The sequence below is a fragment of the Tachypleus tridentatus genome, chromosome 7 (assembly GCF_004210375.1).
Source record: "Tachypleus tridentatus isolate NWPU-2018 chromosome 7, ASM421037v1, whole genome shotgun sequence".
In the NCBI taxonomy this organism is placed as follows: Eukaryota; Metazoa; Arthropoda; class Merostomata; order Xiphosura; family Limulidae; genus Tachypleus; species Tachypleus tridentatus.
The window spans coordinates 23,338,156-23,410,244 of record NC_134831.1 but is presented as its reverse complement, the minus strand read 5'-3'; the positions used below and the strand labels follow the sequence as shown (position 1 = coordinate 23,410,244).

General features: G+C 32.2%; 2 protein-coding genes and 2 long non-coding RNA genes across 5 annotated transcripts in view; 2 read left to right on the top strand and 2 right to left on the bottom strand.

Annotated features, from left to right (window-relative positions):
- The window catches only part of LOC143255304 (apicoplast pyruvate carrier 1-like), a 35,034-nt gene extending 13,361 nt beyond the window's left edge, over positions 1-21,673 (top strand). For both annotated transcript variants that reach the window (XM_076510756.1, XM_076510757.1), the window contains exons 4-10: positions 1,832-1,959; positions 4,965-5,091; positions 6,139-6,405; positions 14,765-14,887; positions 17,216-17,425; positions 18,259-18,358; positions 20,475-21,673. In XM_076510756.1, coding sequence (XP_076366871.1) covers positions 1,832-1,959; positions 4,965-5,091; positions 6,139-6,405; positions 14,765-14,887; positions 17,216-17,425; positions 18,259-18,358; positions 20,475-20,557 — 1,038 coding nt within the window. In that variant the 3' untranslated portion in view covers positions 20,558-21,673. The remainder of the gene's footprint in view (positions 1-1,831; positions 1,960-4,964; positions 5,092-6,138; positions 6,406-14,764; positions 14,888-17,215; positions 17,426-18,258; positions 18,359-20,474) is intronic.
- Positions 21,674-31,047: 9,374 nt separating this feature from the next.
- Positions 31,048-54,397, top strand: LOC143255302 (uncharacterized). The gene is made up of 4 exons (XR_013030533.1): positions 31,048-31,322; positions 38,050-38,370; positions 50,139-50,386; positions 54,265-54,397. It is a non-coding gene; the product is annotated as an uncharacterized LOC143255302 (long non-coding RNA).
- LOC143257920 (uncharacterized) lies at positions 39,876-44,565 on the bottom strand. The gene is made up of 2 exons (XM_076516968.1): positions 44,460-44,565; positions 39,876-44,166 (listed from the first exon to the last, which is right to left on the bottom strand). Exons 1-2 carry the CDS (start codon positions 44,563-44,565, stop codon positions 43,922-43,924), a joined length of 351 nt encoding a protein of 116 aa, XP_076373083.1. The 3' UTR covers positions 39,876-43,921.
- Positions 54,398-54,509: 112 nt separating the features above from the next.
- Positions 54,510-71,876, bottom strand: LOC143255303 (uncharacterized). The gene is made up of 2 exons (XR_013030534.1): positions 71,760-71,876; positions 54,510-54,730 (listed from the first exon to the last, which is right to left on the bottom strand). It is a non-coding gene; the product is annotated as an uncharacterized LOC143255303 (long non-coding RNA).
- Between the last annotated feature and the right edge of the window lie 213 nt (positions 71,877-72,089).

Below are 72,089 nucleotides of genomic sequence, written 5' to 3'. Positions count from 1 at the left end.
GGATTGTAAATGATTCTTTTTTGTGTTATGTTTAATATTAAAATTATGGTTAATATAAGTTGCTTTGCATTCCACCTAGAGGTTGGATTTCCCATCAGTTATTTGATTGTGATTCAGAATTTCAGCAGTCTTTTATAGTATCTACACGTACGATAAATCAAATACCAGTTATTGTATTCGAAAATTTTATGTAATACTCAGCTATGTTTTTACGTGCAGATGAAACTTTCTTATACGAATGGGCTGTACAAATGGAAATGCTTTTAAATGGATTGGAAACTGTAGCTATTTATTAAAGAATTCAGTAGTAAATTCAGTTTCTGATTTATAATCCTATATGTCTTAAATTTTATATCTCAAATTGTTTTTAGCTTCACAAGACAATATCTCATTCTTAAAATTTCCCCAGCTACAAAGTGTATGTTTTGAGCCGCACTGTTCATATGTGCTGTTCTCGGACAATGTCAGTAAAATATTGTTTTCTTACATAAAATATTTTGAACGTAGAGAAAAGCAAGGCGTAGTAAGAAAACAGCTACTCCTTTGTGGGTGACTTACTTTAATTCTTTGAATCTCCTCTGATACATTTTTATGCTTTTGTTACATAATATTAGTATAATTTTATGTGGTGGTTGAATCATGTTCATTCATTTTATTGCTGTTAGGACAGCGAATAATTTCTCATTTGGCTACATACTTATAATATTTTAACAATTTAAAGCTTAGTTTTAAACTTTAAAATTATTTACTATTTCCAGCAAATAAAACTCATCATAGCTTGCTTAAAGCAAAGAAATGATATTTTATCCCATGAAAGAACCAATGCTCACTTTTGTAGAGTTGTCTGATATAAAATCTGAATATCTAAAAACATATTTTTAGAATGTAATGTATGAAATGCTTCTTTTTGTTTTTTTATAAAACAGTATATATTGTGTGTATGAAGTTTTGTGTGCAACACATAAATGTCGCATGAAAACTATTACCAGTATAGTATCTCAGGGAAACGGGGTATATTAGAGCACTTTTTGATTGTTTTTGGAAATGGTATCTTACATTTCTTTCCGACCAGAAATATTCTTACATACAAATCTTAAAGATGTGTTAATAACAGGGATTTATAATTTCCAAGATAAGAATATTTTTCATACTGAATGCCATTGATAAGCAAATGATTATAAATTAACTTGCAGCACTAAGATAATCCAGAAAGAGACCTGTAAAAATTGTACCACAACCTTTGTAAATGAAGTGTGGTGTGTAGCAACAGGTGAGAATTTATTACCCGAAGGTCCACGTCAAAGTTCACCCATGTCTAGAAAACACACAGTGCAGAACTATTGCTCACATTTACTGTCATCAGGCAGAACATGACTGGGCATGATGAAATGGACTGCAACAACGTAATAAAGTCGAAAATTGTTTTATTATAACGGACTTAGTCATACAGAAGAAAAACGTATGATAAAGTTAGCTTTCTCACAAGGAACACTAAGTAAACTCCGTAAAGGAAATAATTATAAGTTAAGAACAGAGATTTTCGCTCAGTAAGATATTATTCTAATATTAAATTTGACGAAAGATTTCATCAACTTTATATTTTTTTCGTTTTGTTGTTATAAAGTCTCTTTTTAATTTAATTTCGAATGACACAAAGAAAGATTGAGGAAAATCTAAGACATTTTCTTTAAAAACTTCTAGTTTTTAAAGTAATCTAAAATGATTTATCAGTAATGCTTGTTTTTGTTAGACTTATGTAGTGATGGTTTCTGATTTTAAGTCTGGCAAAATAATATTTAAGAGTTAACAATCAAACGCTTCTCAATTCCAGTGGTTCCCCAACAATAAGGGTCTCGTGGCAGGAATAGTGTCTTCAGGAATGGCTTTCACACCAGTTTTAATGAATAACTTGCATACATTATTTATGAACCCTAATAACCTTCAACCTGATGCTGATGGGTACGTTTGTTGCTTAATTATTAATAGTATCATGGTATGTATGGTGTTTTAAGCTAATGTAATAGTCTCCAAGTACTTTTTGATTAACTTGAAATATTTAATGAGTTTCATTAGTATAAAGTTTCATAATTCCAAACTTTGCATCATTGAGTATAAGAGAAAAGTGATAATATCTAATTTTAATATTTAAAGACTGTATGTGACTTCAAGTGAATGTTTTTATATTTTCTTATAGCAAAGCCACATCAGGCTATCTACTGAGCCTACCGAGGGGAATCGAACCTCTTGATTGTAGCGTTGTAAATCTGTAGACTTACCGCTGTACAAGCGGTGGGTCACTTCAATTGAAGAAATGAATTATTGATATTAAAATGTGTTAGTTTTTTTTTAACCTTATGATTGACTTCTCTACCGAATGTTCCTGCAACAGTAACCTGGAAACATTTTTGTTTGTTATGAGCTTTCGCAGAAAACTACATAAATACTATTGAACTAACTATTCCTTATTTTTAACAAGAGGCAAAGCACTAATGTATGTCACCAATAGCTTTCTCTTGAGCAACACTTATGAGATAGTAGAACTTCACAGTACTCTTACAACGCTCGCCTGGTGTGAAAACGCAGAGTTCGATTTAAGGAGAAGGGACTCTAACTCAGAACCTTCATATCACAGTTAGACACATTACCATTTGTCTACACACTGTGTGCTCACATAATCAGTCAGATCAATGTAGTTCCTATTAATTTGAAATGTTTTCTTTATTGTGCATGGAAATTACAACATACTTCCATGATTTTATGGTGAAGTTACACACGTAATGCCAAAGAATGTAAAAAATAAACTTCTGATACATGTTGGTACAACAAGACTTTGTTGGCTATGAATGGTTGTCACGAGATGTGATGGTTTTCATTTTCAAAATAGTTTTAATACAAGGAACCCAACCCTTTATATTCATAGTTAGTGGCTTTTTTATAGGTACGGTATAAACCCCACGCTAGCGTTCACAACATTAAGAAATTCGAATATTAGATAAAATGTTATTCACCCTTGAAATACAAATCACACAATATATCCAACTACCATCTAAGAATAAACTAACAATATTACAACAACAAAACGGAATAATTTTTTCCTCCTGCATAATTTAACAGATAACAATAAAACTTCTCAACTTTACCGTCAAAACCAACGTTAAAGAAGCATAGTTAGTTTTACTTACAGTTGAAACTATAGGATGAATCTAGAAAACGTGTGAAATTGTTCATTATGCATCTGAGTTTTTTTTTAAGAAAACAAAGTTAAAATGTTTTGAAACAATAGCTTATGTGTTCATAATTCCTTGTTTTTCTTATAGCAAAGCCACATCGGGCTATATGCAGAGCCAACTGAGAGGAATCGAACCCTTGATTTTAGCGTTCTAAATCCGTAGACTTACCGCTGTACAGGCGGGGGGTCATCATACTTCATTATGTATGAAGTATAATCAAAATACAGATTTGTTAATATTATTTGTAAGCACAAAACTTATTGATTGACTAAGATTTATATTTTATAAAAATACAATATTTTCAACACAATCATCTGAAAATGTTTACGGTATTAAATCCCAGTGTTTGTTATCCTTGATTATCTTCTCTACTTTATCAACAGACTGAAAATTTGCGTTCCATAAAATGGGATATTATAGTCTACCATGGATATATTAACCAAAATGCAACAGTAAAGCAAACAATATTACGACCATACAAACGACAATAAATCCATCAAAAATACATGAATAAACCCAACAGTTTATACAACCAGGGATACATCAACAAATACATACATCGATGCATCAGTAAAGCCAATAATGTACATATTAATAAAGAAAAGGATAGATACATAAATAAAGTAATCACGGATACAACAATGGATATATTAATAAAGTAACCACAGATACATTAATAAAGTAAACCGTGATTAAATATCGAATACAACAAGACAACTGTACATACATTAATAAAGCCAATCATAGATTCGTTAATAAAGTTGTCCATGATACAGCCATTGGTACGTCAGTAAAGGTAACAATAAATACATTAATAAAGTGAATCATAAATAGATCACCAAATCCAACCATGAACACATCAATAGATCCGACTATCCATACACTAATAAACCCAATTATAATACCATCATGGGTTTATCATTAAAGCCCACAGTTAACACATTCATAATCTCAACCATGGATACAAAACTAAAACAATTATAAATATATTAATTAAGCATATCACGGTACGTACAGCAATAGATGCATTAATCAACTAAGCATGGGTAAATTATTAAAGCTAGATACGTTACTAATTCCAGCTGTGGCCTCATCAATAAAACTAACCATGGATTACTTTTATAAAGCAAGTCATGGCTGTAACACTAAAGCCAACCACTGATACATTTATGAAGCCAGCCGAAGGTACATTAGTGAAGTCAAATAGGCATGCATTAGTAAACGTAACAATGAATACAATAAGCTAATCATTGGCATATTAATAAAGCATAAAATACGTAGATTGAAATAACCACATTTTGTACATTAATAAATCTGACTATTTATACATTTTTACGACCAACTGAGGACACATTGATAAATCCTATATGTTACCATTTACTCTATTGTCTATATATCAAACAGTTCAAAAATACGAAACGTTATAATATCAAGGAATATAAAAAATTGTTTAATTTGTTTGTTTACCCTTCCTTCCAAATATAAATATTTCTCTTATGGCACATTTTGGTTAATTTTTTTCTTAACAGCATTACACCTGCTTCTTATAATATTAATCTTGGATTCATTTAAATATTAAAGTAAATTAAACATAATGAAGAGCGAAAAACGTAATTGAAATAACAAGTATTCTATTATACTATAATTTTTAGAAGGTTGTCGATTGTTGGTAAGTAGAAAGTACTAAGTTAACCAAACCAGTTGCTTAACGCTCTGGGTGTGTGTGTGTTTTAGGTATTTTTCTGAACCTGAAATTTTGGATCGTGTTCCTTCTCTGTTCCTGATAATAGGAGGTGTAGAAAGTGGTGTTTTATTTGCTGGGCTGCTTCTATACAAGGACCCTCCATCACATGTAACTGAGGTAAAAACAATTTGCTCTAAATTTCTTGTGTTAATTTACATGGCAATATATAACTAAAATCTAACTGTTTTTTTGTTTTTCAACATTTTGTTTTACAATGTCGATCTATTGGAATATTCCTCTCTATGTGTATTCCCATTTACAGTATGTGTGGACTTCCTATGGAAGGTTTTACATGTACAGTTTAACTTCTTTGGAGTGTGAACATAACTGACACGTTTGGAAGAGTCACGAGACAGTTGAGAGCCACTAAAATTAGGTAATACTTAGTTTTGCAAACAAAAAAAAAACCACTGCCCTAGCCTTAAAATTCTTGAAATAAATGGCTAATTCAGTTCATTCAATCCTCATTTGTGGCACTGTTTAACAGAGCACTTTTATTAGACTTCTTTCGGATCCATTTTGAAAAGGACATTAACATACGTGCCTAAAAAAAGACTAAAAAGTACACAAAGCAAAATAACTATTTTTGCAAACTGCAACAAAAGTATTTTGAAGTACAAAACATTTTACGTTATTAAAATTCTAAACAACTAATTGTTTTATCTTTCCAAAGTTAATGGCATTTACATTAGACTAGAAAATATGCCCAAAATGAAGCAAAAAGAAATAAATCTCCTGCGCTAGTAATGAAATTTAATATTCGAGAACAAAAACTAATGTCTAACTATCACAAATCTGTGCAATAAAGAAATCCTGTGAAACATTTTCCAAACAGTAGCTTAAATGCCCCAGGCATTTTCTTTCACATTCATTTGGTTGAAGGTATGACTAAGCTAAAAAATGTAATCCTTCAAACATTACTATTTAATTAACTTGATGAAAAACAATTAAGTCTTGTTCCTAAGTAGGTGCAAGATCAACTTATTCTCCAATTCAGCATACACTAAAAGAAGGTGTCATTAAATCCAATAAGAAAAAATGAAAACCTTTAGAGAAAATAAAACTGACTGGTCCTGGTGGTGGATGAAAAGCGTTGTCAGTTCTGCATGCGGTAAATATAGAGTGACTGACATAATTATACGTTCTATATATATATCATTCAAGGAGAAAGAAGTTGAAACACTTCCCGTATCAATACGAAAAGAATCGAATAATGGAGAAAAGACGCGTATATTAATCCTTCAAGAAGACACTTCTGTGACGACAGATGAGAATCCAACAAAACCAAAGGTAGAAGAAACACAACCATCATTCGCAAGAGAACGTAATCTAACGGTAAAAGAAATTTTGAAAATGAAAGAATACTACTTCTTACAAATAGTGTGCATTGGATCATTACATTCAACACTGTTTGTGAACAATTTTTATAAGGTATGTGACATGATTATTATATTACTAAGTTCATTTTCTTTGTTTTCTTGCTTAAAAGTTTTGTTTTAAAATTTAAGATTTTACAAAATATTTCACAACTGATTATGAAAATGTTGTATACTTATTAAAGTATCTTCATTATTCCCAACCTATGTAGAAAAACACACTTTTCCTCAATATTTAAAAAACTTTAGTTCCTATTTATATGACAATCTATCCATGTTATATCTATGTACACAATAAAGACATTATTAGCTTGTTAAGACTTGCTTAATACCTATTAGTACTTAAAAGAACAATACTGTTTTATCGTCAGCGAAATAGCAAGTTAAGAAACACAAATTTAAATTGTAAATTGTTATCTTGTAACTCGTACTGTGTTCTAATATGAAATTAGTGTATAGCTTTTAAATTTCCTAATTAGTGTTCGTATTATGTGTTAATCATTCACTGACCTTTTCGAATATCACTGTTCGATGTGCATTTTAATTTCTCTGAAATTCAAACATCCACTTACATGATAGGTAAGTGATACCTAGAACATTACAGTCAAAAGTTTGGCCTCGATATCTTGTGAACTAGAGTTTCTCTAAGTTCTTTAAGTAGTCAATTGCAATAATCAGGTGAGTACTGTTGGCGGATCTTCTTTTGAAAGTGAATTCTACGTTACACTCAATGTTAGTATTTGGTCATGGTTTTCATAAGATCCTAACGTTGTTGCATTTTATTGGCTTTTTTCTCAATGTAACCTCTCTTGTTGTAAAATGTCATAATTGCAAACAACCAAAAAGGCAGAGCCAATACATAATAATAATTATTCACAACGTTATTAAACCATAATAAGAATAATTTCACAATGACAATAAGTACACAGTTCTTAATCTCACAGTATTTACAAAACTAAGAAAGAATACTGATACTATCACAAAAATACATTGAAAATTTGTTGATAGAATTAGGAAATTTAAACGCAATAATCTTGTGGTAGTTACATTTCAATGCGTAAAAAATAACACTGTTCTTGTTCTTAGTATGTTTAAGTTCTAAATTATAGTCTTGTAAAGTCAGACTCCATCTTAAGGTACTTCGATTATAGTCTTGTAAAGTCAGACTCCATCTTAACATACCTCGATTATAGTCTTGTAAAGTCAGACTCCATCTTAACATACCTCGATTATAGTCTTGTAAAGTCAGACTCCATCTTAACACACCTCGATTATAGTCTTGTAAAGTCAGACTCCATCTTAACACACCTCGATTATAGTCTTTTAAAGTCAGACTCCATCTTAACACACCTCGATTATAGTCTTGTAAAGTCAGACTCCATCTTAACCTTTTTTATTTTATGAGTGAATGTCAAAGGATTGTGGTTAGTGAAAACAAAAACAGGGCAACTGGTGATGCTGAAATAGACATCAAAATGTTGTAGCGCCAGTAGTAAGCAAGACATTCTTTTTCAATAAAATAATTATTTTTCTAGTGTTTGTTAGATTTCTTTGAAAACTGAGAAACTGAGTGTTAAACATGATTATTATCTTCTTGTAACAAACCAACACCAATATGAACACCATTAACATCTATAGCAAGTTTAAACTGATTTTAAAAACTCTGGTGCCTTAAGAACTTGTGAATTAATTAGAATGCTTTGGTACTTTCAGAAGCATGCTTCCATTGATTACTTCACATATATATGTGTTTTCAAAAGCAACTTGTTGAAATGTTGTGCTGATAATGAAACAATTGGACAGAAATTCCTGTGATACAATGGTCATTCTCAGTGATAGTCATTCTAAGATACCTTGTCAGTTCTATTTAGCGCATCAGAAAACAAATGTGGAGTCTATTAATTCAATAGTTTAATTCTTCTTGAGTTCTACTCGGATAATACAGTTTTAAATCTAAATATGAATGTATAACTGAAATTTCGGTTTAACATTCTATTGTATATTATGATTCCTTTGTGACTCAAGATTTTAATAATTGCCATATTTTTCAACTTGGTCAATTTTGTGGGTAGTGACTAAGCTGATAAGTGACTTAACAGATTGAGAGTCATCTCTCTCAATGTACTCTTTCAACATATTAGTATGACATAATTAATTTTGTTTGCACCACTTGAAATATAGTGACAATATAAACTAAATCACTGTTCTGTGACTCAATTTCATAAGGGTCAGAATACTGAGCTTGTAAGGCATGACTAGAAAGAGGCAACAAGGCAAAAACCTTAACACATGGTTTAAAAACCCCTTTCTTCACATGCACATGCTTCATTCTGCTTTGGATTTTCTTGGGATTTAATTTTACTGTATCGATTGCCTTTGTAAGCTTATGTCTACACTCTGATACATAATCAATCAGATTCACGTTAGTATCTTAACAAAGCCATTTTTCGTTGAACTGTTTCAGTGGCCCTCGTACTGAAAACCAAGCAATTCTAACAGCATTTCGGACAGTAAATGAAACTCTCCATCCAAATCATTCTGAAATTCCAAACAATATGTCTGACTGATACCTTTCAATGTTTGGTAGAAACATTCCAGAACCCCTTAGGATTCTGGATAAAAGTACTATATTTTTATTGCTTAATTCTTAACTTGCTGAAATAATTCTAGCATGAAATTTGACCCTAGTTCCTACTGAATTGCTTATGGCAGACCCAAAAATTGGAAGAAACTTCTCGGTGTTTAAAAATAATAATAATGTGAATATTTTTTATGGGAATTGCTTCAGAAACTCGACTGGATGCATACATTATTATTAGGAGGTACTGATTTCCTAATTTAGTTTTTGAAAATGTACATACACAATCCATAATAACCCTGTTGAATGGTTCATAAAATGCTGGTATAGGCTAGAGTGGGGCGTTGGGTATATTTTATTTAATTTTTCCGCAAATTGGCACATATGACATGACATCAAACATTCAGCCACGTTCTTCCATACACGTGCTCAATTGTAATTTTTCAAAATTCTATGATTTTTGTATTCCTGAGTGTCCAGTTATCATGTCTAAACTTTTCTAGTTCAGCTTTGGAACAACTATCTTATGAGTAATGTTCCATTTATTTCCACTTAGCACATCAGGTGGTCTCCAGTTTCGCATGAATACTCAATTATTAAGGTAACAACATATGACAACTTCTGCTATCCTAGACGACAGTGACCTCTGACGAAATTCACTTACTTCAAGATCCTTTTCCTGCTCAGGAATAAGCTTAATCTGGCTCAATTATTCCGTTTTGTAATCCATATCAGATTCTCCTTTGTTTCTTTTCAAACCTCCTTAACCATTAAACGAAATCAGCTCATCTTCATTGAGCCTGCTGAAGAAATTATTTTCCACATCTTTATTTTTGTCAGTTCTCTGGTAAACAGATTTGACAAAATCAAGAATCTTTTCTGCTGTTAATTTGTTACTCATAACTCTAGTAATTGCACATGCAAGACAAATATTCTGAAGTTTCTCGTCTTCACATAGGGCTTCAAAAACACGGTTGGGTTTGCGATGACGTTCTCGCCAACTAGGTCGTTTCCAGGTAATAATTAAGCGCCATCTAGGTAGAGTACTAACCACTACCCTTCCAGAAACAATGACTGACTACAAATTCAAAATATAAAGGAAAACATTCACAGAGCTTACACTCTAAATAAACACGCTAGTTCCAACTGAAGACTTCTCAGACAGTATTATAATGCCCTTCTATAACAAAGACTGGAAGACTTCAGCATCTGTTAAAATTTTAAAGAGTTGTAATTTGGCAACGTCACCTACCAGTGACGCAAAATTTTCTGAGATAAAATGATTATATTCCTCCATGATTTGAGGCTCTAATATTCTCAGTTTAAATGTACTTTTACTACTCAATGGTTTAATGGTAAGGTACACTTTCTTTCAGACATTTCCGTGAAGAACCCAACACTCCGTATTATGTGCTCTTTTTTTACAGTAAGTACACACATACATTTTTTGTTGGAGCTAACTTGCTTGACCCCAAAGACCAAAACTGAAAAACTTTTTGACATTCTTTAAGTCTAGATTGGGTTTGGATTAGGTCATCTGATGGGAAAACTGGTTGCTTGATCTAATCCTACTTAGGAACAATTTATAATTTTGAGTACCTTTTTCTGAACTGAGTTTGTACATTTTTGGTAGATGGCTTAAGTTTTTTAACTTGTGTTCATCCAAGTGCATTCTTATTTTCATGTGGATGCACTGTCGAAATTCCTCTATTACAATAAGCCGCTTCATCTGACGAAAATTTGTGTATATTTCCTTGCATAATAGTCATCTGTTAAATTGTTGTTCCTTCTCTCTAGCAAATCCTAGATGTGTTTGGTCTTTATGTATTCTGAATTTTATAAATATCGTAATTTTGTCCTATATGCTTTTGGCAGTGACTCATAAACCTTCAAAACTGCCTCCTTTAACAATATAAAAAATTCACTATTTTATTCGAGAGAAAGTGCTGAAAATATTTTCCTTTCTTTACCAATCAGCACGCTTTGCAATAGCAGAGTCCAGACATCTTTTGGCCATTTTAGATTAGTAGAAACGTTTTGAACATGTAATATGTGTTTATCAACTTCTTTTTCTTGGAAATATGGCATTAGTCTCACATTTTTGGTTGCTTCAAAGTCGCTACTTCTAAATGAAACTGCTCTGTTGGACTTTGACTTATTGGCCACTTTTGTGAACTTAATCTACATTTCTAATTTTTTCTGTTTCAGTTCTATTTTTTTTTTCTATTTGAAATTCTTGCTCTTTTAACCTCAGCTGATAATCTAGTATTAATTTCTTTAATTCAACTGAATCATATAACCACTAAACTTCTAATTTCCTGTTTTCTCATCCACGTAACACGTAACTGATGGTGCTTATCCAATAACATTAAGTCAGATTATCTTAAAATCTCAAACTCCTCTAGGATAGGGTTTTCACAAGATTTATATACGAGGACTGTTCAAAAAATACGCGGACTGACGTCATAAAACAAAATGTACTTTATTTAGAAGTTACAGGTCTGGGACTCCTTCAAGGTACTCTCCTCCCCAACGCACACACTTATCCCAATGGTGTTTCAACTTGTTGAAACAGTCCTGGTACGCTTCTTTTGTAATGTCCTCCAGCTCCTTCGTCGCATTTGCCTTAATCTCGGGAATCGTCTCAAATCTTCTTCCTTTCAAGGGTTTTTTGAGTTTGGGGAACAAGAAAAAATCGTAAGGAGCAAGGTCAGGTGAGTAGAGGGGGGAAAGAACAGTGATCGAGTGTTTGGCCAAAAACTCACGAGTTCTGAGGATTGAATTTCGTAGCAACGCAGTGCATCTTCAATTTTTCGGTCAAAATCTCGTAACAAGATCCAACTGATATCCCACACTCTTCAGCAAGCTCCCTGACAGTCAGACGTCGATTTGCCCGCACCAGGGTGTTGATTTTGTCGACGTGTGGGTCGTCAGTTGCCGTGGAAGGACGTCCAGGACGCTCATCATCTTCAATGGACTGTCAACCATCCTTAAAACGCTCATGTTACTTGAAACATGCCGTACGCTTCATAGCAACATCACCGTAAGCCGTGTTAAGCATAGCAAAAGTTTCAGTCGCAGATTTTCCAAGTTTAACACAAAATTTCACAGCAAGTCGTTGCTCCTTCAGGTCATTCATTCTGAAATCCGCCAAACGAAAAAATCGCACTTCACTTAAAACCGCGTAGCTAATACACAAATGAAGATATCTGCAATCAAGAAATGGCGTCGTAATCAGCTGATCTGTGCGAACCTAGCGACACCAAGCGGATTCCCCTGAAACCAACTGGAGCCGCGCAATTCAAACAGTCCGCGTATTTTTTGAACAGCCCTCGTATGTCTAACACCATATTGGCTGGTTGCTGATTTCACTTCAATACCTAAATTCAATATTCAGATCATTTTAATTTACAATTTATCAATAAATCACTAATAATATATTAATTTCAGATCGCAGACGAACCCTCAATTTCTGTTACGGTAGAAATTATCGATCGTGAAATCAACAAACAAGAGAAAGCCAGTTTATTGTAATAATTATTCACAAATTTATTAAATCACAGTAAGAATAATTTTACAATGACATTAGTTACACAGTTATTAATCTAAAAATATTTACATAATTATGGTGGAATACTGAAATAATCATCCAAGACCGTTATGATATATTTTTAAATCTGTCCCTCATGATACCACTGATTTCCCGACAAGCTTTAAAATGCATTCCTGTAAAGGAAATTGTTTGTGAGAGGAAAGATTAGTGCATTACACCTTTATAGCATATCTTTTCTCAAAAGAAGAGACATGTGCCACTACATATTCATTTTATATAATATCAGGTCATCCCTTAAGTAATGTCCAATTTTAAGTTCAGAAAAAAAGAAATGATTTCAAGCGCTTGTAATGTTATTTAATCAATAATATATGTTTCATTATTATTAAATACTTCCTGCCAACCATTCAAAAGCTTCTGGATGCCACTGCTAAAAAATTCTTGGGGTTTGGAGGAAAAGAATGTAGACAGGGTACTTTTGACATCTTCATGTGTTCCAATCTCTTTTCCATCAAGATAATTCTGCAAACTTCGGAATATATGATAATCAAATAGGGCAAGCTCTAGATAATAAGTAGGATACGGAAGATTTTCCAGTCTAGTTCTTTAATCTTTGCAGATGTGATCCTTGCTGTATGGGACCGTGCACTATCCTGGTGTAACACAACACCTTTTTGATTGATCAAAGTAGACCTCTTTTCTTTCAGTGAAACACTCAAACACTGTAACTGTCGGCGACAGAAGTCTGATATAAACATTACATTGAGTGGCAGCAACTCAACGTGGATCACACCAACAATATCTCACCAAACGCTTGGCAAGACTTTTTTAGAGTGAAGGTTCATTTTGAGCTGTGCTTTAGTCAGTTTACCTGCACCAAGCAGGTAATTTTATAAAATTTTATAAAATATTCACTTTTCATCTCCAGTCACTTGACTGGCCAAAACGTTACGTTCAGGAGAGTGCAGAGAAGTGCAAATGTCAACTCTAGCTCTAAGGTTAGCTTCTGTGATATAATGGGGTACCTATTTTTCAAGTTTTGATAGCTTTCCAAAATGTAGATAATGGTGAACTGTTGAATGGGTTGAATTAAGCTTCTGTGCTAGTTCTTCAACTGTTACAGCACAATCTTCATCAAGTGCAGCCAGCAGCAAGTCATCATTAAACTCAACAGAACGATATGAACGTGGTGCATCACTTTGGCTGTAGTCACCTGATCTGAACTTCTGAAACCACCTACGACATTTTCTTTCATTGAGAGACTCCGCGCCATAAACACCTTGAATGTTTCGGGTAGTTCCTACTGCATTATTGCCTTTTTTAAACTCGTGGTAGTTCCTACTGCATTATTGCCTTTTTTAAACTCGTAAAGCATTATATGCCTAATGTGCTCCATAGACACATCCATCTTAATAAGGGTTTATTCTATTAATGATCTGAGAAAGTAGGGTTGGTTTAGTTTCTTTTATTTGTCTCAACATTCTTATACACGTCCTACTACATGTTTTAGTCATTAAAGCCTTCTATAAAGACAGAAATAATGATGCACTTGGTGTATTAAATTTTAGGGCATTACTTAAGAGATGACTAGAACCAGAACATGCTGTAATTAGTATAATAATTTGTTATATACATACGATAAGAAAGAAATAAAATGTACTATATTTCCACTTCAGTAAACCCATGGGAGGCAAATAAACATTTACTTTGCAAAATTAAAATGCTTACAAGTCAGTTATAGAATATCACAAAATAATGAATATCTAAATTGTTGTAAAGTGTTTCGTTTCTGTCTGAGTAACGTGAGAAGTTTATTAAATATACGCCGTTTATTTTTGCTTTTTAATACTAATCGATATTACTTTTTCACGAGAGTTCAAGAACGTTCAACTGCCTGAATAACAATGGTTTGAGCACTTTGGACTCATTATGGTATTAAGTTATTGTAAAGTTTACTAAGTTATTTTAGAGCCTGCCTTTTAGAACTATATTATTAACTTAAGCTCAAACCAAAACATGAGTAGAATTAAAACGGTTCCACAAAAATATGAGTCCTTATTATTATGTGGTGTATAAACAAATCAAACGTATATATAACTTAGACTTGGGGATTAGTTTTAAAAGTGTGTGTGTGTGTTTTGCTTATAGCACAGCCACATTGAGCTATCTGCTGAGCCCAACGAATTTTAAAAAGGTATTGTAATATATTATTACAATATTAATATAATGTAATACATTATTATAAAGGTACTATAATATCAAATTGTATTACTTTAATTTTAGGTATATGGACAAACATTTATATATGATGATATATATCTAGCCACAACTGGATCTGCATCTGCTGTTGTTCACGCTGTCTTTAGGGTGCTTGTAGGACTCGTGCAGGACTGTATATCATTCAAGGTAAAGAATCAAATCGACAAAAATAACTTGTTATGCATGGTTGAAAATTAACATCAATAGTTGTTTCAATAATAACACTTTCATTTGAAAACAAATTATCCAAAAACAAGGTATTCGTTAGTTTTACCTGACTTTAAATTTAAATTTAAAAACTAATATCAGTAATATTTTTAACACTTTCATTTGAAGAAAATTATTAAAAGTAGAAGTTTTAATAGAATAACTTAAAATATTTATGATTCTGGAAACACTTTAGTTTTCAAAACGGTTCACAGCAAGTTTCCTTGGAAGCTTATTTCTTTCAAAAACAAAACATATGTTATTGAGCATTTTTGCTCAAAAGTTAAAATGAAAAAGATGTGAAACATTTTTGGGTTCTATTATTATTTAAATATGATGCTAGAAAAGATACTTTTTGACTTTACTTACTTAGAATATAGATTTCAGTCATTAAGAGAAAATAATTTACATTAATGCCACAACAGCTCCTGAAATCTTAAGTTGAATATTCGATTGTATTTAGGTGTCATTCCTAAAAGTTTCACATTTACATGGAATCTTAATTTCAATATTATTTTGAACGAGTTAGTTTCGTTTTTGTGAATTCTTAAGTTTGATTACCTTTCGATCTCACATTCATTCTTTCAGCTTGACAAACTATATATTAGGTGTGTATTTAAAGTCTATATGTTCAATTTCAGATACAAAAAATGAATGAATCAATATAATAAAAAATACTAATTGAGAAATGTATTAAAATATCTTAAAAGTTTATACCTTTTTCAACTTAATATGGAAGAAACAAAAACAAATCCTAAGAATATTTTAATGTATATTATCATATTTTTATTATGTTATTATTGATATTTGTTTTATAATGGTTCGATTTGTTTCAATTTCATGTCCTACAATTTGTACAACTCAATTTACCGTTTGATATTACTTACCAGAACTGTCTCTTGTTGACTGTTTGTTATCATTCTTGATTGAAAAAAAGCTTTAGAGGGCAAGCTTGATTTCAGATATGGTAAAGAATTAAGACCACGGAACATATATGTCAAAACATCATATCTGATAGACAGTAAAGTCTCGAAAGTCAAAATTGGATATACAGCTATTGAGCTAAGCCTGCTCAGTATTTTGAGCTCTTTAAAATGAGTTATTGTTAAGAAAGATCTTCTTAACAGCCTATAGCACGAGATTTCAGCTTCTCTCCTTAATAAAGAAGTATCAACTATTACGCGAATCTTCATTCATAACATTCAAAGATTGGAGGCTGCTAACAATTCCTAGTGATTGTATAATATTTCAAATTGTCTGTGCCTAATATATAAATCTTTAGAAGCTAATGCGAATTACCGATTCAATTAACTTTCAGCTTATATTCCAATGTCAGTAGAGAGGTTATTTGGACAAGACTCGAAAGATTAATTGGAAGTATACATCTATGACGAGAAGATTGTTGATATATAGCGTTTTAAAAACACCCTACAAGTGTTATTTTTCTCTCCAAAAGATCTCCATTTGATTCTGCTTCCTTCATCATAAATATTCACGCTATAATAACAACATTAAGTTGTTTTAATCAGTAGTTTTGCTGCTAAATTTACGTGTGCCCATGAAAATTATGTATATTGGGGTATATTTCTTGTTTTGATATGATTTCAAGAGTTTTCTCTTTATCAAACTTCTAATTCGAATGATGAGAGCATTATAAATTTTAACTTTACTGTCTTCCAGCACTATCTGCTGGTATAAATATATTAGTTTAAGAATACAGAGTGAGTCATTTATTGACGTTAAGGCCAACCTTTTTAAATTGAAATCAGTATCCAAAATTACAAGTTAAGGACTTTTAACAGTTGTTAACTCATTCACCTTATAGAAAATGTTTTAGTGAATACTGTCGTTCAGTTTATAAAAGGTACACTCACTGAAGCTATGGGCAAAACGGATAAATTGTGTACATTTTATCATTTATCGATTTCACTCAAAAATCATCAACAAAATTCTAGCTGTGCTGTTCATTATTGTAAATAATGAGTATTATTGTAAAATATAATGTTACATATTGAGCTATTTGTGCTCTGACCACTACGAGTTATCTAAACCAAGTGTCTCGCGTTGTAACTAATGAGTGATGTTTCTAAGATTATAACGAGATTCACATGTAAACAAAAAATCCAATTATGGTCAAATACATATTGCCATAATACATATATACAGACATATCAAACTGTCTACTTGTTTTCTTGTTTCCAAATAATTAATCTCAAGTTCAATCTGTTGATGTGTTGGTTAAGTTATTTCATGATGTTTAATGTATAGCCAACAATCCTGATCTTGATGGGACTGAAGACAATATTGCTGTTTACGTTAGTAGCGGCTCCTTACGGTGGAAAAGCGATGTTCATAATTTGGATCTGTGGACTACATGCTACGTTTGCCATTGAGGTTGTAAACATTCCAGCCACTATTGCTGAAGTGTTTGGGAATAGAAACACTTCTATAATTTATGCAATGATGTACTTCGTAGCGGTATGTAATTAGTACAATACTGTATACTTTTTATTCAATAACTAGCCACTAGTTTTATCTGTATCTTTTGGTAACGCCTACAGTGTCTTTTATAGTAACGAACACAATAATGTCTTTTTGAGAAGTAGCATAAATTGTTTAATATCCATAAATATATTAAGAATATTAAAATGAACATTGGATACATAGTATACTTAGGAACATTATTCAACATGGCCTAGTAGTTAGGGCACTCAGTTCATAATCTTAGGGTCATGGCTTCGATTCCCTGTCGCACCAACAATGCTCGCCATTTTAGCTGTCAGGGTGTTATAATTTTACAATCAATTCCACCATTTGTTGATAAAAGCGTAGCCCAAAAGTTTGCGGTGGGTGGGGATGACTAGCTTTCACCCCTTATGTCTCAAACTACTAAATTAGGGACAGGTATCACTCGTGTAACAGTGCGCGAACTTTACAAAGAAACAGACTTACTTATTCAACATTAAGGATTCTAATACATCATGTGTACAGTAGTCTAAAACCATGATAGTCACATCGGCATTCTTTATATTTTCATTAACTGATAGTTTAATTTGCTACCCCTACAACTACTGGGTTTTCTTATTATGTTAGCTTACGTTTTTATCTTCCCTCCACCTTACTACCAAGTAACCGCGCATGCTTGTCAATGGTCTGTAGTTACAGTAGAATGATCTGTTGTAAGAACAATGTACCTGTTTGTTAACCATCTAGTTGCTGAGTGGCCATGTATTCTATTTTATCTAATACTTCAGTTTACCAATATATTTGTTAACTTCCTAACTACTGGATTATTGTATTTCTTCACCTAGGGCACTTCTATATCTTTCTGGCCTATAATGTTTCAGCAAATTATACCGTACTTTGGGTGGTTTGGAGCAATTTGCTCGGTTGGGACTATTTGCTTAATAGGTAAGTTATGATAATTTGTTCTGAATAAATTAACAATTAGGTAGGTGTATAATTTGACAAATGTTTAGAGAGGTAAATTGTACACACAGCTCTGTTCTTGGTGAAAGCACGACAGAATCGATGAAAGTCTATACAAGTAAAAGTTAACACTCAGTCCCCAATGAACTTTTTTTGGTGCTCCTGTGGTACACTTTAAATGTCTTACCTTAACCTGTTCAGTGCCGTAGACGAGATAACTCGTCCAAGCCGATCGGTAACACAGTGCCACGGACGAGTTAATTCGTTCTCAATAATACTTAGCTTCAACGCTAAATGTCAGCACCATACATGCATTTGGCCTACTTACATATTGTTTCACTTTCGATCCAAAATGGCATCAAGAAAAAGGTTACAAAATGAAGAAGCATTAGAGTTGTATTTTGAACTTGGTTTGGAGTTGCCGTAGCAGCTGAAATACTTGGCAGTCAACAGGTTAAAAAGGTATGGACAGAAGGTTAAGGCGCTCGGCTACTAAACTGAGGGTCGCAGGTTCGAATTCCGGTCACACCAAACATGATCGCCATTTCAACTGTCGGGGCGTGATAATTTGACAGTCAATCCCACTATTATTTGGTAAAAGAGTAGCCCAAGAGCCGGCGGTAGTGATGACTACCTGCTTTCCCTATAGTGTTACACTGCTAAATTATGGATGGTTATCGCAAATACCCCTCCTGTAGCTTTGTGCAAAATTCAAAACAAAGAAACAAACAAATCTTAAAAGTTTTGCAGATAACATTAAGCAGACTGCACTATTCTAGCTTTTTCCTCTTGAAAATGTATAAAACACCCATAAATATGATACAAATTGGCAATATCTGAACGAGAATTTCCAGTAGCATTCGTTCTTGAAGAAAATTATTATAGTATTGCTAAAGTGGATCGGAAATTGTAGAAATTAAGTCGAAAAACTAGACAGAAATGACAAAGCAGATGTGAATAAAACGTCTACTGGCTGAACTTTGTACATTTAGTGCGTTACATTTAATAATAATTTTCACTATGTTTTTCTACATAAATCTATAATCTATGTCAAGAAGTAAGAAATATTATAAAAAATATATAAGTATGAAATACCTCTCTAATTCAGCCTTACATGTATGTGCTTATTCTAATCTTAGTTTACAATAGCTATTGCAGTAATAATACGAGGGATATTTTATAAAATATTTTTAATCTTCAATGTGTAGAAATTTTAATGTAAAATTGGTTTGTTAAAGGCTATCATTTGTTTATTGTGTAATACTAATTTTGTATGTTTAATGTATAATGGCGTCACTAACATTGTTTTTACTGTATAGATAAATTTGATTACCTAATGTTTGACACAAAAAGTAACCGTTTGCACTAAACTAATATTTTTTGTTACATCTAAATAGAACGAATATAGCGGAATCTGTAAATAAAACTTTTGTCACTTAATTAAAAACCTATGAGTTTGTGCTATGAATACAATTAAAGTTTGTGTAGTTTTAAATTATTTATGGTGACTTGTATAAAGAAGTACATTATGTTAATGAATCTCTTGAATTGCGTAAACTTAATCTCTTACACTTAGCAAAAAAATGTTAATTATGTTAATTACTTTATTGTATTAAAAATAAAGACAAAATTATTAGCGCCTGCACTCCTGTGGTGCAGTAACATGTCTAATTAAGTAGTTTTTCTTTTTTTGTTGTTATTAAGCACAAAGCTACACAAAGAGCTAACTTGTCGGCCAGAGCTCAGATAGCTCATTATATAGCTTTAAACAAATACAGCATGGTTATGGCGCTTGACTCGCAATCCGACTACGCGAGGTCTAATCCTCGTCATACAGAACATGCTCGCTCTTCAGCTATTACGACGTTATAAGTAACGGTAAATCCTAATATTCGTTGGTAAAATAGTAGCTCAAGAGTTAGCAGTAGGTGCTGATGTTACACGTACCTCCCTTCCAGTATCTAAATAGTTACATTAACCGATCTAATATTTGTAGCCCTATTGAAGATATATTTTTAACTATTATATATTGAGACAGTACAAAATATGCATAGCTTTTGATGTTTAATTTCGTAGCTTCACCATGTCTTTTGTATAGGTTTTCTTACGTCATTGTTCCTTCCTGAAGAGTATGATATAAAATCAGTACAGCCATCTGTGGGCAATGAAGAAAACGAATAAGTTTTATACTGGACTGTTTTTCGGCGGGTATGAGCCAGTCAGTGTCACATCACTTAGTTCTTTTGGTTGAGTATAGAAGTTTTTGAACAAAAATAGATTAACTTTGGTGATTTTATTTACAGTGTAACGTATTTTTACCTGTTGTCATAGTAAGGTGTGTGATTCAGTATTTGTTGTGGTTATAGAAATTATCTTGAGCTGTTGGTGCGAAAATTTGTTATAAACACTTAGAAATTGTTATTGTACTTAATGAAAGAGTTATATAAAAAAAGTGTGATGAATTTTTTTAATGTCGCGTATATTTTACTCATATACCATACTGTACCATGAATTAAGTAACATACACCAATATGATATACCCAACTGCTAAGACTTAAATAATATAAACTATCATGATGGTAGTACAAGATATTATTAGCAAGATATCAGTAAAATATATCTTTCCATAATAGGCATAGCGTGTACGTCAGTATATATGTATGTACCTTACTTTACGAACATGTACGTAACGTAAATTAAAATACAGTCATATTACATTCAGGATGTTTTGGTTTATTCCAGAATAAATATGCAATGAACAAAATTCCTTTGTATATTCTGTATTAAATTTAAACAAAAGATATTGTCGTTGTCTATTGTACAAAAAACGTTACATCTAACAGAATGTCTTGTTCTATTCTGGGATAAATTAATATATATAGAGAGAAGAATTAAGCTATGGTTTTCTTGACACAAAACCTGTTACCAGAGAAAGGAGAAACCACATCGAAAGACTTCTTACATATGAACAACGAATTTTATTATTTCTGATGCAGATAACTAAAACGAGTATAATATGTTATGGGGTCGATTTCACTTGTTTTTAACTTTTGACTTTTTTATTATCCACCTCCTTTTGTTAGGACACGTGTGATTTAGTGGTTAATTTGTCTAAATTTGAATACAAAAGTCCAAAGGTCTAGCTGTGAAGCCATTTCCTCACCGTTGGTGCACTATGAAAATAACAGTCTCTCTCGTTATTAGGATCAAAGAACCAGGCCATGCCTTGTGGCAAAGAGTAATGAAAGCTGGTTATAACTGCCCCTGTAAAATTTCCTATTTTTATTGATATTAGAGTCCTGTATTTATTTATTGATTAAAATGGTTATTTTTTATTCCAGTCTAGTTATTTGTTAAATTAAGATAAGAATCAAATGAATGGCATGGATACTTTATTCAGTTTCTCACTTTATTTAAGTAACCAAGACGTGAAACGATATATTGCTAAAATAAGACTGTGGGGTTTATAATAAAATAGGTATTAGATCAAGTTAGTATCAAATTCAGACTGTAGGGATTTCTTGATGAATTTTACACCAAGTTCATACCAAGATCTAGCTGTAAGTTTCTTATAATGGGGGTAGTAAAAAAAGGAAAAAAAAGTCGTGTTTCAAGTTCAGTCTTTAAAAGTCTAATAATTGGGTAATAATAGAACAAGACATACACAAAATTATTATACAATTTGGGCTCTAGAAATCTGTGTATTTGAGTAAGAAATGGAAACTACAACAACCCAGGAACTAACGGTTTTAATAAGGAATACTAATATAAAAAATCATACACCAAGTTATCACCATGTTTAGGGTCAAATGGATTAAAAGATGATAATAATATACCAAGCTGCATAAGAGGTACGAATTGTAAGAATATTACAACTGGGTAATAATAAACAAAGTCATTACTAAGTTATTATCAAGTTCAAGCTCTAGCACTCTTATAAGGTGATAATAATAGATTAAAGTGTACACCATGCTGAAAAATCACGGGTCTTGAAATGTGATAATAATACACCAAGTCGTACATCGAGCTCAGAATGTAATGATTTTATGACTGATTGTAACAAAATAAGACATACACCTAGTTATTGCAAAGTTCTGTTTCTAAGAGTTTTATAATGGGGAAATGGTAAAACAAACCTTACACCAAACTAGGTCGATCGAGGTCTAGTAAGGAGTTAATAATAATGTAACTTATCATACATTAAATTGTTACCAAGTTGAGGCTCTTGGTGTCTTGTAATGGAATAACATTAGAAATACTATACGATATTATTACCAAGTTCAGACTTCAGAGGTTTCATACGGCGTAGTAATAAACAAATTTGTAAACTAGGTTAAATCTCTAGAAATCTTATAATTCAAACACTAATCCAGAGTTTAATGACCTTGTAACGAAGTGATAATATCACAAGTCATATATATAACGTTATCATCATTCTCAGGGTCTAAATATCTCATAATTACATTACAATACACCAAGTGTACACCAAATTCGGGCTATCAGTGACTTATGATTTTCTAACAACAGAGAAAAACAAATTGTACAAAAAACCATTACCAACATCAGGCTATAAGCAGTTTTATAATCGGACAATAAAAAAATAAGTTTTATATCAAACTATTGCCGATATCAAGCTCTAGCGATTTTTTCATGAGACAATAGTGGAACTAGTTTTACATCAATGTATTACCAACATCAGGCTCTAGCGGCTTCATAATGAGATAAGAAAGAATCAACGTTTTCATCATGTTCAAGATTTTCCGGCTTGTCATGATACAATGATAAACTAGAGCATACACCAAGTTTAGACTCCAGGAGTCTTACTGTGGGATTATAACAGACCTATACTTACATTAAGGTGTCACCAAGGATTCTTATAATGGAGTAACATCAGATGAAATTGTACACAAGGCTACTACCAAATTCAGGCCATAGGGATATTACCAACCATACTATAACAAATAATCCTTTGGGTACTTTTATTATCAATACTCATTAATGGAGTTGTTTGTAATAAAGGTGGTTTAAAAATGTATATTGATCATTTCTAAATAAAGACATGCTCACAAAATAACGACATTATACATAAGGCTATTGGAACAAAGTTCCCATAAGCAGCACAAGGATGAGGCTGAAAACTGTAAAGTAATCTTTCATTTGAACTGACAAAATTATTAAACCACAGTTAAACAATGGATTCAACATAATATTTGCGACTGTTTTATGACATTAATGAATGAAATTCCAAAGGAATACTCAGGTAAAGATAAACGAGGAAGCCGATAAGTTTTTGACAGAAGTATGTATATGAAATTTGCAACAAGAGAAGCGCCTATTTCAAATCCACTTGCGCGATATATACTTTCTTACACTAGACTGGCAAACGGAGGTTAACACTGATAGACGGTGTATCCCCATCCCATTGTGGGTCCTATTTCTCACACACCTACGAAACCTAGTTTAATTTTAAATTCCACATTATTGCGTGTACTCTGGGGATCCTTTCAATTCGTGCAGTCTTTTTTTTTTTTTTTTTACATGTTGTTGTTTTTGTTTATAACAAACTATATATACGTATGCATATTTCAGTGATATTGAATAACTTTATCCAAATGAAGCCAAATAAGTAAACAAAATCATGAGGAAGAACTGCGTTAAAAACAACAAATCCCTACCTCTGATTAATTATATTATAACAATGATTTTTAAGCCATAAACATAACATATTAAAATTAAACGAAATACAGTTGAGGTTCTACTAGTAGTTATATGCAGTGAAATAGAAAATTTACCCCGAGCCATAATGGAAAGTATAATTGACACCGAAACTTAAGAAGTATTATAATCTTCTGAGTTAAAAATACTGAGTTAAATACTTAGAAGTAAGCATTTGACAACCATTTAAAGAAATATTTAACAATAGAAGTACAATAGAAACAACGAACATAAGCAATAATAAAAAAATCAGAAAATGCTCAAATAAATTATTTTTAAAAGTAGCAAAATTACATATAAGTTACGTTTTATACTGAAAATATTAATACTTTAATGAGTTTTGTATTATTAATAATAAATCTTAATGAATGAAAGAAATTAATACAAACGTATAAATTTTTTTATCGATTTGAAATGGATCAACAACTTCCAGATTATTTTTGTATATTTCTGCATCATGATGACTCATACATTTATAAAACAGAGAATACTTCACAGTGAGTATTGTAATAGGATCTGTTGATGGTCACACAGAGTGGTGGTTGTTTACTATAAAGTTAATATTATGAGCTAGTACTGACGTCAATATCATGTGATTAGGAAGAGCTTAATTTGCTGTTAGTTCGAGGTATTACAACGATCTTTAACTAATAGTTTTTTCAAGTTGTTTACTGCTATAATTAATGAAACTGATTGGTCTATATATTTTTTGTTTGTTTATTGCTTTCAAGAATATTAAAATGTTTGCTAGATTCCAAATGGCTGGTATATATGAAGGTTTTGATGAGAGATGAAAGATGCTGCTGGAAGCGCCTACAGTCTTGGAAGGTCTTTCATGATGATTGTGTATTCTATATGATCCAGAGCCAGGCCTAATTTTTAACCTTTTTATTGTGTTTTGTATTTCTGTGGTTTTATTTGTTTTATCAAGTATCTGTATTGTGACATCATGTTCTCTGTGATTAATTACTGATTCACTTAAAACAACAAAACACAAGGACAAATGCTAATTAGGAAGGGACAATTTCCCAATGCTTAAAAGTAAAGCGTTGTACCACAACAATAAAAAAGCTTATATTTGATTAAATATCTACTCATATATTAACATGGTTTTAGCCATGATAGAACTAGAACTAGAAATATAGACGTTTTTTCACCTGGAATGGCCAGGTGCTTTAAGCGTTGGACTCGCAGTTTGCCGGCTCGAATCTTCGTCCCCTAAAGCATGCTCGCCCTTTTTGTCGTAAGGGCGTTAAAATGTGCGTCAATCTTACTATTAACTAGTAAAAGAGTAACCTAAGAGTTGACGGTGAGTGGTGATTAATTGCTGCCTTCCCGCTAGTCTTTCACAACTAAATTAGAAACGGCCGACACAGATAGATCTCGTGTAGCTTTATGCTAAATTCAAAACAATTCAGTACATTTTTGTTTAAATCACAATTTTGATTGATAGTCTTTAGGACGTACATTACCGCCAATGTGTTGTATTACCCACTAATCTCACACATTTTTTTCCCGGTAAAACAATCCTTTAAATGGAGTGTGACAGGATAACAATAGAGAATAATATACATGAAAGATAAACAGAATGCTGACAACTTAAGACCATTGATCATTTCGCCTTAGAATTTGGGGTATAAGTTTAGCAAGGATGAAGTTGGGTTCATTGGTCTATATAAAACAAAAATTATTATATTTAAGGTATAAAATAATTTCGTATTTTAATGAGTTTTGGGTTATTCAAAGGAATCTTAATGAATGAAAGAAATTTATGCAAGCGTGCAACGTTTTTCATCGATCTTAAATGGATCAACATCAACAACTTTAGGATTATTTCTGTGTATTTCTGTATCATGATGACTCATATTCCTAAAACAGAGAATACTTTGCAGTGAATATTTTAATAGCATCCGTTGATGGTCACACAGAGTGGCGGTTGTTTACTATAAAGTTAATATTATGAGCTAGTACTGACGTCAATATCACGTGATTAGAAAGAGCTTAATTTGCTGTCAGTTCGAGGTATTACAACAATCTTTAACTAATAGTTTTTTTACAAGTAGTTTACCGCTACAATTAGTGAAAGTGATTTCTCTATAGTTTTTTATTTATTATCTTCAAGAATATTGAAATATCTGCTGGATTCCAAATGACTGGCGTATAGAAGGTTCTGATGAGAGGTTAGAAAGTGCTGCTGAAAACACGTACAGTCTTGGAAGGTCTTTCATGATGAGTGTGTATTCTATATGATTCAGAGCCAGGCCTAATTTTAACCTTTTCATTGTGTTTTGTATTTCTGTAGTTGTGGTTGTTTTATCGAGAGTCTGTACTGTGACATCATGTTCACTCAAAACAACAAAACTCCAGAACAAATGTTAATTAGGATGCAATAATTTACCGATACTTAAAATTAAAGTGTTTGTGCCAAAGCAATAAAAAGTTTATATTTGATTGAATATCCATTCTTACACCAACATGGTTTTAACCATGATTGAACTAGAATGAACTTATCAGTTTTTATCTAATAAAATAACTTAAAATTAAAAACGTTTTTTCAACCTGGAATGGCCAGGAGTTAAGGCGTTCAACTCGCAGTTTGCAGGTTCGAATCTTCGTCCTACAAAACATGCTCGCCCTTTCACTTTTGTAAGGTACCATCAATACCACGATTCGCTGGTAAAAGAGTAACCTAAGAGTTGGGTGGTGGGAGGTGGTGAATTTCTACCCTCCCTCTAGTCTTTCACAACTAAATTAGGAACGCTCAGCATACATAGACAAATCAATAGATTTTTATTTAAATCACTATTTCTGAGTGATGGTCTTTAGGAAGTACATTACCGCCAATCTATTGTATTACCCACTAATCTCATTTTTGTTTCCGTGAAAACATGAAAGTGTGACTAGGATAATAATAGAGAATAACATACATGAAAGATAAGCAGAATGCTGACATCTTAAGACCACTGATAATGTTTGTTATAATTTGGGGTATTAAGTGAAGCAACGATAAAGAGGTGTACCTTGGTCTATACAAAACAACAAATTAATACATTCAAGGTGTAATACCTAGAATCGCGAAAAATAAATTAATTTTATGTTTGTATATATTAAATATCTTAAAAGGTCATATAATCGGGATTAATAACATGAAACTAAGGGATCATTAATAACGTTTAGCACAGTTAATCTCTCTATTTACTTGGTTAACTGACAGGATGAGCGACTGAAAAAATTGCAGATATTTAAAACAATTTGTATGAAACACATGAAACATAAGGTTATTATACTGACGAAAGTGTACAGTATGTTTATCGCTTAAAACATTATAAAATGCCTGTACATGAAACATTAAGCCATGTAATTAGACTGAGTTATATTTTTAATGCTATAAAATGATAAATTACCAGAGCTTTCCGAACTGCACACCCTCCACCAGTACAGCGGTATATCTGCGGAGTTACAACGCTAAAATTAGGGGTTCGATTCCCCTCGGTGGGCTCAGCAGATAGCCCAATGTGACTTTGCTATAAGAAAACACACACACACACCTTACTGCAATAAGGTCATGATATGCTATGGATGGTGGAGAACTGAAGAGTTGTCTCTCAGAAATACTATAGCAAGTCTTGCGAACAATGTACTACGTAAACGTAATGCTTTTCAACCAGTGACATGGTAAGATGTTGAACAAAAAAATACCTAAATGAGCATTTCACAAGATGTAGTAGGAAATGTACGCAAGTCCCCAATTTAGCTTTGTAAAATTAGATCGAAAGCAGCTAGTCATCACCACCCACCGCCAACTCTTGGGCTACTCACTTAACAACGAATAGTGGGATTGACCTTCACAATATAACTTCTACGTGGCTGAAAGAACAAGCATATTTCGTGTGACGGAGATTCAAACCTGTGACCTTCAGATTACGAGTCCAGCAACATAACCATCTGATAATGCCGAGCTTACGAGGTAGTTATTTGTAGCTTTAATAGATGATTTAAAGAACGATGGACATATTGTGAAGTGTAATGAAGTCATCGTATAAAGGAAATGTTTGTTTATTTTTCAAATTTTGTAATCGAGATTAAAACAGTTTATTATGAAGTCAAAGTTCACTTTTCTGGTAAGAGGCTGGCAAACGTATTCCTCTGAAAATCTTAGTAGTAATTATAATACTACCTGTTTTATTTCTGGTTAACAACTAATATCAATTATTTGACAGTATAATAAAATGATATTACAAAGTCAATCAATGTTATAATCAAGATACATGGTTATCCATCACAATCAGATGGTTACATTATTGTGACATATAGGCAAACCCTACAATTTATACCATATTATTCAGATATCGAAGTTTTCAAAATTAATTATTTAATCCGAATCTTTACAATTTTTGTAAAGCACATGAAGTCTTAATTTTATAAAGAATCCGTGTTGGTCAGAAAGAAGTCCAAAGTCATTCAAAGCTGTTATTTGGGCAGAAGATGAGAATTTTATTAAAGAGACTAAGTTTAAGAATCATTTTAAATCTTATATGTAGTTTGCAACATAGGGAGCTATTCGTCTACACCCACCGCCAATTTTTCATTTTTTTATTTTATACTTTTAGTTTGGCTTGGAGAGTAAGACAGCCGAAATTGACAAACAGGTCCCTAAACATTATATCATGTTAATAACTTATGCTACTTGTATAAAAATATTCAGAATCTGTTCAACTGAAACAGCGTGAGCACACAGTGCACACAGAAGACATGATATAAAACTAATGTGTCTTCCTTGTGTAAACATGGTTTTTTCAGTAGAGTGAAGGTGAGCACACATCATAATATTCACTCTCCTTCTGCAGTGAATGTCTATTTAGTGGTTAAGAAGAGCACACACTATACATATATGTATATCCTGCCATTGAATGCTACATTCCATAGGCATCCCTTTGGGTGCTTTATAAAAGAAGCTCTAACAATCATCACTATTAACTATAGCTATTGATCAATATGGCTGTGATTGAACATCATCATAAAGCTACTAAGACTGTAATTTGATTGAAAAGTCAGCAATTCAAAGGCAATGGCTAATTTGCTTTCCAAGCTATGAAGCATTGTTTGCCATACAAATATTCACATCCACTACATTGTGGGATTCCTACTTATTTATCATGTTTCAAATACGGCTGGCACCAGTATATGTACTATACTTGAGTATCATTCATGTCAAAGGTTAGGACAGAGACACAGTCATTGAAAAATTTCAAATCCTCAATACAAACCTGTTTCTAAACAAAATGTTCAAGTTGTAAAGATAAGTATAAGAGACGATCTGTCTCATTTGAACAAGGAAGAGTAATCACAGTGCTAAATATTCACAATGGTAAGAATTCCTTACCACCAAGTACCAGCCGTCTACAATGCGTATTATGATTACAAAGTGGGAAGTGGTTTATCTTTTTGTGCTAGTAATCATTAGCAATGAGGACACAGATTGATGAAATAATCACATATGGAAGTATAGTAAGTCTATCAGTCTTTGTAAAACTGATGTAAAATAAAGTTATAAAATTATCATATCTAAAATGACATTTTGTTTCTTTTATATTAAATGAAAATATCGAACTAACAAATTAATGTTAATGTGAAACTACATATAATCATTTGTGATAGCAGCCTCGTAATACGCTTTCTGACGACATTATGGGAAACTATGATGACATTCCCTGTGACGTAATAGTAGCCGGTCATGTTGGCCTAGAAATGCATCTCTAACAACTCACTCTCTGGTGATACTTTGTAAAACTATAACTTTACATCTTTGATGTCATGGTCTCTTCCGCATTCAACCTATTTCCTGAGGCAGCAAATCAGTCCATGGGTCCGAACTCCTAGGGTAACTTCTTACTAGAGATTTTGGGCTATTCTAATAAAACAGTAAGATTTTATCATCACGCTTATAACGTCTCCACACCTCAAGTTCACAGTCTGCCAAGCTAAACCACAGGTTTTAAAACTTCAAAACATAATGTTAAAAGCTCATAAATAATTTATTTTCACGGTAGATTGGATTGTTAAGAAATTTGTGTAGTTTAAGAAAATAAACATTTCCATCACATTAGTTGAATGTTGATGTTTTGAAAGAGTTAACAGAAGAGGACAGTATAATCCTCTTTACCCTGTTTATGTAATTTATGTATGTAAGCCTTCGTCTTTGTGCATATAAATATAATTCTATACACCCCTGTTTCGTAATTTATTCATGTTTGGCAATAAGCAGAGAAAAATAATAGTCTAAGTTTAACATCATTCTTTGGTTTTGAACCAGACAAATGAATATTGTGTTTATTGATGTCCAATGAAGTACTGCATAGCAAGATTAAAGATGGCCGTATTATAAGTGGAGAACAAATATGCCTCATAAAGTAGAAATAATAATGACAACGTTTTAAAAGGAAATCTTAAACAATAGTGTTGTATTGTCAGAAAAAAAGTGATATATTAGGACAGTAAGGATGTTAATCTTATCTTTCCAGCTATTATATATTTTTGAGAACTCGGCCGAATGTTACACACAGCACATTTCATGTTAATGTCAGTATTATATGTTTGTAACTTTCGCAGTTCTCGTAAGGAAGATTTTAGCGTATTTACTTATATAAATAAATATTTCAGGCTGCTTTAATCGTCACACGTAACATAATAAATCGTAGACTCGTTCGAGTCAAATTGTGCAAGGGTTGTGAAAATTATAAGAATCCAGTTACGAAAGACTTGGAGTGTGCAACAACAATAAATAACAAAAACATTATTTGCATCATGGCAAGAAGATTCACTCATTGTCAACGTAATTGACGAACAATCTTAAACTAATGTTCAAATTTAACTTCATGTATCATCAAAAATTGCTCTGAAAATCAAAGAATTTTATCTTTTATCTATAGTTTGTATTCGCTCATACCGCCCATTTATGTCTGTGAAAGTGTTATATAAAGTAAGTACGTGCGTTTGATATTTGTTTCCTTTCAAGTTATGACCATGAAAGATTTAACTCTCGAAACTACTATTTTGATAGAAAAGAAGTTAGTGTTATTCTCAGAATAAACCATCTGGAGATGCGGGATGGAAACTGAACTTTATGTATGAAAACATTAATTGTGGTGTTCAAACTTAATGCAAAATAACTTTTACAAACTAAGTACCAGCACCAGTACTGTGTTGAGGCACTCTCACCAAAGTGAAGAAAGTAAGTTATGTTATACTTGAATAATACTTTCATACTGTGCTACTTTCATCTAATTTACCTTCGCAACGATAGTCGAAATTATCGATCGCATGATTGTAACTTTATATCGCGTACACACATTTTAGCGCCAAAATTAGTAAAAAAAACAACAGCTAAAACATTTGGAGTAAACTATGACAAAATGGAATTTATGAATGTCAAAATAACATAGAAGTTGAAACTGTAGACAACCTAACAAAAGAAACAATTCCAAACAATAACTTGTTCATTAAATAAACAAAGGTCATTTAACTGATAGGCAATGAATACAAAAGAGTAAAGCAGTAACAAGTGAAAACTCGAATATATATATATATATATATATATTATTGTAAACAGTAGATATTTACTAGTTTTGTCAAATTAATAAAGTATTAGTTACATTAAATAAGTTTAATATACAAAATTTGTAAGGTGTGAATTGTAAATGTTCTGAACTAATCTCTGTTACCGGTATAAACATAAGATTAATTATCGATTTGCACAATTCACAAACTTATTTTTTCCATTCCATTTTTCTGTTGAAAAAGAATTCTGGTTAAAAATTAAAAAGTATTTGAATAAATAAACTATATTTGTCACACAACGTAACACACTTAACTTTAGAAACAAAATAAGTTGAGTAACATAGAAACAGTTTTTAATAATTAAGCAGTCATTATTCTTGTGGTGATGGCTTCGAACGTTAATGTATGTGTTACCTGTCTTCTACTTTTAAAGTTATACAAGTCCAACCACATGTTAGTATTCAAACAAAACCCAACACTAAACAACCGGATTTCATATCAGTGAAACCTTTGTGTAGCTTTATATTTCAGTACAAGGAAACGAACAAAGCCAGTTGGAAAAAGACAGTAGGTGTATAACAATGCACTAACTTTGAGCCACATTACTGATAAAATGTACGAGTGTATAAAGTAGGACGTCACCTATCTTCAAGGTACGTGCTATTCTGTATGATATTTATATGGTTGTACCAGTTGTTGACTGATAGTATATTAAATTTTCGTATACAATGTAAAAACAGCATGATACAACCATCTGTCTAGATTACAGAGATATAAAAACGTATAAAACAACATACCTAAAGGAGGATGGCATATTTTCTGAAAAATAAACCACAGAAGATAGCGTGTCCTGTTTCAGCTGAATGTATCTACACTGTTATCCATTAGTAAAGTGTAGTTGAATTGAATTACGGATGAAAGTACTCGAAATGAAATATAAAAGTACCGATGTGTAGGGTACAGAGAGAAGTGTAATAACACAACTATCAAATACACTTGTTATTTCACTAGACAAGTACCAAATCACATTTCCATCATGTATGTATAGGACTATTCACATTATCTATATGTTAATGTACACTGGTTTGAAAGCAGCATGTTTTGTTTTTTGAAACAAAATTTCAGAACTTGGTAACCACAGCATAAACAGCTTATGTGTAAGTTATTGCTTAAGTTCGGTTAATTTGTTAATTACAGTTCGGTACGAATTATTTCACGTTAAACTTTAAAGCTGTAAAATTTATATTGCACATTTTACGTGTTTTTGAGATGTGTACAAGACAGTCACATATGCAACCACATTATCTTTACTAAAAAAGCATTTCAACAAAAAATATAACACGTTCTGATGTACAAAATAATAAAAAATGCCTTTCAACAATGAATAGCATATTTTGGCACACAAAATAATGAATATACCTCTCAACCATGAATATCACATATCTTGAAGTAAAAAAATGCACGAGTTGAGGCTTAATTTTTCACGAGATAAATTATAAGTAAAACCTAGGTGCTAGCAATAAAAATGTTTAATAACATATTAAAATAATATTATTATTGTAATATATATTGTGTCAACCGCGGGAACTTTGAGATCTCGGATTTGAAACATAGTAATATCAAACACTTTTCACACTCGAAGCTGTGGGTGCATTTTACCATGTACCAGTCAGTCTCAATATCTTGTTAAGAAAAGCTACTTTACGTAGTGGTTACCACACATGTTTGCTTTCCTCTACATTCCGTGCTTCAAAAACAGGGAAGGTCATTCCTACTTTGTGTATAAGGTGTTGACACTGAGTTACAGTTAAAATTATATTGATGTACATAGTTAACCCTGACCATCCACTGCATTTTATAAGCAGTGAGAACTTCTGGTGAATTAGAGCATGTGGTTAAAATGGAAAAAATACATTGTAGATATTTGTCGAGAGATATCGATTTATCGGTTTGATGGTACGTTTCTCTGATGCTCTATAAACTGAAAATTCTAATAAAAGTAAAGCATCATTCAGAAGGGATTCGTGTGGTCAAACTTTATGGTCATTGCATCGTCGGACTTCAGCTAGCGTGAGACTCCACAAAACAGTTTAATCTGGTCACACACTACGTTAACGCATTGCGTGATAGCGTGAGGTTTATGGACCCTGAGGAACATTTTCTGAAATTATAACCACACAGTATTGATTTTACTAAGCACCAAGCCCCAGGTAGTAGCTTAATTAGATGGCAGAGTACACAAATATATTGTGCGTAAGGGAGAATTTTAAAGAAATCTGCCCCTTCAAATATTGTTTTAGTATTTAACGCTTAAGTCGGTTCTTAACTAAATGATCTTGATAAATGGAAAAGTTTGGTATTAAGCACAAAAATAATTTCATAAATAATGTCTCAAGAGTTTGCTTCCTAGTGGGATTTCAAGGTTTCCTCAAGTTATTTTAAGTAAAGCCATTATTAGATGCTTAACTGTTATTTTCTGATTTCCTAAGTGCTAAAGTTTAAATGCTATTTGTGACTTACAAGGGCAAGACATTGTGTGATTAATTTTATTACTTGAACTTATAACTGGTATTGATTATGCAGGTTGATATTTCAGTAATTCCTTATTTACTCACTTGAGTTAATTTGTCATTAACAACGACACGATGAAAGTTGACTGAGTAAATTTATTCAGGTTATCACATCATCTGCACAACCTGATGCATAACTTTTAATGTAGAAGAATAACTGCAGTTATGTATGTCTTTGCAGTGGTGCACCAATTATCTCCTGCTCATTTGTGAAGATTACAGAAGTCCCATCAGGGGCAACCTGATTAAAAACATTGCAAAATACAAAACTTTTAAATGTTATTTTCTTCTGAATAGTTGGCTCTTGAAATAAAGAAAACAATTGACACAAAATTTCCTATAAAACATATACAAGAAATATCTAATGATAATTATAACTTACATCTTCTAAATCTTCATCGCTTTTAATCAGCTGAGACGGTCTTCTTTGTCATTGGAATAGGTCTTGTAATATGTTGAAAATTTGTGTTATAGTTTGCTATCAGCAATATTAATCATGAAAGAATATGCAAAATAATAATTATGAATTATTTCTATCACCACTGTTGTGGTCTTTGTTTATTGGTCATCTGTGTTAAAAGGTTTAGAACGAATAATAATAATCATAGTCTTTCATAAACCTAAAGTAAAAATTTCAACAAAAATTGAACATAATCTTATGGAAAAATTATTTCAGTTCTTAAATTTTTACACACAGTGGCTTTAATGTATATAATTGAAATATAAAAAAATCCCGTGTAAGAAAGAATACAACAGCATTGGCGTTGGTCGTATCCTCATTATTCTACAAACAAAATATTGGGCAGATGGGGTTGATTTTTTTCAATGTCTCAATGCAATTACAACAAAATATTCCTCACACTGATTTAACATGAAGAAGTTTAATTTGTTAAAAAAATCAGTATCCACACAGAAAATAATCATTGTTGCTTGTGATATAGATGACCATTTCGACCACGATTTATGATAAGGTTATGGTCATTCTCCAGTGTTTTATATATTTAAATGAACAAAGTGACGACCAAATATTACTTAGAATTCTGAGAAAAACTGTAAAGAAGCGAATGCTCCAGTGTGAAGATTGGAATTTGTTACGGTACATGTGAGGAAGAACCCTAAATCTAGTTGAACTTTTGCGTTTTTGATACTCAAACAATTAGAAATTATGTTTATGCATTGGAGTAGAAACGTCTGGTTTGTTACATTGTTTTGAATTTTGCGCACTGCTACACGAAGTTATCTGTGCTATCCGTCTCTAATTTAGCAATGTAAGACTAGTGGGAAAGTCTCTAGTTATCATCGCTCACCGCTAACTCTTGAGCTACTTTTTCACCAACGAATAATGGAATTGACCGTACATTATAACGCCCCATGGGTCATCTGTGTTAAAAGATTTTGAACTAATAATAATAATAATTATAGTCTTTTATAAGCAGATGTGATTGACTTCTTCTGTGTCTCAATATAAATACAAAGAACAATATTAATTAAAAAATATCCACACAGAAAATAATCAGTGTTGCATGTAATGTCGATGACTATTTCGTCCACGATTTATGGTAATGTTATGGTCATTCTCCAGAGTTTTATATATTTAAATTAACAAACTGATAACTCAGTATTACTTAGCACTCTGACAAAAGTAGAAACTGGTTTTGGTACACTTGAGCAGCGTGGAAGCATCCTGGATCTAGTTGATTTGTGTGTCTTTGATACTCGAACAATGGAAAATTAACTCGAGTTACAAAGGTGTGAGGCAAATGTAATGCTATGGCAAGAAGTTAAGTGTATGGATGTTCCAGTATAGAGACTGTTTTGGTTCATGGCATGTGCTATAAGCAGTTTAGATATGGGTAGCTTGGTTAATACCTCATAGTCCAGCAAGTTGTTCTATTAAAATGCAAAGTACACCAGACATGGGGTATGAAAACGTGCAGAAGCTATTAAATACTAAGCCGAAATCGTACAATACTGAAAAAAAAATTTAGTATCACGGTTTGACCAGGAGCTTAAAGATGAGAACAATGAGCCAATAGAGGAGAATGAGGATGACACATTTAGTCATACTGACTCCACCAAAAAGAGAAAATTAGTTTTATTTGGTTCCCCATAAGAAGGTAGATAGGGAGTCACAAGAAAACAGATGGAACAGACAGTCTCAACTGTTGAATGGGTTACTGATGTTGACCTACCAAAATCTAAGACGATAATCTGATCGTGTATTTGATGATTAAAATGACGTGGTATCTTTGTATTCCAATCTAAATAATGATGTTCAATGTATAATATATAAATTACATTAAAAACATCGGACGTTCAGTTAGTAGGATAGTAACTTCAGAAATGTCTTTCACTCCAGTTTTAAAGAATAACTTGCATATATTATTTATGAAACATAATAACCTTCAACCTGATGCTGATGAGTACGTTTATTATTTAATTATTAATAGTATCATGGTAGGAATAGTGTTTTAAGTTGATTTGATAGTTTACAAGTACTTTGTGATCAACTTGAAATATTTAATCAGATTGATTATTATAAGGTTTCATAATTCCAAACTTTCCATCTTTGAGTACTAGAAAAAAATTGATAATATCAAATTTAAAATTTAGAGACTGTAAGCTACTTCACAGGAAGAAATGTATTATTGGTATTAAAATGTGTCAGTTCGATTCTAAGAAAAAGGGACTCTAATTCAGAGCCTTCGGATCGCAATTAGACACACTACCACTTGTCCATACACTATGCGTCCATATAATAAGTCAGGTCAATGTAGTTCCTAATAATTTAATTTTTTTTATTGCGCATTGAAATTTTAACACAATTACATAATATTACGGCAATGTTACTAACAGAACTCCAAAAGAATGAAAAAACACTCTTTTGATACATTTTTACCCAACAAGACTTTGTTGGCTGTTAATGGTTGTCACGCGATGTGCTAGTTTCCATTTTCAAAATAATTTTATTCCAAGGAACCTAACTCTCTGAATTCACAGTTAGTGTCTCTTTATAGGCATGGTATAAAACCCACGCTAGCTTTCATAAAATTAAGAAATTCGAATAATAGATTCAATGTTATCCACCTTTGAAATACAAATCAAACAATACATTCAACTATCATCTGACAATAAACTAACAATATCGCAATAATATGAGGGAGTTATTTTTCAACATGCATAATTCAATAGATAACAACAAAACTTCCCAACTTTACCGTCAAAATGAACGTCAAAGAAGCATACTTGTTTTAAATTACAATTGAAACTGTTAAATCCCACCGTTTGCTATCCCTGATTATCTTCTCCACTTTGTCAAGAGAGTGAAAAGTTGCGTTTAATAAACTGGGATATTACATCTACCATGAATATATTAACCAAAATACAACACTCTAGCAAACCATATTGCGACATTACGCAATAATAAAGCCATCAAAGAAACATGAATAAAACCAACAGTTATACAATCAAGGATTCATCAACAAATGTATCCATCGATACATTAGTAAAATCAATAATGAATGCGTTAATAAAGAAAAGCATAGATACAAAAATAAAGTAATCGTGAACACATTAATAAGGTAAGCTGTGATACAACAATTCCATGACCTAAATAGTTAGTCTACCAACCTAGAATTTCTTGACTATATATAATTGACAATATTGTCAATATTGTTGACAATATATAATTATAATATATATTATTATATATAATATATATTATAATTATATATTGAGACTAGCACGTACATTATTTCACTTCACAGGAAAAGAAATATGTATAAAATTTGGTTTTACTTTTTAAATTCACTAACTTCGTCCTTTTTATAGGTTTTCTTACGTCATTGCTATTTCCGATAAAGTTTCATGCAGATAAGTAGAGCCATCTGTGGGCAACAAAGAAAACGAATAAATTTTATACTGGACTGTTAAACGGCGGGAATGAGCCAGTCAGTGTCCACGGGTTATCTGCTGAGTCCACAGAGGAGAATCGAACCGCTGATTTTAGCGTTGTAAATCCGTAGACATGCTGCTGTACCAGCGGGGGACTGTCACTTAGTTCTTTTGATTGAATATAGAAGTTTTTGAACTAAAGTAGATTAACGTTTGTACTTTTCTGTATAATATATTTCTACCTGTTGTCATAGCAAGGTGAGTGATTCATTGTTTGTTGTGGTTACAGAAATTATTTTGAGTTGTTAGTGTGAAAATTTGTTATAAACACTAAGAAAGTATTATTGTATTAACGAAAGACATAAAAAAGTGTAGTGAAAACTTTCTAATGTCGTGTATACTTACACCATACTATACCACGAGGCCCGGCATGGCCAAGCGTGTTAAGGCGTTCGACTCGTAATCCGAGGGTCGCGGGTTTGAATCCCGGTAGCACCAAACATGCTAGCCCTTTCAGCCGTGGGGGCGTTATAATGTGACGGTCAATCCCACTACTCATTGGTAAAAGAGTAGCTCAAGAGTTGGCGGTGGGTGGTGATGACTCGCTGCCTTCCCTCTAGTCTTACACTGTAAAATTAGGGACGGCTAGCGCAGATAGCCCTCGAGTAGCTTTGTGCGAAATTCAGAACAAACTATACCACGAATCAGGTATTACACACCAACAAGGTGTACTTAAGTGCACTAAGACTTGTATTATATGAGCTGTCACGATGGTGGTACAAGGTATCAATAAAATATATCTTTCCGTAATGAGCATAGCGTGTATGTCAGTATATATGTGTGTTTGTGTGTACCCCACTTTACGAATATGTATGAAACCTAAATTAAAACACCGTTATATCATATTCAGGATGTTTGGTTTATTCCAGAATAATTTTACAATGAACAATATTCATTTGTATCTTCTGTATGCGATTTAAATAGATGAGATTGTCGTTGTCTGTACTACAAAAAACGTTCCATCAAACTATTATGGAATAAATTAACACAGTAAAGACTATCTTGCTGTGTGACATAGTAATTGGTTTGTCTGAATTTGAATCTAAAAGCCCAAAAGTCTGGCTGTGAAGCCATTTCTTCACCGTTGGTCCACTGAGAAAATGTATCTTTAGTTATTAGGAACAAAGAGCCAGACTATGCCTTGTGGCAAAGAATAATGAAAGCTGGCTATAACTTCCATTGTAGAATTTTCTGTTTGTTTGATACTGGAGAGGAGTCCTGTATTTATTTATTGATTAAGATGGTTATTTTTATTCCAGTCTAATTATCTGTTTCTTAAATGTAAGATAAGAATGAAATGAGTAATTAAGAGGCATGGATACTTTATTCAGTTTCTCACTTTTTTTAAGTAACCAAAACGTGAAACGATATATTGCCAAGTTAAGGTTCTGGAGTTTATAACAGAATGGGTATTAGATCAAGTAAGTATCAAGTTCAGACTGTAGAGATTACTTGGTAGGGTAAAAATAGACTGAGTTTTACACTAAGGTTATTATAATGAGGGTAGTAAAAAAAAATAAAAGTCTTGTCCAAAGTTGAATCTTTACAATTCTTATAATGAAGTAAGAAGACATTCATAAAATTATTATAAAATTCGGGATCTGGGAGTTTTCTTTTATTGGAGTAAGAAATAAAAACCACAACAAGCCTAGGATCTAATGCTTTTATAACATAATATTAATATAAAAAGCCATGCACCACGTTATCGCCATGTTTTTGGTCTAAGAAACTTATAAAAGGATAATGATACATCAAGTTGTATACGAGGTACGAATTGTAAGAATATTATAACTGGGTAACAACAGACACAGTCATTAGTAAGTTATTAACAATTTCAGGCTCTAGAGTTCTTATAAGATGATAATAATAGATTAAAGTGTACATCACTTTCAAAAGATATGGGTCTTGAAATGTGGTAATAATACACCAAATCGAACACCAAGCTCAGAATGCAGTGATTTTTTAACTGATTATAACAAATTAATACTTACACCATGTTATTACAAAGTTCTGATTTTATGGTAAATAATAAAACGAACTTTACACCAAAATCTATCTATGAGGACTTTGTGACGGGTTGATGATATAACATATCTCACTATAAGCTGTTACCAAGTTGAGGCTCTAGGTAATGGGGTAACATTAGAAGTACTATACGATATAATTACCAAATTCAGACTTTAGGGTTTTTATAAAGCGTAGCTATAAACAAATTTGTATAGCAGGTTAAATCTCTGTAATTCTTAAAATGGGATAATAGTAGGACAAGGCATAGGTGAAGTTATTACAAGTTAATGTTCTATGAGCCTGATACTAAAATAATAATTGAATAATACATACACCAATCCAGAAATTAATGGTCTTGTAACTAGGTGATAATATCACAAGTCGTATATGATGTTATTATCATGCTCAGGATCTAAGGGTCTTGAACTGTATAATAATACACCAAGTGTACATCAAATTCGGGCTACCGGAGTCTTATTATTTTGTAAAAACAAGTAAAAACATTCACCAAACTATTATAAACATCAGGCTTCGCTGGTTTTATAATGGAACAATAATAGAAAAAGTTGTACATTAATGTATCACCAACATCATATTTCACTGGTTTTTATAATGGGGCAACAATAGAAAAGGTTGTAGATCAAACTATTACCAACATTAGGCCCCAGTGCTTTTATTATGCGATAATAATAGAAAAAGTTATACATCAAACTATTACTAACATTAGGCCTTAGTGTTTTTATTATTGGACAATAATAGAACAAGTTGTACATAAAACTATTACCAACATCATGCTATAGCGGTTTTATAATAGGACAATGAAAGAATAAGTTCTATATCAAACTATTACCTATATTAAGCTCCAGCAATTTTATAATGAGACAATAATGGAACTACTTGTACATCAGTTATTAACAACATCAGGCTCCAGTGGTTTTATAATGAGACAATAATGGAACTACTTGTACATCAGTTATTAACAACATCAGGCTCCAGTGGTTTTATAATGAGACTGTAACAAATAAGATGTACGTCAATGTATTACCAACATCACGCTCTAGCGGCTTTATAACAAGATAAGAAAGGATTAAAGTTTTTATCATGTTCAAGATTTTCCAGCTTGTTATTATATAATGATAAAGCTGGTGTCGCTCAGAAAGGGGTGGTTCGCCCTATACTCTTCATCATGTATGTAAACAATATGCCTTTGAAAGACCCTAATCATGGATTCTCCTCACAGTTCGCTGATGATGTGGCAGTCTGGAAAAGTGCCACAGCATCAATAATGGCAGCTACAAACGTACAACCGCAACTAAATAGAATAAGCGAATATCACAAAAGTACAGAATAAAAAAAATACAGCAAAAACACAACTTGTCGTCTTTACAAAATTGACAAAATACAAAAAGTACAGTCTGAAATATATATGAATGGAACACTACTTCAGACTGTCACATCGGCAAAATTTCTTGGTCTAACCTATGATTCAAAATTAACATGAATTAACCATGTAAACGAAATCAAAAATAAAGTCTGGCGAAGAACCAACTAAGCTAGGAGTCTAACTGGCAAGAATAGTGAAGCATCAATAAACAACATACTAAAAAATTACAAAACATACATTAGACCAGTAATCGACTATGCAGCTCTAGCATGAATAACAGTAAGTGACAAAACAATTAAAACCAAACTACAAACAATCCAAAACACATTCCTCACAACAGCGTATAAGAGTTCCCAGAGCAACATCATCCCAATTTATACATAAATATTCAAACCTACCAACCATACCAGATAAACTCCTACATAGTATAATAACGTACTTTGATAAAAATTGAATTAAAAACGAATTACTACGCCAACTAGACAGGTACCTCACACATGATGAAGTGAGTCCTGAACACCTCTTCCTGATCAATATATATTTTAAACATAGAAATAAAAAAACAAATGAATGAAAACAAATATATATAATATAATTTTAAAAAGTTCTACCAACAAACCAGACATCTTACTGATAAGACAAATCAATTATGGGACAACTACATCAAGTTATTACCAACTTACCAAACTACATACACCAATCCAGAAATTAATGATCTTGTAACTAGGTGATAATATCACAAGTCGTATATGATGTTATTATCATGCTCAGGATCTAATGGTCTTGAACTGTATAATAATACATCAAGTGTACATCAAATTCGGGCTATCGGAGTCTTATTATTTTGTAAAAACAATTAAAAACATTCACCAAACTATTATAAACATCAGGCTTCACTGGTTTTATAATGGAACAATAATATAAAAAGTTGTACATCAAATTATTACCAACAGTAATAGGGTTTATCCTTACAAGATATACAACGGTCAAGTACAGATCTTGTCAACGAATTTGTTGTTCATACATATGTTAATATTACCCTGAGGACAATAAGGTGACACATTTAATAAAGATGAAACATCTTTGTGACCAGTAAGGTTTGTAGACGGCTTGAAAGGATAATGAAGAAAATGTTATTACAAGTTCAACACGGTGACAGATGTACAACATTTCGACAGTTTTCTCATCATCATTTTGAAATGTTGTACACTTGTTACTATCTGAAACTTAAATAAATTTTCATTGTTACCCATTCAAGCCATCTCCAAACTATATTTGACAGTAAGATAAATATTAGATCAAAGTAGCCTCATTGGATGAGTAACTGCTAGAAACCTACATTTAAGCAAAAGTAATCATATCATTAGGTCGAAAGAGGAATAATTGGAACATATATGTACAATAATCAAGACAAGATATACAGCTTTTTACATATGAATACAAATTTGAGTTGTTTGGTAGCAATCAGTTACAGTTTATTCATTGTTGAAGTATGATGTTCAAAGTACAGTTACAACGAATCATACAGACAATCAGTACATGTTTCAAGATGCATCTCAGCATCATGTTTGGAGCAGTATTTTAGCCAATAGTGTGATGACTTACTACAGTTGAGAACGTCCTGACTGATCACAAGCACCATTTTCTAAAGAACATGATTCATTGAGTACGAACCCCAAGAAAATGGTCCCAAACATTCAGTAAATATGATGTAATTCTATGTTACTTATAAAGAGGATGATAAATTACTCATAACCATGGCTTTTTTACACGGGATGTGGTAATTGTTTTCATACTAGTCATTCAGGAACATCCACTGAAAGTGAAACCAACTAAGGAAATATTATATAAAGTATCCTCCAATCTAAAGTTTGTGAAAAAGTAAATAAAAATAAATAAAGTATTTAAACAGTTCATAAATGCTTCGACATTTTATTTGTTTCAATGAAGAAAGTATTATGTAAACTACATTATATTCAGTTAACATAGTTTAAAATAATAAAGAAACAAGTAAGGTACATTATGCTCGGTTAAAAATATCTAATCTGTTTTGTCATCAAATAAAATAACAAAATTTTGAATAGTATATCTCATATAACTTACAGACTCAGAATGCTTCTTGTAGCATCTAAATATACATATCAATACATGAATGTATATGAAAATTGATATATGAATTTCTACTTCAATACAAAGGAACATAGAATACACCTTCAAAAAAGAGCTCACATAAAAATAAATTATTAGTTACAATTTTTTTAAAGAATAATAAACAGTATTCACATTTCAAATTTAAATATTTAGATTTTTAAGCAAACATTATCTATCTTTTTACTTACAGTTAATTTTAACGTTTCGTTACCACCTGCCATAACCACCATTGTTTCCTCGATTTCCACCAAATCCTCCGTCCCCAAAGTTGTTTCGATAACCACTATTTACATTTCCTCCTCCAGTTCCACTTCCAAAATTTTTCTTTTGTCCTTCACTCCTCATTCCACCAAATCCTCCAAAACCATTACTACCATAGTCGTTATTAAATTCTCCTTTACCACTACCAAAATTATTTCCACCTAGAGTACCACTGCTACCATAGTGTACACCTCAAAAGCCCATATTTCCAGAACTACCACTTCTAAATCCTCCCACGTGACTTCCACTAAATCTAAATACATTACTGCTATAGCCATTTCCTCCAATTCCACTACTGCTCTGTCGAAACCCACCACTACCATAATTACTTTCTCCTTTGTCATCCCCGAACCCATAATTACAACTTCCTTGTCCACTTCCATATTTTCTATTGTCATACCTGCTTCCTCCTCTACCTCCCCAATAACCATTACTTCCATACCCTCCTCCTATTTTTCCACCTGTAAAACCACTGTTTCCATACACATTTCCACAGCTAGTGCTACTGTATTCACTTGCTTGGTATCCAGTATTGCCAAACCCAGTTCATGATCCACCACTGCCGTATACACCTCTACTTCCTCCTCCATCATAGTTTCCACCTTCAACAGCTTTGAACTAGGTTGATAGGAAGAGAAACGTCATCTAGAATTATTAGAATCATTATTGAATCATCGAAACTTAGGCACACTAAGAATCTAAATGAGTACGTGGACAAATCTAGGGTCATCCATTGTGACTATCTTCGAAGTTAATCATAAATATCATTGTACTTTGTTTAACGCATTTATTTAGTGATTCCCTGTGGGGAGTAAGTTAGTCAATACGTTTATTAGTTAATTTGTCTACTAGAGTACTGCGGATGAACTAGTGAGCTAGTGAGTGTGTTAGTCAGTCAGTTATGAGTTTATGAGCTTCTGAAACTTGAGGTATAAGAAACAAAACATTTTCATTTTCAGTAAGGTAAATATTTAGAACACTACTATACACGAGTGAATAGGAGAATCTCTATTTATTTCTAATTATCAATGTAACCAAACGCCTGATACACTGTTCTTCAAGGTTATTATAAATCTACAAAACAACTAAATAATATGGCACGACGTTTCTGGAGAACGTGAAACCTACTGGTCAGTTTCGGCTGTTCCAAACTCTAAACTAAATCAACTTAAGAAATGGTAAACCCATCCTTAAATGAATTTAAACTTACTGACTCTACAATATCTGAAGACAACCATTCCAAAGGCCAACCACCCTGTTTGAAAACTAAAACTGTCTTAGCAGCGGATGACTTACCCTATCGGAATTTATATATGTGTCCTTTAGTTCTACTATTCTCACTATCAAGTATCAAAAAAGATGATGCACCACCTCTATTAATTCCATTTACAATCTTAAAACCTCAACAAGATCCATTTACAATCTTAAAACCTCAATCAGATCCTTTTAAATCTTGTTTTTTCAAGAAAAAAGAATTTGAGAGATTTCAGCCTCTCCTCAAATGACAATCATTCCAAGACTGAACGCAATATTGCAAAATGTGTCCTAACCAGTAATAGATACAATGAAATTACAGCCTCTTTAGACTTGTATTCAATATTTCTGTAGATACAACCTAAAATCCCATTTGCCCTGCCATGAGAAATGTGATATACGGTGTCGTTAGTGTGCTTGCAAAAGGATACTTAAAAAATCAATGTCCTGAAAATTCGAGAACTCTCAAAAGTCTGATTAAATCTCAATCTTTATGGAATCTCGAGTCTGACGGACAGCAATGTGGCAAAGAATTTCATTTAGTCGCAGTAAACTGAGTTATAGGGGACGTAAAACCTATAGGAAATCACTTTGTTCGCCATAATAACAGACCAATGCTTCCATTCTTAGTTTTGTTCCTGACACAAAACCATGCGATGAGTTGGGTGACTTAAACAATTCCATGAATAACAAAGATGAGAGAAATTTAGTACCTTTGACAGATATTCTCTGTTACTAAATATTAAAACATAATGAAAACTTAAAAATAGGTAGCAGCTAAAGAATTGGAAAATGCATGTTATTTCCGTATATCACGCTATTAGTTAAATATTACACAACCACGAACTCTAAATAATTTTAGATGCTTGATATTTCCCTAAGACGGTTTCTTCGTGGGCTTTCCCTACACTACAGACTTTTTTGTAATACTTTTAGTCTCTGCGATTTGTTCCCCGCTAGTACATCAGTAAGTCTACGAATTTACAACGCTAAAATCAGAGGTTCGATTCCCCTCGGTGGACTTCGCAGATAGCCCGATGTGGCTTTGCTATAAGAAAACCTACACACGATCTGACACTTAAAATTACTTTCAGAATTTATACGTTAGTGAAATTGTAATTGTTTGTTGCACTTAAATCTTGGAATATTTTAAATTAAGAATTGTGATTACCTAGTTGTAGAGTTGAAAATAATATATCAGTGAATCTTAGGTATTCTTACAGTTCACTTTCTAGTTAATTAAAGCGATTTTAAACGTTAGTTACCTTTGATTTGGAAAATCCTGAAAATAAACTGCAAAGCAAGTGAATTTGTTATGAAGGTAATAGATATTTTGGTTTAAATATACAACACATCTAAAATATTGATCTATAGATAGCGCAACCATTCTTAAGCGAAATGAAACATTTAATGTTCTAACAGATATGTGCTACGTACAAATTCACATTAATTTCAGTTGAACACAATTGCTTAAAATAAAGTAAGAATGCTTCTTAAATATTATGATGGCCAATTACGTTGTAATAATTACTTAAAAGATCTTTGACCAATAGTAACATAACATGAATTACCCTATGATTAAGACTAGTAGAGTTGTGGCAAAGGTAAGAAGCCGTTTTGCCACGATAAAATTGGGCCAAGACAAAAAGAAAGACGAAAGTTTATAGTACAATATTTTATTAGATAACTCAACTTTATTAAAGTAAAACTAAGCTTACTTTATATTAAGTATTAAATTAACATGATTAGAATAGAAACACATAAATAAAACTGTTGATGAAAGATTTGATGTACGAGTATATAAGTATTTTAAATATATGTAAGAATTGGTGAAATTTGAAAAATTACACCAGCAACGGATAATCAGATGAATATATTCTGATACATTAAAATGCAACTTAAAACATTTGCTCTTCTCATAACGTTTAGGCAATATAGTATATTGTAATTTACGCAAAAAAACTGAAAATATGATGATGTAATAAAGTAATGATTTGATATTTGTGTCTGTTAGATGGTTTCCTACTATTTAAGACATACTTATTTTTCTAAGCATTCTCTACACTTATATGTCTTCTAAACTTCTTTCATTATTTATCTATGTGAAGCGTAGTGGTACTTTCTTCTGTTGCAGATAGAAGTCACACATCAGGTGCAGTATGGGTTTTCTCCAACTAGAGAATTGTCATCGCAAATTTTTAAAATTTTAACGTAATTTCGCCAATAAAAAAATTTTATTCTATAGATGCACGTAAAATTCCGTTTGAATTTCCAAATGCGATACACGTCGCAAGAGATGATGTTTTTCTTACCTGTTACATAAGGTCAGAGCCAACTGAATGAGACAAAAAGTGATGTGATAGTCTCAAATACGAACAAGGCTGTGCAATAAGTGCTGTCTGTAGTGCAGTTTTCATGTCTAAACATTTCAAATAATATTCACCAAACTTACAGATATAGATGAACTTAGAAACTCAGGACTACCCAGAAAGAGACATGCAAGTTGTAGCCCAGTCATACTGAGAAATATTCTGGTAATAGATGTGGATCCACTAATACTACGATCAGTGAGGAAGAAAGTCGTCCATTTCTCAGTCAACGATACGAAATAAAATCAAGAAAGATATAAAAGTCACATGTGCACAAGTTGTTTCAAAAACATCCATTCAAATATTGTATGCATCGTGTAGCTGGAGAATGAAACAGATATTCATGCAATTATATTAAAATATTTACCAATCAAGTTGCTGGATGCAGTGCATATTGATTTCTATATCTTTGGACTGTTGAAACAGGCACTGAGAAACAATCTCCAACAAACAGTGGATGAATTATGAAACGTGGTAATAAAGAGTGCAATTCTTTGTATATGATAGCCTTACAATAAAGCTCTTTGCATTTATAAAAGCACTGCAGAGATACTGTCAAGATGTACTGTTATAAGATAAAGCATGGTTCAACGTGCTAACATGAACTGTAAAAGTTAGAAAATAATTTTATCATAATGCTGTTAATCTCTGTATTATTGGATATTTTATTTTGAAACATTTTAAATAACTTCATTACAACATTATGATAATTAAGAAACAAAAATAATTTGAGAGTAATTCATTTTAAGGCGTTCTAGTTATATTTTAGAAAAAAACATTGAGATATTGATCAATTCACAAAATCCAGGATTACTTGCACTGTGCCTTTCTTAAACATAACATTGTATTAAGCAAAATGAACGATAAATTTTAGTCACAAATAATGTTTGCAAAAGAGTATTTATTGCAGTAATAATATTTGAGGTCAGATTGTGATGAATTATTGTGAAACGTGAAACCAAAAATTTTGAAATGGGCAAATTGCACCAAAAACTATAATAAAAAAATTAATTTATCGATTAACGTGCTCAAACTATGAATTTAAGGGTTCGTGGTTTGCAGACCATTGTTGCCAAAGTTTTGACATCGTGTGTTACCAAAATGTACTGTCATAAGATAAAGCATGATTCTTCGTGCTGGTATGGGTATTAAAATTAATTAAAGTACTGAACAACGTTTCGACCTTCTTCAGGTTGTGTTCTAAAATTAATTCGTAAAATATAAATGAAGTGGAAAAAATAGGAACTTTCAAATAATGTTTTTTGTAAATAATGCGTAAAGTTATTTCTTCATGCATAATTAGTCGAGACTGAGTCGTTCACTAAAATACAAGATTAGCACTAGATACATGTAGTACTATTGTATCAAATATTTTCGAAAGCAATTTATATGTATTGTAAAACTTCTAGGAGAATGAAAGTTGTCCTTAAACTGTATATGTAAAAACGGCTCGTTTCTTGAGAAAAATTTTTACGTAGAAGATCGAACAACGTTTCGACCTTCTTCGGTCATTGTCAGGTTATGATTGAAAAATATATAACACATATATTTGTAGTAGATAGAATAAATTTTCGAATTTTAAGAACATTTTTAATCACTTACCTGATCCTTCCCAAAATGTTTACGTTAAGTCTTTCTTAGCCACTTATCTTAATCCACAGAATAATGAGCAATTTGGAAAAATAAATTACGAATATTTTAACTCGTAGCAAATATATTTTGTTAATTCACATTTCATTAAAAGTTAGAAAATATTGTTAAACATTTGTCTGTTTGATTGCTTGTTGTAAAAAAAATCACTAACTACACAATGGGCTATTTGTAAAATGCCTATCATGAGCATCAGAACTCAGATTATGAGGCATTAAAGATGAACCACTGTGTAGAGAGAAAAAGAAAGGAACTGATCAAAAGCATCGTGTTAACGTTTCGTACATTTTAAGTAAGTACGTATCGTAGAAAGGTTATGTAACATAAATACATCTGTTATTTCAAATTAATTAATTATTTAGTGAAAACAACTCACTAATTAGAGATGATAAAATCGTTTGACCACAAACAAAAATTATTTGTAGTTATATTCAATTATGATGAATTAAGTTTTGAAAAATAAGTAGAATACTTTTTTTTTTTAGAATTGCTTATTTGGACCATTTTATATCTTAATCCAGAGTGGTTCCTACTGAAGAAAATACTTGACGTACCACTGAAAATAGCGATCCGTCTCCAGACTCCTCCCTTCTGAATAAGTGAACTAATGTAGTTGTATAACTTTCCCTATACAAGAATTGTTACTGCGTTGATCTATTTAGAACCTTTGGATATCCATATAGAAGGATAAAGGATGAGAACTATACTAATATACTAACAGTAAATTGTTCAGCTAAGTATAGTACTACATTAATATTTTAATATTTATGTGCAAACTTCATATTGTAGGCTGGAATATATCATTAATTGTAATTTTGCTGTTTCTATCATTCATGTATAATATTCTAGTTATTTACTTCTCACTTTCTTTTTCTTTCTTTCTTTTTTAGTGAACAACCACCTTCCCACTTTTGGCTGTAGACAGCGAAAGGTGATAAAATGTGTGACGCTCTAGGCTTGAGCATCCAGAGCTATTCCTATTCTATTCTTTTTTTAAACCAGTGAAGCTGACAAAGTTGAGAGTAAACCGGATAGATGACAGAGAGTGCACCACCAGTGCAATTTCCGTCTTGCTTTCGACCGTAATCTAGAAAAAAGGGAACATCGCATAATGACCCGTCCTATGATTTCTGACATGGTTGTTTATTTTATGATTTCGTTTATACTTTTAAAGAAAATTTGTTTGCTTAGTTATTTAGTTATTTTGCTGTTTCTTCTACAAAATTAATTTATTTTCTTCAAGGTTTAGATGTGCTGTGTAACATTCATGCTATCCTTTCCTTGACGTAATATGTTTAAAATACTTTTATATTTAACTTACATAAGTGAATTGATATCTACTTTAAACATTATGTCACAGAGAAACTCGAAAATGAAATATTATTCTTTGTGCCATTTTTTATTAAGTACAAAGATGTACAAAGGGCTATCTGCGATCTTCCGACCACGGGCATCGAAATCCAGTTTCTACCGTTGAAAGGCCACAGATACACCGCTGCGCCACTAGTGGGATTGTGCTTTAGTGTCGTAGCACTTGTTGCTTGATAACAAAAAACACCTCAAAATGTTTCGTTCTGCACTCACTTGAATATGTTAATATTACCATGATTTCCTGGATCTGATTACACTATAAAATAATCAAAAACAATTTCCCTTCGGTAACTTAAATGATTCTTTTCAATAAGAAAATCAATTTGCTTTTGTCTGCTTTACAAATATTGTTTGCACTTTAGCAATAATTTTCATTTTCTGTTTTCTCACAAACAATGTAAGTCAAGAAAGCGACTCAGTTGTTGGCAGTGGTTTGGTTTATGATCAAAGAGGAAAATAAATATTGTGAAGCAATATTTAAATCGTTCATTAAATCGTTTGATTGTTTCTTTCAAGCTGAGCACAAAATGGGCTCTCTGTCTTCTTGAAATATGGCTTATAGCGTCGTAAGTCCGCAGACATACTACTGTGTCGCAGGAGGAGCAGACTAAATTGGTTTGTTGGTTAACTAGTTGGCGTTTTGATGTGCAAAACAACTATGCTATCCCCGCTAAACAACCGGTAAAAATTTAAAAGTAAAATTCTATAAAATGAAAAAATAAATCGATTTAAGAATTTTAACAATGTCCAAAATTCAAACATTCACATGGAATTAAAAAGCCATTGGTATGTAAAATGTAAACACACAATGAAATTGAAACTATCACCAATGACACTGTCCAAATCAATTATAAAAAACGTAGACAATACTAGTCTAAAATATTGCCGCCACTCGTCGTAACGATACCAAAACAGCAAAACGTGGGCTTTTGTATCTTGAGTTTCACAAAAACAAACACATTGTTCGATCAATCCCAGATAAAAAAAAAAAAAAACGATAAGTTTAGAAACTATGATATATGTGTAGCGTAGCCAGGACAAGTTCCTCTTTCCGATCCTTGCAGAAACAAAATGGCCAAAGAACAACAGAAAGTTTGATCTGGAAAAGCTTGTTATGATCCTGCTTACTCCCAGTCGACTGCAAACTGGCACGAAGCCAAACCCTGAATACAGGACCATAACCCAAATATGGGGTACGCAGAGTGGTGACAGCACCAAAGGATATATCCACACAAATGAGATAACAATGTAATAATAGGCCAGTTGTTGTTGAATATCAACGAGAACAGAGTGAGAACTAGGGTTAATTGATTCCATGGCTAGTAGAGAGCTAAGAGTCAGTGCAAATAATGCAATCAGTATAATGCATAACTTCTGCGTAATCCAAAGCGACATAAATGGCATTCAACTTTGCAGTGAACACAAAACCGTAGAGGGTATCCTGTGAGCAACTGAGCCATAATAAACCATGGAAAAGCCCACAGGATCACTTGAATTCGTACCATTCATAAAAAAACAAAACAGAAGAATGGTTCAAAATATGCTCAGCAAAGATAAAACTGTACTTCTAATCACGGGTATCAGCTTTTCTCAGATGACTCAGAGAAATGTCACATTTGGGGATGGTTAATAAGCCGTGGTGGAATGGGCTGATCATTGAAGGCAGCAATGTCATCCAATGCTAGACTCAATCCAGCCAGTTGGGCAAAGATATGAAAGCCGTAACAAGAATTGCAGACTATCTATTCTAAAAGAACACATTCAACTGAAAAAAAAAAAAGATACAACTGCAGGTAAAATGCTGTGGTAAATATCGAAGCTTGGTAGCATAATGCAGAGAAAACTGCAAATGACTGAGGTGAATAGGAGATTTGTGGGATTCTGTGTAGAAACTCCAGACTGAAGAAATAAAGAGATCCCCAGATTGTGAATGAGATCTAACATCGTCAGGGCAGAGGCACTGGTAGACCTATAGACATAAGACCAATAGTCCAGTTTCGATCAAATGAAGACACAATAGATCTTAAAAATTGAAGATTGATCAGCTTCCCAAGAGTTAGAAGAGAGGACATGGAGGATATTTTGTGGCTTGTACACTTTATATAAAGCTGCTTGATGTGAGAAATGAAATTAAACTTAAAGTAAAAGAAAATCCACAAGAACGTTGCCTCAGAAACTACGGGTAGAACAACATAACAAAGATGACGTTTTGGATCAGGGTGTAAACCTTCTTGATGGCAAATGTTGATGCAAACAGTTTGTAGGAAGAAAAATAAAACCATTTGCAGTGATCCACTTCGTCAAGTGATTGAGAGCATTTTGATACTGCTACTCAACTGATGACTGGGAAGAATTTTGGAAGTTGTTAATATAGAACGCATTTGCAATGGTAGAAGGATAATGTTCATTGATGGCAAGAATCTTAATACAGAAAAGTGTGACACTCAAGACACAGCATAGGATTATATATATACCACTGAGAAAGTAACTGGTATAAACCTATCTTTTTATCAAACAATGTATTCATATTTAAACTTCTAAAGACACAGCCCTGAGCGACTACACGATTTTGAAGGAAAGAATGGGAAAGTGTTGAACCCACACGACTTGGAATCACTGGTTCATTAACATTTTTTAACAAAAAATGAGCAAATGTCTATACAATTATATGTTTCTAAAGGTCATTCAATGTAATTTTATTTTACCCAGTAACTTGTCTCATTTTTTTCTCTACCACTGGATGCAGACACAATCCTGACAAACACACATAACTCTCATTTTATTGTATATCTAAAGTAACGTTAAAAACCATTGTCTGCGTGTGTTTTTCTTAGAGTAAAGCCACATTAAGCTATCTGCTTAATCAAACCCCCTGATTTTCGCAGGGAACAAAAGCATTGAAAATTATTTATCAAGGTGTTTTATGTTTTAAAAGTCCAAAATAAACACATAAATGTTTTTAATCACAGAACAGTTGAGATTCTAGTAGTACTTAAATGCAGTACTATCATCTAAGGTAAAATAAACTGTTGACGACTATGCATGATCTTGTTGAAGGGTTTCGGTAATACGTATTTTCAATGTGTCATATCCAATAGAGAATTCAGGCTACTTTTTCTTTGCCATAAAATAGGGCTGAGAATTGAAAAAGTTACTTTTTTTTTAATCTTCTTTGTTCATTGGTTTTATACTTGCAACCTCATATGTTAAAAATAAATCATGATAAACACATTAATTTCTGTGGAGTTTCAAGCAAAAAAGTGAATTATGAGCTCATGCTAGTTAAAGTGCATTGTTGAATTGCAGGTAATTTAGGTTAATGGAAGACTATTTATCACACATAAGAATGTATTTACATACTTCTACCTAGTAAAATTACATCAACTATTGGTAATTATTTCTCTTTGAAAAAACAAACAACATATAATTGTGCTACATCAAGTTAACCAGAACATAGGTGAATTTATCAATGTGCTAGACCCAATGAAGAATTCTTGTCACCTTCTTTGTTCTTTTGCTCTAAAAATGGATTGTAGAATTGTGGCATGTTTTAATTAAATTTGGGATATGTGTTATAAATTATGTATCAACAGCATTATTCACCTCTCTGTACTCTATTTTCATAAACTTGTTTTTCTTTTGCAGATAAAAATAAAAATCAAGTAACTGGAAGATAGAAGTTAGCAACATGTTGTGTAAAGTACAAGCAATGTTGAAGATATAATTTCTCCCAAGTCTAAACAGAATTCTTAAAGTGGTTTGAACTATTAGGGGATGATAGACGAGACAGAACATGAATTTTAAGAATGGTGTTTTCTCCCGTTTCCATTACAGTTATGTTAGAGATCTTTTTATATTATCTTTACTATAATATTGTCCAGAGAATCATGTGCAAATAAAGTTTCTTTTATTTTAATGTAATGGAAATTACATAAATAGGATTATAGTTCTTAACAAACATTTATTTCTCTTTGAAAAAAACAACAACAAACAACATATAATTATGCTACATCAAAACAATACACAAAATTCTATTATCATAATGTAACCATGCAACCCAGCCTCCACACTGTATGATAAAGTTGTTCCTGGACTTCACACTTCTATATGTCTACAAGTACATATAATATGACAAAGGTGTAGTTAACTAACTGGCTACCAGTAGTTATATTGTAGTTGAATTATTTGTGATACTTATCTGTAAAAGTATGTTAGTAGGATAACTGCTATTAAACAAATAAAAAAAAATTATACATTTGAAAAAGAAAATAGTGTTGACAAAAGGAGAAAATTATAGTTTTGTACAAAGTAGCAAGTAACAAGTACACACAAGAAACAAAAAAATACAAAGGATAACATCAAAAACTGCTGTAGTGGCAGCATATAAAGATCAACCAAAATAAACGTTCTGTACTTGCCCTTTTTGTTATTTCTATTAATAAAGACATTATAAACAATTGATATCTGTAAATTTTAAAACTGCCATGAAGTCCAAGAAGAGTTATGTCCAAATAAATGATCTATTAATATTCAATAACATATTTTAGTTTCTAATGGCAAAAACAAAATTTTATCAATTTTGAAGAAAACCTTTTTAACCTGCCTTGATAATGTATCTTACGTAGCCATTAAAATATATATTTTAATCATTAAGCAATGAAAAGTTATTATTGATGGACAGGGTAACAAACTTAGCTATAAACAGTCGTAGCCTGAGATTTCCAAAATATGTGTAGTTGTAGTGAATATAAATAAAGAGGTTTCTGAAGAATTGGCAGTACATGGTTGATGAAAAAATGTAACTGTAATTTTATTAGATATTACATGAATTATTTAATGATTTAAAATTCGTAAAACAACTAGAATTAAAAGGATAATTTGTAGTTGTCAGATGACAAGCAGTTCCAGTTCATGAACATATGAAAATGTTTCTAATAGAAACAGAAAAGCTGGAGAATAGAGGAATGTTAAACACTTTGCTAGTGTTATAAAAGCAATCTTTAAATGTATAAATACAAAGTGCTATAATATTCAATAAAATGATGATTTCCAATTAAATTATTTATAAACAATTAATGAAACTATGAATATGTTCACGTTAATAAAGATATTACACAACATAAAGACATTAGCCTTACAACGTACTCAGAAGGCCACTAAGAATGACAAAGTGAGTAGAACAGGAGTTCATCAAAATAGCTTATGATTATTTGAAAGTCTTCAAACAGAAGTTCATTGTTTTATTATTTCACTTTTAGAGTTGTGTAATACATTTCACAAGCTGTTGCTGTAGCTGTAGTTTATTACATAAACACTTAAGGCACTTGTTTGCAAGAAAGAAATTTCTTTCTCTCTCAAAATCTAAGCTAATTTAGCAGTGTTGATATACCTGCCTTTATAGAGGACGTAAGTTACATGTAAATATAGTAATGACAGCATGAAGTAAAGCTACCTGAAATTTATCAACTACATGTGTTTGAACACGACACATAAGGAAACATAAGGCCAAACAGTACAGCTGGTTAATCAGCTTCATTGTAAAATGTGCTCGCAAAGTTAACAGGCCTTTCCAAAAAATAAAATCAGCTTCATTGTCAAATATGCTTACAATACTAATAGACTTTTCCAGGAAGAGTAAATGTCATTTAAAATGTTTCCATGACTGATAAAGACTTGCAATGAAGATCAAATTCAAAGTTAAATGTCTTCATGAAATTTTAACTTTCAAGAATTTTCAACAATATGAAAACGTGAAAGAATATTAAAAAAAAAAGAGTAAGGCAGAGAAATGTACATTTAAATGAATACCATCTCATTTAATTTTTTAAGAAAAGTATAGTCCCACTTGGATTTTTTATATTCATATAAACAAGTAGCATCCACCTTAAAATTATTTTTCTTACAGATACAAATTACTGCATTAGATTTTAAGACCTAGGAAAAAAAAGTATGTCATATTTATTAAATGTTATAGTGAGCATTTTGGATTGTACATGCTAAGTCCTTGAGATCCAAGTCATTATAATTCATGTTATCTTTCATTTTAGAAGACCACATTTCTTTACTATTTATGTGTTACAGGTAGTAGAGATGCATACCTTTCATATTTTATCAATATTAATTGACTTTATAAGTAAGCATATGGTTGCATGTAAGCAATGTATAACAGTAGCAAGTTATACGAGCTCACTAGTCATAGCCTAACGCTAATAGGTGTTTACTATAATCATGACCTAAAAGTGATTCTGATATCTACTAGTTACACCTAACAAGCCATAAATGTCTGCACTTATAACGTCTTACTGGTATCAGGTGTTTGTACTAGTCATAGTATAGTTTTATATTTTTAACAGATTGGTTGAACTTTGGAATGGGTTGCCTTCAGATGTTGTAGAGTCAGTATACTGAAATGAGTTTAAAAGAAAGGTTGATAACTGTATGAATGATAAGGGCTGACATTGAGGCTTTATGAATTTACTGTTTTTAATAGTTTTAGTTTATTTCAAAATATGGGGCAGGCTAAACATCCATAAACATTATGTTATACTAATCTCTTCCTTAGGTGACTTGGTATCGTAATATATAACTCTTTAAGCTCTTGTTTAAATGACTTGTCATCCTAGTAAACAAAAGGTTAAAACTATTCTTTAAATGCCTCTTGCTATAATAGTGTACAACTGTTTAAGCTGTTTTTTCAGATGACTTTGTTCACTGTGTACAACACTTTGAGCTCTTGTTTTGATGACTTATAACAGTTTGTGAAAGTAAGTTATTTTTGTTCATGATTTGTTATATTAGTGTACAACTGTTTAACTCTTGTTTAAATGAATTGTTTTCATTGCATACAGTAGTTTAATTTTTATGGGTTACTGGTCTTTTTAACTATCTTTGATCTTTTAGCTTCATTAATTGGCAATGTTCTTATTTGCTTTTTAACTTTATTTTAATTTTACTCTTTTATTTTCTTTCATTTTTATAATCTGTTGTTTGGCACAGGTAGACCTGGTTCATTGCATCATAAAACATGCAATGATCAACCAACCAACAACAGTTTATAATGGCATCTAGATCCTTTAATATCATACTGTACAATAATCTAACCTGTTGTTTAGGTCATTTGTTACTTTAGTATACAACATATTAAATTGTGTTTAGATAACTTGATATCATATCGTACATAAGTATTAGTTCTTTTTTAGATGTCTTGGTATCAAAGTGTACAATAGTTTAAACTCCCTTTTGAAGATTACTTTTCATCATAGTGTACAACCATTTAAGCTCCTTTTGAGATTACTTTTTATCATACTACACAACTATTTAAGCTGTTTTTTACATGACTTTATCATAATATACAATAGTTTACACTTTTGTTAAAGTGAAAAAATTGCAATGCAATGTATAGATCCCAGTACTTTTACTGCTTGAAGTAATCTACTTCTTACAACAAAATATGATAATACTAGAAAAAATTTATATTACTTCTTAAGATGTTTTATAACTGTTTAAGCTCTTAGAAAAATGGCTTATTGTAGGTACAACAGTTTATGATCTTCTGAAGATGGTAAATCATTCATATAAGATTTATAGCTCTTAAGAACTTAAACTTAGCTTATAACTATTCTAACAGTTTCCTTCCTACCTTTTAGAGAATTTGATGCCTGTAATAAATTATATAATTACAATATTTAAAAACAAACTGCAGTTTCTTTATAATTGTAATTATTTCAAAAACACATTTTACTTGATCTTAATAGAAATTACATGGTCTTTTGAAGTGAATAGTACACAATGGTGAAAAATGTCAATACAGTAAATGTACAGAATATTTCTCAAGGTGAAAAATATAATGAAAAGCTTATGTTATTTAATACTTATTAAAATTACATATTAAAGTTAATAGTGTTGTACATATTTTATATGATAAATTATCTTGTATACCATTCTAAAAATTCAGTTATTTTTTTTTACTTTACAGACTCACAACAATTTGTATAAAAATGCTGTACAACATTAACTAACAAGTAAAAAATGATTATACTATTATTAATATAGAGATATAGGAAATGGTTAGTTTGTAAAACACGTAAATAAATTTGCTAAATAGCATTATTTAATGAAATTCAGCAAACTGTAAATGTATTTATAAGACTGTGAAATATGGGAGTATAGTTTGATGATAGTTTCGTTGAACAAACAGTCAGAATTATAGTCTGGTGAAATTTATATGTGGAGTCTGTATTGGAATACCCAACAAAAATGATAGAGCAATAAATATTTGATAAACAACCAAATAACATAGAATAGTAGACGTATGTGTGCTTCCACTGATAAAATATTCTATATTAAATACTAATCACCGCATTTACGTACCATACACTTGTCAGGGCTTTATACACGTGGGCTTGGATTCTTTAACAGAAGGAATATAGTGTTTGTTGGCGATAAGTTCGAACAATAAATGAACAGCTCACACTCCACTTGTTTTAAAATAATATATTCAAGATAGGTCAAACATATGTACAAAAATTCTATAGGATGTCATAATTGTATCTGAAACTGTATAATTCTCTTTTCTTCGCAAAAATTCGCATAGACTGATCCAGTTACTTTAGAATCATATTGGAAAGACAAATTATTTTTCTATATCTGTTTATTACTATACAATCTGTGATAAATTTACTTACGTTACTCCGTGGGTTGTCACAGATGTATCTAAAACTTTAAATAATTGTTTCTCTTTCTTCAATGTCCACACAGATGGATTCACCAACTTTCGAACTCCTTTTGGCAAGACAAATTATTTTCCTTACCTCTGTTAAACTGTGAAACTCACTTTAAAATACCGCCCGTTATGACAAAACTAAAAATCACGCAGCCTAACTTCACTTTCTCTAACTTAAAGTTCCCCCGGTAGGACACCCGTAAGTCTTTGTATTTACGACGTTAAAATCAGTGGTATGATTCCTCTCTGTGGACACAGCAGATAGCCCAACGTAGCTTTGCTATACGAAAATACAAACACACTAACTTAACACCTCCTGACGTAATTTATTTTTTTGGCTTCCATTAACGTTAATCACTCACTCATCGGATAACTTCACGTTCTCTTTCTCTCAGTAATTGTTCACATACACTGAACTCAATATATATATCAATCCTACCCAACTAAGGTCTCAAATTTTCTAAAAACCACGAGACGATATGATGTAATAGTATTACTATAATGAGAAAACCTTAAGGTAACGAAAAAGATGACGTCAACAATACTACAGCGTACTCTTGCTGAGTTACGTAACACAACTTGTTATAATTATCACCCTTAGAATAATTAACACTTGCTATAAAAACTAAATAATCATTAAATATTAGATCACTAAATGAAGTAAATAATAACTCTTAAACTAAACAATCTTGTATATTTAACACAACTAAGCATAGCGAAATACAGTCACGTTTATGCGTACTCTTTTACCAACGAATAGTAGGATTGACCGTAACATTATAACGCCCCCGTGGGGGGTAGGGATCAGAACAAAACCATTATTGTTCCAATAATAACAAGATTATTATAGACAAAAGTACCAACTGTACTTTGTTACAGAACAAAGATGTTCACTGTAACAACGTGACAGTGAAACAAACTGTCAACTTCCTGAGCGTTAATATAAAATTAACGTCTGTTAATATTATAATGTATAATATTAAATTATACAATTTAAATTTGTATCTAGAAAATCTATAAATATTTTTCCAGAAAATAACATAATCACAAGTTATTTCAGCATCTCGCTGAAAGGGCGAGCATGTTTGGTACGAACGAGATTCGAACCCGCGACCCTCGGATTACAAATCGAACGCCTTAACACACTTGGCCATGTCGGGTCCAACCTCAAACCAACTCCACGAAAATTAAATTAAAGACGTTACATAAATTTAAAGGATCCTAGGTTACAAACTGTAATGTGGGATATAAAATTTGCCCTGAGCTCTGGAGGTGAATGCGAAAGTAAGACCCACATGGAGGTGGGGACACACTGTCTATCAATCTTAACGCCAGTTTGACAATCTCACATAGAGAAATTTATATAATTCATGTGAGAATATTTAAATTCAAACCACAATGATATCAACTTCACAACTGAAAATAATCTAAAACTGGTTTAAGATCTAGAAGTCATCAACCGCAATAACTGGTTCAAAACCAATTACTATCACAAACCAACATTTCTGGCCTATACTGTCATTTCTATCCGTCCTTATGGTTATTTACAAGATGAAATTATCAATGTTATAAATGTTTGATTAAAAATGCCTTCACTCTAGCACTTACCAACAAATATATATTTGAATATATCAATAAGGTTTACAACCCTAAATTTCTGACCTCGATGTTCATAACTGTCGTATCACCTTCTTGTTAGTATTTACTAAGTCCCATGGTATCAAATTAAACAGTAAATTCAAAAACATTTTGCAATCGACTTATCCGCAAGTCAGTTTAAAAGTAATCATCAAACCAAACAGATATACATTATGTTTCTTCCTATTTAAATAGAAAATTTCTTATTCAAAAGAAATTGCTGTTAGTATACAAATATTTGTGTTTTTTTGCTGTGGGCAAGTCTATATTAGGTCAACGACTCGAACCGTAGCTACCATAATCGAGGAACAATGTGTTCTTCATACAACCAACAATTAACTAAAGACAAGATTGTACATATTGAATCAACAGCTCTAGAACATCGGTTCCCATCCACGGGTGCGAGATAGTGTTCCAGGGGTGCGAAATAACATTTCGTGACGACATACTTATGCGAGTTTGGATTTAGTGCCTTTTGTCAATCAAGACAAAATCTAGAAATCGCTTGGGTGCACAGGCAGACTTTGCGGATTGCTATCAACAACAAAGTGCCACGCTTTGAAAAACTCGAAAGAAATAAACAGGAACAAAAGAGTCAATAAATTTAAATTGGCTTATGAACATTTGAACATTTCAAATTCAAAGAAATTTCATTTCATGCATGGATGAAAATTTATTTTTTTGTAGGCCATGTAGGGTTTATGTAACTTTTAGTTTGTTGTAATATTTTTTCTTTTCCAAATGTTTCGTTTTTGTTTATATATCATTAAAAACTAATTATAAAAATTAGTTTTGGCCACCTTCACCTTCATTCTTAAATAAATAATTACTGTAAGGGGTGCGAGAACATATTAAATTTTTTTGGGGGTGCGGGGCATAAAAAAGGTTGGGAACCACTGCTCCAGAATAACGAAAAAAAAAAAGCTATGCACGTATGAACAACAAGTAATATCGCAACTTTTGATCATGCTTTCATTTTACCAAATAACGTATTTAACTAGCTAACCTATAATGACTGTCAAATACTGGTCACAACCGAACTTGAAGTCATTTAATCTAAAGAGAAAGCATAAATCATAGTTAAATAATAAAATATTACGAGTATAAGCGAGTGGATTTTGAATAAACTATACATTCAACATGATTTTTTATCACTTAATGTGGCATGTATGTGGAATGCCAACGTTATAAACAATATTTCGTCGACTAATGTCAGTGGTAAACAGTACCCAGATAACAAATTTTCAGGTAATGAACTTTCTTTTTTTCGAAAGCTGAACCTTAGGTAGTGTCCTAGGCCTAATTGATTGAAACCATTGTTATAGCTCAGAACTTTATCAGAAAATAAATACTAAATTAATTGTCGCAATTAATATACTTATATTGCGTTAATTAATTTAAATAAGTTTCATCTATAAATATATTATTCTAAAGATACACGATGTATTTTAACTACAAATTTTCCATATGTCTGAGGAAATAACATTGATATAGAATTCGATTTTACTTTAATTCTAGTAACATTATATACTCTTTCTTCAACATGTGTAGTTTCATGATCAAAACATGCGGAGCGGGATCGTTTACGTTTCATTATAGCAGGAAACCATATCTCTTCATATTTTGAATCCAAGTTTTCCAATTGCCTGTTCTTTCTAAAATAGTGTAGTAGAGTAACACTTCTGTTATTACAACTAAACACCAAATATTACTTTTTTTTTCTTTTGCAGTACAAAAAATAAATTTGATCGACAAAACAAATTAGGAAATACACATTAACGATAGCAATAACCATACCATACAGTGTTCCGGTTAAACTACCTGTGGCCCAGCATGGCCATATGGTTAAGGCACTCCATTCTTAATCCGAGGATCGCGGGTTCGAATCCCCGTCACACCAAACAAGCTCGCCCTTTCAGCCGTGGGGGTGTTATAATGTTACAGTCAATTCCACTGTTCATTTGTAAAAGAGTAGCGCAAAAGTTGGTGGAGAGTGGTGATGACTAGCTGCTTTTCCTCTAGTCTTACACTGCTAAATTAGGGACGGCTAGTGTAAATAGCCCTCGTGTAGCTTTGCGCGAAATTCAAAACAAACCAAACCAATCTACCTGTAGTGTTTAAAGGCCTTTGACGTCACAAATTCTTAGTTTATAGAAATGTGCATTGCATTGTATAGTGATAAAAGACTTTTTAAGTTAATTTATCTATTTTCAACCTCGTATTATTAATTATAATAATATAAATACCATATTATGTATATAATTTAATAACAATAGACTGAGTTGGCCATTTACAGGGTTAAATCCCAAATTTCAGCAATGTAGAACTTAAAGCTGACCTTTGACCCGACATCCCTGCCTTTTCATGCAGTGAATCAGCGTTTAGTCTAACGATTTATAATCTTAAACAACAGGTCTCTATACTTGCAAATTGACAAAAACATATAGCCATTGTGTAACTTTATTCTTAATAACAAAAGAACACCTCTGAGGCACCAGAGACAATATCAAAATAGCTTTAGAGCAATTCTTCAATTCTCTATGATTCACTCAGTTTTGAATATCATATTAAATACGATTAAAATCTAGAGCTAGAAATATAATTGTTAAAATTAAATACATATCAGCAAATGCAATTAAACTAACAGCGTTTGTTTGTATGTGAAAGATATAGATGAAGGCGGAAATAAATTATTCAATATCTCTAAATTAATTACTTTAGCACACATATACAGGATCATAGAATGCTCCCCAGTGGAACAGTGGTTGTCTGCGAACTTAAACTGCTAGAAAGTAAGTTTCGATATCCGCGATGGGCAGATATGTGTAACAAGAAACAAACAAGAACATGCTTAAAAATAGGTAGGTTATTATATATGAAGTGTTAGAGAAAAGGACAAAAACTGGGTTGCAGCGACATCTGTTGGTTTGAAGTAAAGGGATGTTATGCACCTGCTGCTTTTAAACACGTTCAAACACAATAACAACAACCAGATACAAAGCTTTCATTTTATATAGGGTTGACAGATTTACTTTTAGCATTATCACTGCGAAAAACATCCAAGTTCTGTTGGGGTAGAGCAGCGAAAGTCAGACATTTGAATTAAGTTGAGATGCGATAGGCTGGTGGAAATGGAATAAATCAACACTTGAAATAACCATAATATTTGTTCAAGTATAATCTAGTGAATTAAAAAAACTCAACCGTATAAAGAACGTATAAATATTTGAAACATTTTCCTGATCATTCACTAATATCGTAGGAATGTTGCAAATGTTTTAATTGTTAAAATTATAACAATGATCTAGAAACCACCTCTGTATAAAGTTGCAGACTTTACTACATACAAGCCACATTTAAATTATCACCAGAAGAATTTATGCAGTTGCCCTCTGTACTTATATAATTTCTATAGTGATATGGTACACGTCATACATTATCTGTATAAATATTTGGCATAATTTTACTTGGGGTTACATTATCTGTATAAATATTTGGCATAATTTTACTTGGGGTAAAGCCCATCAATACAGGAATACTTGTGAATTCTTGAGAGTGATAGAAGCTGCAAGACTAGTTTCTAAGTAAAAGTTAATATGTGGTTAAGTACGTTTAGGTTATAATATAATAATGTCTAATATGCAAATCGGCAAGTAACTTGACAACCACAACTGATATAAAGTTGTGGTGAATTGACGTTCATTAGAACAACGTTTTGTAACTACCCGAAGTTTCATAAATAGTGTAATGCCATTAAAATTTTATAATATAAACCCTTTTTAAATAAAAATGCTCATTCACTCAGATCATTTAGATGTGTTTATATCGGGAACTTAGAATTTTTAAAGCATCGATATCCCATATACTTAATGGTATTGAAACACAAAGGAATATAGATAAGCTTGGGACACCAGGACCATCCACAAAGAGTTATGCAGCAAAACAAGTCATACCCAAGGCATATCTTATAACAGGGGAGAATACACAAACACCAACGCATGTGAAAAAGTAACACAAATCACGTGTACACAAGCTACTTTCATCCCTTCAACCGAAATGTTGAAATTTACATTAAGAAACCATCGTAGTAGAACATTAGAGTTCAGGAGAAAGGGGTGTAATGGTTGTTCTTCAAACACGTCAGCCTCATGAAGATGCTTTTTATATTGTAAGGATTCAGTATTAACAATATTAAACTCTTTGTACATACCGCAGGGGGACAGTGGTAAGTTTATGGATTTACAACGCTAAAATTCGGGATCTGATTCCTCGTGATGGAAACAGCATATAGTCCACTGTAAGAATTCTGCGTCAAGTCATTTCTAAAGTGTAATATAACGTTAATGTTCACAAAGATAATGCAAATCAAGGACTTTAATGGAAGAAACTACCTATCTATGTTTTTAACATTTACTTTTTGACCACATACTTCAGGCTGGCCCGGGATGGCCAGGTGGTTAGGGCACTCGACTCGTAATCCGTGGGTTGCGCGTTCGAATTCCGTCACACTAAACATACTTGCCTTTTAGTCGTGGGGGCGTTATAATTTGATGGTCAATCCCACTATACGTTTGTAAAAGAGTAGCCCAAGATTTGGCGATGGGTGGTGATGACTAGCTGCTTTCCCTCTAGTTTTACACTGCTAAATTAGGGACTGCTAGCACAGATAGCCCTCGAGTAGCTTTGCGCAAAATTCAAAACAAACCAACTTCTAAACAATACTTTAGGTTACCACGAAAACCTGAAAATGGTATCGCAGGTGCAGGATTATAATTGAAAACAGGATAGTTTGTGGTAAAAGTTACAGATGTGAAGCTTTTTTAGCTATATAGTAAGCAGCGATAGGGTTGATTTCGTGTGCTGAACCTTCCAACATTGTAGTGTTCAAGTATTGTTCTTACCCTGAGACCAAAAGAGAAGTAAACAACTGGTGGATACTGATACAAATAATGGTGAATTTGGAGGAGTTTTATCACAGTATAGTAGCATGAAGCATATAATTACACGTGAAAGACATGCACTAACAACTTCTGTAAGATGATATTGCATAACAAGGAAGAAACTGTTTGTAATAGTAGTGTTTTTCAAACGTTTCTTCCACTATTTGAATAGTAAAAGGTGCATTATATGACTAGATCATTTATCACGGCGATAGTTGATGAACTTCATAAATCTTGAAAGTATGACTGCAATAATATTTACAGAAGTACAATTATGTTGTATAACCATCCAGCATGATAACCCAGAAAAGTCAGTGAATTAGCTTGCCAACTAATGTAAACAAGCTCATTCTTGAACATACAAGTATTTGGCACTGTACAATGATAAAAATTATTGCATAAGAAATATCAGTTTTGTTGTGTGAGAATGCGAAATATCCGTGCTTTAATGAAGAATTTTAAGAACAGATAATTAAAGATCCAGACATTACTAAGCATTTATTTTATGCATCAAAGTAAACTATGATGTGCTTATGCCATTTCATACTTGTATGATGCATTATGAATGAAAATTGATGGGTTTTTAGCCATATTCTTATAAATGTTTGTAAGTGGTTTCTTTGGCTACTTTCTCATGTACCTACAGAGAAATAGTGTAAAATACAGAAACATGTGTTCTTCTCAGAGAAAAAACTATAATTTCAATGAAAATAATGAGAATTATCATTTCTTCCCTATAGAGAATCTCTCTGGGTAAAATTGATATCATGTCCAAAATTATTAAAAGACAGCAGCACATGCATGATGTTATAAATTATCTCACCAAGGTGGTACGTCACTGGTGTGTTGACTAAGTATTGGATAACAATATTTAAAGAAACCTGGAGAATCCCATATCGAGTAATGAGCTAACTTGATATGAAGTTGTTTACGTTGTAGGAAGAAATGCAGTAAATGAAAATAATGCACTTTTTATCATATCATCCTCACTTTGACGGTTTGGCTGAATAAGCAATAAAGACTGTCAAATGGATGCTTATTAAATTTGTGAAACTTGAATGAACCAACTGGAATGAACATCCATGATGGTATACTGAACAGCTGATAAACAGTGATACAGTGCACTTGTTGTTTTTCACATGTCTAAAGAAGAAGTATGGCTCTCAGTGGATCTTATGTATATATTTCCATCCAGTGTACAAGTACTACAGCGTCCTCGGGAATATGTGGTGTGACTACATTCTACAATAATTCCTGAAAATGAAGTTGTGCATCAAAAAGTGTTTGGTAAAAAAAGATGCTGAGACGAAACGTTATTGGAAGCGAAGATAAATCTTGACGACTACATTCATTGCGGCACCAAGGGAGTGTAAATATTACAGCTGTAACGTGTTGCCACCAGAAGCACTACTATGAACTTATGTTTGATGAACTACAGGAATTGCTTAACACATTCTCCCTAAGCATACGAAATGCGTTGTATCCATGTGATAATACAGTAAGATGAATCGCATTTGATTTGTTGGCAAATTTCTATCCTTGGGATTTGGAATTAGATCAGAGTTCGACGATAAACACGTGTGTTTAGAAATTTATTGATGTTAAATCCAATAAATTAGATGAAACAATATGATTCTGAGAAAGGTTTACATACTGTGCTCACCGAACGCTAAAGTTAAGTGTTATGGCAAATGTTAGTGTATGCTTATTTATGAAGACTTCTTGGACTATCTCACACGTCAGACAAACTAACTTTATTTTAAATTGTAATGTGATAATTTACCTGTGGGTCGCATAAGTGTATATGTATTTCTATCAATAAAAAATGCAGTATGAATACGTACCATAACAAAGCATAATGACTCAGGCTTATTGCTGTGTTATGCATAATGACTCAGGCTTATTGCTGAATTATAGCACAGGACGTTATTCTCCTTTTAGGCATTGTACTTACCTTACCTACAAGGTTCTATGCAATTTACTCATGAAAGTGAAAAAAATAAGAGTTTGCTTTTTTTAGATGTATTGGTAAAAGGGGTTGAGTGCGTGTGTGTTTTCTTATAGCAAAGCCACATTTGGCTATCTGCTGAGCCCACCGAGGGGAATTGAACTCCTGATTTTAGCGTTGTAAGACTGTAGACTTATCGCTGTACTGGCGGGGAGCAAAAAGGATTGAATAGGGTTTCTTAGAAAGATCTATTTATGGAAAACCTTTTTCTGTGTTCATGTCAAAAGAACAGGATGATTTTAAAATGAGCTGTTAAAACATGTAGCAGTTAAAAGAAAATTTAACCCAAGTATTGGAGGTGGCGCAATAAATTAACTAATGTGGCAGTAGTACATTAAGGTATTACGTGGAAACAAAGTTATAATAAAATTTGAAAGAAGTGTTTAGTATAACCATATATCTTAGGTCTAAGTACTGATTTATTTAAAACCAAAAATATTTTTCTCCATATTTAAACCAATAAATAAGATAAGATAAATTTTATGCAACAGTAAAGATGATGTACAATTAATGGATAAATTTAGAATTTATAAAATTAAATGCAAATGTGGAAGTATCTATAGTGGATAAGCAATACGTGATTTAAAATATCATACAGCCAAATATAACAATTATAAAAAATGAAAATAAACATAAATTTGGCTATATTAGAACATGTAAGTAAAATCCAGCACAACATATTATGTAAAGAAAATTGTATTGGGTCAACCTAAAACTATTACAGCAACTAATAATCGAGAACCTCTGGAAATAACGAAACTTAAGAATAACTATTATTTATTAAAATATTGATGAAGATCCGGCGAATATCTATCCAAGAATGAGGCGAAGTCCGTTCCGATATATATGCAAAAATGTAAAATTATGGACAGGTCACGTGATATTTAAAAATATGAAATTCATCTCTTGCAACTTCACTCCTGAAGATAACGTGTGATACGTCGAAACATGCAGAGTCATTATTTAAAATAATTTTAATGCGTATTGACTTTAACGTTGTATATTTATTATGTAACATGATGCTTATACAATTTGGAACAAATTCTTGAGAGAAATAGTATGACTCTAAAGCGATTATCTTATGTGTCACACAAACACATACACAGTGTTTGTGTTATGTTTGAATAAGGATTGGTCACTGTGTTCGTGTGCAACATGACTGTCTAACTTGACAGTCTGATATAACTAGAATTTCACTGTATTCTATCGGGAGAAGATGCAGTGCTTGTATTATGTTTTAATGAGGACTGATCACTGTGCTTGTGTGCAACATGAGTATGTCTAACTTGACAATCTGATATAGATACAATTTCACTGTATTTTGTCAGGAGAAGACACAGTTCTTCCATGTTTTGTGGTGTAAGTTATTGCATTTCCTATCTAACCCAGCATCTAAGTCGATTAGTCTATGAGCTTAGAGAATAATTATAACTAATGAAAAGCGAGAAACCAACACATTCTAATTTTTGTATATAAAACAAAAAATATATATATTTTATAAAGATATATTACAATTATTCATCACACATAAATTAGTGTGTCTTAAAAACATAATGTGTACATTTGTCGTTTGTATGGCCTTATATTACAATAAGAATGGAAAGGTTTTTTAAAGAAAACTATGTTTACTTGCTCTGTACAGGATTCCAATAAAAGGAAAAAAAAAACGTCAACTGGATTTTACACCTTGTGAATCACACACTATTGTTCAAGCTTCTTTTTATTAAAATAAACGCCGGATTTCATCATATTAGTAGGATACACAATTCACAGTTGAAATATTTTTTTATGTTAATCATTTATCAGACATTGATCACTATGATATGAATAATATCTCATACCAGTAAAACATGACTTATCTATCTATACAATCTGTATGCTGCACGTCACTCTCCATTAGCGTAAAGAAAAAAAAAATCTTCCATCCAATACCAGAACTCATCAAGTGTCTGGACATGCAACAAATGGAAAGCATCAGCTAAACCCTATTTATATCAATAAGTTATGAGATACCAACTCTTATAGTATAGAAATACCGCCCTATACCAGTTACTTACGGTTTACAGATCAGTGGTTTTTGTCAGACATTATATCACAATAAGGTTGACAGTAATTTGTAATAAATATTTCTTTACTGGTCCTACATATGTTTCCAGTAAGAACAATATAATAATATCTCCACCCACGTACCTAATGCTCACGAGAATTTTCGCTCAATATTAGACTTCGTCATGTTGTCATGTATCCAGCCGTGTACAGCATTTCCATTACGTATTTATGTTTCCTTTATCATGCAAGCTGCACTCTTGTATTTGATGTTATAGTAATGACAGTCACCATCGTGAAAAACGATTAAATCCTCAGTCACATGTTTTATGTTTACTGTGCAAGTTCAGCATATTTATGATCGAAATAATAAATATCTTGCCATCTAGTGAGTTGCTCACAAACAAAATCTGTTAAAAGGTCTTACTTGAGTATTAAATATTCAAACAATTTGAAAACTTACTACGGAAGAGCAACAACCATTTCTTCATCACAGAACACAATTTTAAGTAAAATTACTTTCCTTACAACAAAAACACAACATGTAGAGCTGTACATGAGGAATTGGATATATCTTTATTGGTGTAATTTATAAATAATATGGAGTTCTCGCAAATTATTATTTTGTTAAAATAAAGGATACCACTTTTAATACATAAAACATTATAGTTTATATTCGCAGAGTTCCAGCACTATTTTCGCCTATTTCCCAGAAATTGATCACTTTATCTAAAGATTTTTCAATAAGTCATGAATACTGCGACTACTAGCACAAACAGCCGCCCATGGGGCGTCGTTTCTGGAAGTAAGTATGATTTATCAAGGTGAGTAAAGCTGTGATTTTAAGTTCCTCTAATTTGTAGCTTTTCAGAAATGTCTTTATGTGGGTCAACAATACATTTATCGATTTGCAATGCAAAATTCTGGGGCTCTATTCCCCGCGGTGGACAGGGTACAGATAACCCACTGTGTATGTTTGGTATAAGAAATTTATATAATGCATGTGGAAACTTATTCAGAAATATCTGTGTCAAATTTTATAATGTCATGAAATATAACTGATTTAGGTAAAATATGTTACGAAAAATATAAAGAATTATAAAAAGCGCCACTTTCAATAAGTTTTTTTTTTTAATTTCGCGAAAAGCTACTCAAGGGCTATCTGCGCTAGCCGTCCCTAATTTAGCAGTATAAGATTAGAGGGAAGGCAGCTAGTCATCACCACCCACCGCCGACTCTTGGACTACTCATTTACCAACGAATAGCGGGATTGACCGAAACGTTACAACGCCTCCACGGCTTAAAGGGCGAGCATGTTGGGTGTGAGGGGAATTCGAACCCGTGACCCTCAGATTATGATTCAAAAGCCTTAACCCACCTGGCCATGCCTGGCCTCTTTCAATAAGTAGAGTAATTATTACTTTTTTGTTATTAGCATCTTTCAAACACGCATCAGTATATTTTTCTAGATCCTTTATATCCCATATAATTTGATTGTGTTGCTGATTATGTGTTAAAGGTTTAATAGTTAAAAATAGACAGCAGTAATTTGAAAACGTCCGTAATCTTTCCATCTTGTACGTTAAAATCCCTTCTGTAATAAATTAATGTGCAAAGAAAAGCCCTCCACTGGCTCAGCGGTATGTCTGCGGACTTATACGCTAAAATCCGGGTTTCGATACCCGTAGTGGGCAGAGCACAGATAGCCCATTGTGTAGCTTTGTGCTAAATTCAAAACAACAACAACAGCAAAGAAAAACCTCGTATTTGGATAAATAATATCAACCTGGTCAACCTGGCATGCGAAAGTAATGTTCTCTCCCTCCAGTGCATCAATCTTCATAGGAGGATTAAGGGTCTTTGGAACTCGCGTAGAGGGTTGCTCCTTGATCTCGTTTTTCGCTGAGGAATAAAAAAAATGTAATTTATTATTTGTAATTCTACATTAAAGTTAAAGTACAAAGAGTGCCCTAAAACGGACTAACAATAATATAGATTATGATGCTTTAACCTCACAACAACAAATTAATATAATCTTTATGCTTATTTGTAGATCATATTATACAAATTATTACATTTTTATATTATGTAGATGAAGACAGCAATGGATGTAATA

Bases quoted from the DNA above. Each gene is read 5' to 3' on its own strand.
- LOC143257920 (XM_076516968.1), bottom strand. From the start codon at position 44,565: ATGGAGGAGGAAGTAGAGGTGTATACGGCAGTGGTGGATCATGAACTG. The intron at 44,167-44,459 runs GTATGGAAACAG...TGGGCTTTTGAG, and splicing joins AGCACTAGCTGTGGAAATGT to GTGTACACTATGGTAGCAGT.